The sequence below is a fragment of the Taudactylus pleione genome, unplaced genomic scaffold (assembly GCF_031769625.1).
Source record: "Taudactylus pleione unplaced genomic scaffold, aTauple2 ptg000997l, whole genome shotgun sequence".
Lineage (NCBI taxonomy): Eukaryota > Metazoa > Chordata > Amphibia > Anura > Myobatrachidae > Taudactylus > Taudactylus pleione.
The window spans coordinates 991,867-1,063,955 of NW_028285398.1; the positions used below are offsets into that span (position 1 = coordinate 991,867).

General features: G+C 51.4%; 2 protein-coding genes across 5 annotated transcripts in view; both read left to right on the forward strand.

Annotated features, from left to right (window-relative positions):
• Window positions 1–9,679: 9,679 nt before the first annotated feature.
• On the forward strand, window positions 9,680–56,567 carry RFX5 (regulatory factor X5). Of its 2 annotated transcripts, none has more exons than XM_088460956.1 (10): window positions 9,680–9,799; window positions 26,219–26,350; window positions 34,049–34,082; window positions 34,169–34,251; window positions 41,209–41,331; window positions 41,407–41,523; window positions 44,436–44,517; window positions 48,873–49,071; window positions 51,519–51,622; window positions 52,699–56,567. In XM_088460956.1, the coding sequence occupies exons 2-10, from the start codon at window positions 26,238–26,240 to the stop codon at window positions 53,569–53,571; spliced, it is 1,728 nt and encodes a 575-aa protein (XP_088317082.1). In that variant the 5' UTR covers window positions 9,680–9,799; window positions 26,219–26,237; the 3' UTR covers window positions 53,572–56,567. The 2 variants fall into 2 exon arrangements, with proteins under 2 accessions (XP_088317082.1, XP_088317081.1); XM_088460955.1 differs by lacking the exon at window positions 9,680–9,799 and adding an exon at window positions 9,828–9,904 and having other exon boundaries at window positions 41,212–41,331.
• Window positions 56,568–59,042: 2,475 nt separating this feature from the next.
• The window catches only part of PI4KB (phosphatidylinositol 4-kinase beta), a 50,721-nt gene continuing 37,674 nt past the window's right edge, over window positions 59,043–72,089 (forward strand). For all 3 annotated transcript variants that reach the window (XM_088460984.1, XM_088460985.1, XM_088460986.1), the window contains exon 1: window positions 59,043–59,335. The gene's annotated coding sequence lies outside the window, so the exon portion shown is untranslated. The remainder of the gene's footprint in view (window positions 59,336–72,089) is intronic.

A 72,089-nucleotide genomic window follows, 5' to 3' on the forward strand; every position in this document is an offset into this window, starting at 1 on the left:
TCCTCTCCTCAGTGTGTGTGTCAGTAATACAGGCGGCGTGCAGCAAGCAACCTCTGGCTCCTCTCCTCTGTGTGTGTGTCAGTAATACAGGCGGCGTGCAGCAAGCAACCTCTGGCTCCCCTCCTCTGTGTGTGTGTGTGTCAGTGATACAGGCAGCGTGCAACAAGCAACCTCTGGCTCCTCTCCTCAGTGTGTGTGTCAGTAATACAGGCAGCGTGCAGCAAGCAACCTCTGGCTCCTATCCTCTGTGTGTGTGTCAGTGATACAGGCGGCGTGCAGCAAGCAACCTCTGGCTCCTCTCCTCAGTGTGTGTGTCAGTGATACAGGCGGCGCGCAGCAAGCAACCTCTGGCTCCCCTCCTCTGTGTGTGTCAGTGATACGGGCAGCGTGCAGCAAGCAGCCTCTGGCTCCTCTCCTAAGTGTATGTGTCAGTAATACAGGCGGCGTGCAGCAAGCAACCTCTGGCTCCCCTCCTCTGTGTGTGTGTCAGTAATACAGGCAGCGTGCAGCAAGCAACCTCTGGCTCCTCTCCTCAGTGTGTGTGTCAGTGATACAGGCGGCGTGCAGCAAGCAACCTCTGGCACCTATCCTCTGTGTGTGTGTCAGTGATACGGGCAGCGTGCAACAAGCAACCTCTGGCTCCTCTCCTCAGTGTGTGTGTCAGTGATACAGGCGGCGTGCAGCAAGCAACCTCTGGCACCTATCCTCTGTGTGTGTGTCAGTGATACGGGCAGCGTGCAGCAAGCAACCTCTGGCACCTATCCTCAGTGTGTGTGTCAGTGATACGGGCAGCGTGCAGCAAGCAACCTCTGGCTTCTATCCTCTGTGTGTGTGTCAGTGATACAGGCGGCGTGCAGCAAGCAACCTCTGGCTCCTCTCCTCAGTGTGTTTGTGTCAGTGATACGGGCAGCGTGCAACAAGCAACCTCTGGCTCCTATCCTCAGTGTGTGTGTCAGTGATAAGGGCAGCGTGCAGCAAGCAACCTCTGGCTCCTCTTCTCAGTGTGTGTGTCAGTGATACGGGCAGCGTGCAGCAAGCAACCTCTGGCACCTATCCTCAGTGTGTGTGTCAGTGATACAGGCGGCGTGCACCAAGCAACCTCTGGCTCCTCTCCTCAGTGTGTGTAGTGCGGTGTGTATAACAGTAAACTAAACGTTTGCCCTGCACGGAACAACCACCACAGACGATAATCACACAAGAGTAAAACACGGTGCTGTCCCTTTAAATGTTTATTTCCTGCCTAACTAGAGCTGGCCAGCTCCTCTTGTTGGTGACTGGGAAATGACCTTATGGTGGGAGCGTGACAGCTCTCCACGGGGTATTTGAAGGGTGAGAGTCGCACAACTGCTCACACCTCTGTAAATTTACATAGGGGCTACTTGTTATAGCAGTGGTCTGGGCCTACTGCCCAGAGCCACTCTCAATGGGCTGGCAGCTCAGACTTTATGCTTGCCTTCTGCGGGGCACAGGAGGGACTTCGGCCTACTGCCCAGAGTCCCCTTTCTATGTTGATGGCTCAGGCCTATGGGCCTGCCTAATGGTGGGGCTCAGGTAGTGGGGGGGGGGGTTGCTTCGTTAGCTATTTTGCTTTCCACCCCTGCAGTCCTCTCTGCTCCTCAGCCGTTGACCCGTCCTGGCCAGCGGCGCCGCCTCTTTGCTTCCTTCAGCCAGCACCGCCTATCTTGTTTGTTGACAGCGGCGTCTTCTGGCCTGTTCCGCGGCTGCCGGAACTCTTGCCGCGCCTTATTCGGTAGTTCTTCTCTCCTCCCTCTCCGCCGCCAGACTGAAGTTTCCCACTCAGCAGTGTCTAATACAAAAAGCCGTGAGTGGGTGGGGCTATGACGCGGCAAGCGATTGGCTCATCGCCTCTGCCTCTTATTGGCTGCTGGCCCGTGAGCCGTGTTTGGCTCCGCTTAGCTTCGCCCGGAGCCAAGCTTCTCCCGCTGACGCTTTTGGTGTAAGGGACCAGGCGGTCCCTTCACCAGGTACCTGCCGCATCTGCTTAGCCAGCGCTGGGAGCAAACATACTGTCCCAGCGCCGGCCACGGCTGTGTCCCGAAGGGGACACATCCTCTCTGCCTGCCCCTGCACTGATGCTGGGATAAGACACTTGATCCCAGCACAGCTTTCCACGTGTGTGTCAGTGATACAGGCGGCGTGCAGCAAGCAACCTCTGGCTCCTCTCCTCAGTGTGTGTGTCAGTGATACAGGCGGCGTGCAGCAAGCAACCTCTGGCTCCTCTCCTCAGTGTGTGTGTCAGTGATACAGGCGGCGTGCAGCAAGCAACCTCTGGCTCCTATCCTCAGTGTGTGTGTCAGTAATACAGGCGGCGTGCAGCAAGCAACCTCTGGCTCCCCTCCTCTGTGTGTGTGTTAATGATACAGGCGGCGTGCAGCAAGTAACCTCTGGCTCCCCTCCTCTGTGTGTGTGTCAGTAATACAGGCGGCGTGCAGCAAGCAACCTCTGGCTCCTATCCTCAGTGTTTGTGTCAGTGATACAGGCGGCGTGCAGCAAGCAACCTCTGGCTCCCCTCCTCTGTGTGTGTGTCAGTAATACAGGCGGCGTGCAGCAAGCAACCTCTGGCTCCTATCCTCAGTGTTTGTGTCAGTGATACAGGCGGCGTGCAGCAAGCAACCTCTGGCTCCCCTCCTCTGTGTGTGTATCAGTAATACAGGCGGCGTGCAGCAAGCAACCTCTGGCTCCCCTCCTATGTGTGTGTGTGTGTGTGTGTGTCAGTAATACAGGCAGCGTGCAGCAAGCAACCTCTGGCTCCTATCCTCTGTGTGTGTGTCAGTGATACAGGCAGCGTGCAGCAAGCAACCTCTGGCTCCCCTCCTCTGTGTGTGTGTATGTCAATAATACAGGCGGCGTGCAACAAGCAACCTCTGGCTCCTCTCCTCAGTGTGTTTGTGTCAGTGATATGGGCAGCGTGCAGCAAGCAACCTCTGGCACCTATCCTCAGTGTGTGTGTCAGTGATACAGGCGGCGTGCAGCAAGCAACCTCTGGCTCCTCTCCTCAGTGTGTTTGTGTCAGTGATACGGGCAGCGTGCAGCAAGCAACCTCTGGCTCCTATCCTCTGTGTGTGTGTCAGTGATACAGGCGGCGTGCAGCAAGCAACCTCTGGCTCCCCTTCTCTGTGTGTGTGTGTCAGTAATATAGGCGGCGTGCAGCAAGCAACCTCTGGCTCTCCTCCTCTGTGTATGTGTGTGTCAGTAATACAGGCAGCGTGCAGCAAGCAACCTCTGGCTCCCCTCCTCTGTGTGTGTGTATGTCAGTAATACAAGCGGCATGCAGCAAGTAACCTCTGGCTCCCCTCCTCTGTGTGTGTCAGTAATACAGGCGGCGTGCAGCAAGCAACCTCTGGCTCCTCTCCTCAGTGTGTTTGTGTCAGTGATACGGGCAGCGTGCAGCAAGCAACCTCTGGCTCCCCTCCTATGTGTGTGTGTGTCAGTAATACAAGCGGCGTGCAGCAAGCAACCTCTGGCTCCTCTCCTCAGTGTGTTTGTGTCAGTGATATGGGCAGCGTGCAGCAAGCAACCTCTGGCACCTATCCTCAGTGTGTGTGTCAGTGATAAAGGCGGCGTGCAGCAAGCAACCTCTGGCTCCTCTCCTCAGTGTGTTTGTGTCAGTGATACGGGCAGCGTGCAGCAAGCAACCTCTGGCTCCTATCCTCTGTGTGTGTGTCAGTGATACAGGCGGCGTGCAGCAAGCAACCTCTGGCTCCCCTCCTCTGTGTGTGTGTGTGTCAGTAATACAGGCAGCGTGCAGCAAGCAACCTCTGGCTCTTATCCTCTGTGTGTGTGTCAGTGATACAGGCAGCGTGCAGCAAGCATCCTCTGGCTCCCCTCCTCTGTGTGTGTGTATGTCAGTAATACAGGCGGCGTGCAGCAAGTAACCTCTGGCTCCTCTCCTCAGTGTGTTTGTGTCAGTGATACGGGCAGCGTGCTGCAAGCAACCTCTGGCTCCTATCCTCAGTGTGTGTGTCAGTGATACAGGCGGCGTGCAGCAAGCAACCTCTGGCTCCTCTCCTCAGTGTGTTTGTGTCAGTGATACGGGCTGCGTGCAGCAAGCAACCTCTGGCTCCTATCCTCTGTGTGTGTTTCAGTGATACAGGCGGCGTGCAGCAAGCAACATCTGGCTCCCCTCCTCTGTGTGTGTGTGTGTGTGTCAGTAATACAGGCAGCGTGCAGCAAGCAACCTCTGGCTCCTATCCTCTGTGTGTGTGTATGTAAGTAATACAGGCGGCGTGCAGCAAGCAACCTCTGGCTCCCCTCCTCTGTGTGTGTGTGTGTCAGTAATATAGGCAGTGTGCAGCAAGCAACCTCTGGCTCCCCTCCTGTGTGTGTGTGTCAGTGATACAGGCGGCGTGCAGCAAGCAACCTCAGGCTCTTATCCTCTGTGTGTGTGTCAGTGATACAGGCAGCGTGCAGCAAGCATCCTCTGGCTCCCCTCCTCTGTGTGTGTGTATGTCAGTAATACAGGCGGCGTGCAGCAAGCAACCTCTGGCTCCCCTCCTCTGTGTGTGTGTATCAGTAATATAGGCGGCGTGCAGCAAGCATCCTCTGTCTCCCCTCCTGTGTGTGTGTGCCAGTGATACAGGTGGCGTGCAGCAAGTAACCTCTGTCTCCCCTCCTCTGTGTGTGTGTGTATGTCAGTGATACAGGCAGCGTGCAAAAAGCAACCTCTGGCTCCCCTCCTCTGTGTGTCAGTGATACAGGCGGCGTGCAGCAAGCAACCCCTGGCTCCCCTCCTCCGTGTGTCAGTGATACAGGCGGCGTGCAGCAAGCAACCTCTGGCTCCTATCCTCTGTGTGTCAGTGATACAGGCGGCGTGCAGCAAGCAACCCCTGGGTCCTATCCTCTGTGTGTGTGTGTGTGTGTCAGTGATACAGGCAGCGAGCAGCAAGCAACCTCTGGCTCCCCTCCTCTGTGTGTCAGTGATACAGGCGGCGTGCAGCAAGCAACCTCTGGCTCCTCTCCTCAGTGTGTGTAGTGCGGTGTGTATAACAGTAAACTAAACGTTTGCCCTGCACGGAACAACCACCACAGACGATAATCACACAAGAGTAAAACACGGTGCTGTCCCTTTAAATGTTTATTTCCTGCCTAACTAGAGCTGGCCAGCTCCTCTTGTTGGTGACTGGGAAATGACCTTATGGTGGGAGCGTGACAGCTCTCCACGGGGTATTTGGAGGGTGAGAGTCGCACAACTGCTCACACCTCTGTAAATTTACATAGGGGCTACTTGTTATAGCAGTGGTCTGGGCCTACTGCCCAGAGCCACTCTCAATGGGCTGGCAGCTCAGACTTTATGCTTGCCTTCTGCGGGGCACAGGAGGGACTTCGGCCTACTGCCCAGAGTCCCCTTTTTATGTTGATGGCTCAGGCCTATGGGCCTGCCTAATGGTGGGGCTCAGGTAGTGGGGGGGGGGGGGTTGCTTCGTTAGCTATTTTGCTTTCCACCCCTGCAGTCCTCTCTGCTCCTCAGCCGTTGACCCGTCCTGGCCAGCGGCGCCGCCTCTTTGCTTCCTTCAGCCAGCACCGCCTATCTTGTTTGTTGACAGCGGCGTCTTCTGGCCTGTTCCGCGGCTGCCGGAACTCTTGCCGCGCCTTATTCGGTAGTTCTTCTCTCCTCCCTCTCCGCCGCCAGACTGAAGTTTCCCACTCAGCAGTGTCTAATACAAAAAGCCGTGAGTGGGTGGGGCTATGACGCGGCAAGCGATTGGCTCATCGCCTCTGCCTCTTATTGGCTGCTGGCCCGTGAGCCGTGTTTGGCTCCGCTTAGCTTCGCCCGGAGCCAAGCTTCTCCCGCTGACGCTTTTGGTGTAAGGGACCAGGCGGTCCCTTCACCAGGTACCTGCCGCATCTGCTTAGCCAGCGCTGGGAGCAAACATACTGTCCCAGCGCCGGCCACGGCTGTGTCCCGAAGGGGACACATCCTCTCTGCCTGCCCCTGCACTGATGCTGGGATAAGACACTTGATCCCAGCACAGCTTTCCACGTGTGTGTCAGTGATACAGGCGGCGTGCAGCAAGCAACCTCTGGCTCCTCTCCTCAGTGTGTGTGTCAGTGATACAGGCGGCGTGCAGCAAGCAACCTCTGGCTCCTCTCCTCAGTGTGTGTGTCAGTGATACAGGCGGCGTGCAGCAAGCAACCTCTGGCTCCTATCCTCAGTGTGTGTGTCAGTAATACAGGCGGCGTGCAGCAAGCAGCCTCTGGCTCCCCTCCTCTGTGTGTGTGTTAATGATACAGGCGGCGTGCAGCAAGTAACCTCTAGCTCCCCTCCTCTGTGTGTGTGTCAGTAATACAGGCGGCGTGCAGCAAGCAACCTCTGGCTCCTATCCTCAGTGTTTGTGTCAGTGATACAGGTGGCGTGCAGCAAGCAACCTCTGGCTCCCCTCCTCTGTTTGTGTGTCAGTAATACAGGCGGCGTGCAGCAAGCAACCTCTGGCTCCTCTCCTCAGTGTGTTTGTGTCAGTGATACGGGCAGCGTGCAACAAGCAACCTCTGGCACCTATCCTCAGTGTGTGTGTCAGTGATACAGGCGGCATGCAGCAAGCAACCTCTGGCTCCTCTCCTCAGTGTGTTTGTGTCAGTGATACGGGCAGCGTGCAGCAAGCAACCTCTGGCTCCTATCCTCTGTGTGTTTGTCAGTGATACAGGCGGCGTTCAGCAAGCAACCTCTGGCTCCCCTCCTCTGTGTGTGTGTATCAGTAATACAGGCGGCGTGCAGTAAGCAACCTCTGGCTCCCCTCCTATGTGTGTGTGTGTGTCAGTAATACAGGCAGCGTGCAGCAAGCAACCTCTGGCTCCTATCCTCTGTGTGTGTGTCAGTGATACAGGCAGCGTGCAGCAAGCAACCTCTGGCTCCCCTCCTCTGTGTGTGTGTATGTCAGTAATACAGGCGGCGTGCAACAAGCAACCTCTGGCTCCTCTCCTCAGTGTGTTTGTGTCAGTGATACGGGCAGCGTGCAGCAAGCAACCTCTGGCACCTATCCTCAGTGTGTGTGTCAGTGATACAGGCGGCGTGCAGCAAGCAACCTCTGGCTCCTCTCCTCAGTGTGTTTGTGTCAGTGATACGGGCAGCGTGCAGCAAGCAACCTCTGGCTCCTATCCTCTGTGTGTGTGTCAGTGATACAGGCGGCGTGCAGCAAGCAACCTCTGGCTCCCCTTCTCTGTGTGTGTGTGTCAGTAATATAGGCGGCGTGCAGCAAGCAACCTCTGGCTCTCCTCCTCTGTGTATGTGTGTGTCAGTAATACAGGCAGCGTGCAGCAAGCAACCTCTGGCTCCCCTCCTCTGTGTGTGTGTATGTCAGTAATACAAGCGGCATGCAGCAAGTAACCTCTGGCTCCCTTCCTCTGTGTGTGTGTCAGTAATACAGGCGGTGTGCAGCAAGCAACCTCTGGCTCCTCTCCTCAGTGTGTTTGTGTCAGTGATACGGGCGGCGTGCAGCAAGCAACCTCTGGCTCCCCTCCTATGTGTGTGTGTGTCAGTAATACAAGCGGCGTGCAGCAAGCAACCTCTGGCTCCTCTCCTCAGTGTGTTTGTGTCAGTGATATGGGCAGCGTGCAGCAAGCAACCTCTGGCACCTATCCTCAGTGTGTGTGTCAGTGATAAAGGCGGCGTGCAGCAAGCAACCTCTGGCTCCTCTCCTCAGTGTGTTTGTGTCAGTGATAGGGGCAGCGTGCAGCAAGCAACCTCTGGCTCCTATCCTCTGTGTGTGTGTCAGTGATACAGGTGGCGTGCAGCAAGCAACCTCTGGCTCCCCTCCTCTGTGTGTGTGTGCGTCAGTAATACAGGCAGCGTGCAGCAAGCAACCTCTGGCTCCCCTCCTCTGTGTGTGTGTGTGTCAGTAATACAGGCAGCGTGCAGCAAGCAACCTCTGGCTCTTATCCTCTGTGTGTGTGTCAGTGATACAGGCAGCGTGCAGCAAGCATCCTCTGGCTCCCCTCCTCTGTGTGTGTGTATGTCAGTAATACAGGCGGCGTGCAGCAAGTAACCTCTGGCTCCTCTCCTCAGTGTGTTTGTGTCAGTGATACGGGCAGCGTGCTGCAAGCAACCTATGGCTCCTATCCTCAGTGTGTGTGTCAGTGATACAGGCGGCATGCAGCAAGCAACCTCTGGCTCCTCTCCTCAGTGTGTGTGTATGTCAGTAATACAGGCGGCGTGCAGCAAGTAACCTCTGGCTCCTCTCCTCAGTGTGTTTGTGTCAGTGATACGGGCAGCGTGCTGCAAGCAACCTATGGCTCCTATCCTCAGTGTGTGTGTCAGTGATACAGGCGGCATGCAGCAAGCAACCTCTGGCTCCTCTCCTCAGTGTGTTTGTGTCAGTGATACGGGCTGCGTGCAGCAAGCAACCTCTGGCTCCTATCCTCTGTGTGTGTTTCAGTGATATAGGCGGCGTGCAGCAAGCAACATCTGGCTCCCCTCCTCTGTGTGTGTGTGTCAGTAATACAGGCAGCGTGCAGCAAGCAACCTCTGGCTCCTATCCTCTGTGTGTGTGTCAGTGATACAGGCAGCGTGCAGCAAGCAACCTCTGGCTCCTATCCTCTGTGTGTGTGTATGTCAGTAATACAGGCGGCGTGCAGCAAGCAACCTCTGGCTCCCCTCCTCTGTGTGTGTGTGTGTCAGTAATATAGGCAGTGTGCAGCAAGCAACCTCTGGCTCCCCTCCTGTGTGTGTGTGTCAGTGATACAGGCGGCGTGCAGCAAGCAACCTCTGGCTCTTATCCTCTGTGTGTGTGTCAGTGATACAGGCAGCGTGCAGCAAGCATCCTCTGGCTCCCCTCCTCTGTGTGTGTGTATGTCAGTAATACAGGCGGCGTGCAGCAAGCAACCTCTGGCTCCCCTCCTCTGTGTGTGTGTATCAGTAATACAGGCGGCGTGCAGCAAGCAACCTCTGTCTCCCCTCCTGTGTGTGTGTGCCAGTGATACAGGCGGCGTGCAGCAAGTAACCTCTGTCTCCCCTCCTCTGTGTGTGTATGTCAGTGATACAGGCAGCGTGCAACAAGCAACCTCTGGCTCCCCTCCTCTGTGTGTCAGTGATACAGGCGGCGTGCTGCAAACAACCCCTGGCTCCCCTCCTCTGTGTGTCAGTGATACAGGCGGCGTGCAGCAAGCAACCTCTGGCTCCTATCCTCTGTGTGTCAGTGATACAGGCGGCGTGCAGCAAGCAACCCCTGGGTCCTATCCTCTGTGTGTGTGTGTGTGTCAGTGATACAGGCAGCGAGCAGCAAGCAACCTCTGGCTCCCCTCCTCTGTGTGTCAGTGATACAGGCGGCGTGCAGCAAGCAACCCCTGGCTCCTATCCTCTGTGTGTGTGTCAGTGATACAGGCTGCGTGCATCAAGCAACCTCTGGCTCCCCTCCTCTGTGTGTGGGTATGTCAGTGATAAAGGCACCTTGCATCAAGCAACCTCTGGCTCCCCTCCTCTGTGTGTGGGTATGTCAGTGATAAAGGCACCTTGCATCAAGCAACCTCTGGCTCCCCTCCTCTGTGTGTGGGTATGTCAGTGATAAAGGCAGCGTGCATCAAGCAACCTCTGGCTCCCCTCCTCTGTGTGTGTGTTCTGTGTATAATAAAACAGAGGCCGCCTATTGGACACACAATTTCCTGGCTCTGCCCCTTTAAGAAGGGGGCGTGGCCTATCTACTCCACTGCTGTTCAACCATACTTGAATGTTGTTACACCGGCACACAAACTTTCTGAGCGCCCTCAGAGCGCGGACCAATCGGCGCGCTGTTACTAAGCGAAAAACCAAGCGCCAGCAAATCAGGAGCCAGTATTTTTACGTTTCCGGGTAAGTTTCGTCGCCGTAGCCAATAGAATTTCGATTTGGGACGAAGGCTCGCGGTACCCTCGGCCAATCAGAAAAAAGAGATCGGCGGAGGCTCCCGTGGCGGCGGTAGGTGACTGCCGGGAAATTCCGCCCGTGTCCGCGGCGTGACAGGGCCCGGGGCTCCGGGGATGGGTTACATGTGCGGCTGCTGCCTCCCCGTCCTCAGCCGTCGCCTGTCACCTAATATCGCGACATGCGGATGTCACGGGTGGGCGGGAACACGGGGGGGCGACATACCTGAGTGTGAGGTCACCGGGTAACAGTACTCCGCCCCGGGGGTGGTACCATGGGCCGAGAGGTACTCAGGGGAGCAATACTGTGGTAATGCAGTAATACCCGGGTACTAATGTCCCCTGCCCTGGTGTCCCGGGGTAATAATGTCCCCTGTCTGGGGGTAATAATGTCCCCTGCCCAGGTGTTCCGGGGTAATAATGTCCCCTGTCTGGGGGTAATAATGTCCCCTGCCCAGGTGTTCCGGGGTAATAATGTCCCCTGTCTGGGGGTAATAATGTCCCCTGCCCAGGTGTTCCGGGGTAATAATGTCCCCTGTCTGGGGGTACTAATGTCCCCTGCCCTGGTGTCCCGGGGTAATAATGTCCCCTGTCTGGGGGTAATAATGTCCCCTGCCCAGGTGTTCCGGGGTAATAATGTCCCCTGTCTGGGGGTAATAATGTCCCCTGCCCAGGTGTTCCGGGGTAATAATGTCCCCTGTCTGGGGGTAATAATGTCCCCTGCCCAGGTGTTCCGGGGTAATAATGTCCCCTGTCTGGGGGTAATAATGTCCCCTGTCTGGGGGTAATAATGTCCCCTGTCTGGGGGTAATAATGTCCCCTGCCCTGGTGTCCCGGGGTAATAATGTCCCCTGTCTGGGGGTAATAATGTCCCCTGTCTGGGGGTAATAATGTCCCCTGCCCTGGTGTCCCGGGGTAATAATGTCCCCTGTCTGGGGGTAATAATGTCCCCTGTCTGGGGGTAATAATGTCCCCTGCCCAGGTGTTCCGGGGTAATAATGTCCCCTGTCTGGGGGTAATAATGTCCCCTGCCCAGGTGTTCCGGGGTAATAATGTCCCCTGTCTGGGGGTAATAATGTCCCCTGCCCAGGTGTTCCGGGGTAATAATGTCCCCTGTCTGGGGGTAATAATGTCCCCTGTCTGGGGGTAATAATGTCCCCTGTCTGGGGGTAATAATGTCCCCTGCCCTGGTGTCCCGGGGTAATAATGTCCCCTGTCTGGGGGTAATAATGTCCCCTGTCTGGGGGTAATAATGTCCCCTGTCTGGGGGTAATAATGTCTCCTGTCTGGGGGTAATAATGTCCCCTGCCCTGGTGTCCCGGGGTAATAATGTCCCCTGCCCTGGTGTCCCGGGGTAATAATGTCCCCTGCCCTGGTGTCCCGGGGTAATAATGTCCCCTGTCTGGGGGTAATAATGTCCCCTGCCCAGGTGTTCCGGGGTAATAATGTCCCCTGTCTGGGGGTAATAATGTCCCCTGTCTGGGGGTAATAATGTCCCCTGTCTGGGGGTAATAATGTCTCCTGTCTGGGGGTAATAATGTCCCCTGCCCTGGTGTCCCGGGGTAATAATGTCCCCTGCCCGGGTGTCCCGGGGTACTTACGTTGGGTGTAATATAATAGATCTACATGAAAAAGGTTGACAATGTCTAGATAGACACCAGATGTTAGACAGACAGGTACAAAAGGTTGACACACTAAAGGTCGACATGGAAGAAGATCGACGACAGGTACAAATGGCCGATATGAAAATGGTAGACACAGAAATGGTTGACACATGATTTTTTTGTTTTCTAACCTAGTCTTCACCCTCACCCTCCCTCCTGGTGCCTAACCCTAACACTCCCTCCTGGTGCCTAACCCTAACACTCCCTCCTGGTGCCTAACCCTCACCCTCCCTCCTGGTGCCTAACCCTAACCCTCCGTCCTGGTGCCTGACCCTAACCTTCCCTCCTGGTGCCTGACCCTAACCCTCCCTCCTGGTGCCTGACCCTAACCCTCCCTCCTGGTGCCTAACCATCGGGGCAAGTGCCTAACCCTAACCTTCCCTCCTGGTGCCTGACCCTAACCCTCCCTCCTGGTGCCTAAACATCGGGGCAAGTGCCTAACCCTAACCTTCCCTCCTGGTGCCTGACCCTAACCCTCCCTCCTGGTGCCTAAACATCGGGGCAAGTGCCTAACCCTAACCTTCCCTCCTGGTGCCTGACCCTAACCCTCCCTCCTGGTGCCTAACCATCGGGGCAAGTGCCTAACCCTAACCTTCCCTCCTGGTGCCTGACCCTAACCCTCCCTCCTGGTGCCTAAACATCGGGGCAAGTGCCTAACCCTAACAAAAAAAGTTGATAATGTTCATGTCGACCTTTCAACCTCCTATGTCGACCTTTTGTATCTGTCTAACATCTGGTGTCTAAACATTGTCGACCTTTTTCATGATCTATTATACCACACCTGACATAATTACCCCAGGAAACCGGCGCAAGGATAACAGATCAGGGAGCATTATTGCCCCAGGACACCCGGTCAGAGGCTATTATTACCCAAAGACACCCGGGCAAGGGACATTATTACCCCTACCCTGTGGACACCTGGGCAAGGTTATTATTACCCCCAGACACCCGGACTGGGGCATTATTATCCCTGAACACTCTGGCTGGGGATATTGTTACCCAAGCAGACATTATTACTCAAGGATACCAGAACATGGTGCATTATTTCCCCAGGACACACTGGTAGGGGACATTATTACCCTAGGGTACCCGGACAGGGGACATTGTTAACCCAGGACACCCCAGCAGGAAGCAATTTTTTTCCCAGGACAGGGAACAGTTACCCGGGCAGTGTACAATACTACCCCAGCCCACCCAGGTAGGGAGCATTATTACCCCTAAACACCCGGGCAGGGAGCATTATTACTCCAGCACACTCAGACAGCGTAAATTATTACCCCCAGGAAACTCTGGCAGGGAGCATTATTGTCTTAGGACACCCGGGCAGAGGACATTACAATCCCAGGACACTCAGCCATGAGACATGTTACCCCAGCACACCCGGGCAGGGGACATTATTACCCCAGCACACCCGGGCAGAGGACATTACAATCCCAGGACACTCAGCCATGAGACATGTTACCCCAGCACACCCGGGCAGGGGACATTATTACCCCAGCACACCCGGGCAGGGGACATTATTACCCCAGGACACCCGGGTAGGGAACTTTTCCGCTGATGATGGTTCCCCGCTGTTACGCAGGTAATTATGTTTCCCGGCCTGGTGTCCTATGGAAATAATTCTTCTTGCCCGGGTGTTACGAAGTAATAATGTACCCTGCCTGGGTGTCCGGGGGTAACAATATAATATGTGATATGCTGTATCACAAGTCCTGTACGCAGGAGAGAAGGGCAGAGAGTGTGATGTTGGGGGTAATTATTGGTGAGATATTGGGGTTGATAATGGGTGAGTTGCTGATCATGGTTCCCCGCTGTTGCGCAGGTCCTGTACGCAGGAGGGAAGGGCAGAGGGTGTGATGTTGGGGGTAGTTATCGGTGAGATACTGATCATGGAACCCTGCTATTGCGTAGGTCCTGCACGCAGGAGGGAAGGGCAGAGGGTGTGATGTTGGGGGTAGTTATGGGTGAGATACTGATCATGGTTCCCCGCTGTTGCGCAGGTCCTGTACGCAGGAGGGAAGGGCAGAGGGTATGATGTTGGGGATAGTTATGGGTGAGATACTGATAATGGTTCCCCGCTGTTGCGCAGGTCCTGTACGCAGAAGGGAAGGGCAGAGGGTGTGATGTTGGGGGTAGTTATCGGTGAGATACTGATCATGGAACCCCGCTATTGCGCAGGTCCTGCACGCAGGAGGGAAGGGCAGAGGGTGTGATGTTGGGGGTAGTTAGGGTGAGATACTGATCATGGAACCCCGCTGTTGCACAGGTCCTGTACGCAGGAGGGAAGGGCAGAGGATGTGATGTTGGGGGTAGTTATGGGTGAGATACTGATCATGGTTCCCCGCTGTTGCGCAGGTCCTGTACGCAGGAGGGAAGGGCAGAGGATGTGATGTTGGGGGTAGTTATGGGTGAGATACTGATCATGGTTCCTCTCTGTTGCGCAGGTCCTGTACGCATGAGGGAAGGGCAGAGGGTGTGATGTTGGGGGTAGTTATGGGTGAGATACTGATCATGGTTCCTCTCTGTTGCGCAGGTCCTGTACGCAGGAAGGAAGGGCAGAGGGTGTGATGTTGGGGGTAGTTATGGGTGAGATACTGATAATGGTTCCTCTCTGTTGCGCAGGTCCTGTACGCATGAGGGAAGGGCAGAGGGTGTGATGTTGGGGGTAGTTATGGGTGAGAAGCTGATAATGGTTCCCCGGTGTTGCGCAGGTCCTGTACGCAGGAGGGAAGGGCAGAGGATGTGATGTTGGGGGTAGTTATGGGTGAGATACTGATCATGGTTCCCTGCTGTTGTGCAGGTCCTCTACGCAGGAGGGAAGGGCAGAGGATGTGATGTTGGGGGTAGTTATGGGTGAGATACTGATAATGGTTCCTCTCTGTTGCGCAGGTCCTGTACGCAGGAGGGAAGGGCAGAGGGTGTGATGTTGGGGGTAGTTATGGGTGAGATACTGATAATGGTTCCTCTCTGTTGCGCAGGTCCTGTACGCAGGAGGGAAGGGCAGAGGGTGTGATGTTGGGGGTAGTTATGGGTGAGATACTGATCATGGTTCCCTGCTGTTGTGCAGGTCCTGTACGCAGGAGGGAAGGGCAGAGGATGTGATGTTGGGGGTAGTTATGGGTGAGAAGCTGATAATGGTTCCCCGGTGTTGCGCAGGTCCTGTACGCAGGAGGGAAGGGCAGAGGGTGTGATGTTGGGGGTAGTTATGGGTGAGAAGCTGATAATGGTTCCCCCGCTGTTGCGCAGGTCCTGTACGCAGGAGGGAAGGGCAGAGGGTGTGATGTTGGGGGTAGTTATGGGTGAGATACTGATCATGGTTCCCCCTCTGTTGCGCAGGTCCTGTACGCAGGAGGGAAGGGCAGAGGATGTGATGTTGGGGGTAGTTATGGGTGAGATACTGATAATGGTTCCCCCGCTGTTGCGCAGGTCCTGTACGCAGGAGGGAAGGGCAGAGGGTGTGATGTTGGGGGTAGTTATGGGTGAGAAGCTGATAATGGTTCCCCCGCTGTTGCGCAGGTCCTGTACGCAGGAGGGAAGGGCAGAGGGTGTGATGTTGGGGGTAGTTATGGGTGAGATACTGATCATGGTTCCCCCTCTGTTGCGCAGGTCCTGTACGCAGGAGGGAAGGGCAGAGGATGTGATGTTGGGGGTAGTTATGGGTGAGATACTGATAATGGTTCCTCTCTGTTGCGCAGGTCCTGTACGCATGAGGGAAGGGCAGAGGATGTGATGTTGGGGGTAGTTATGGGTGAGATACTGATAATGGTTCCCCGCTGTTGCGCAGGTCCTGTACGCAGGAGGGAAGGGCAGAGGATGTGATGTTGGGGGTAGTTATGGGTGAGATACTGATAATGGTTCCTCTCTGTTGCGCAGGTCCTGTACGCAGGAGGGAAGGGTAGAGGGTGTGATGTTGGGGGTAGTTATGGGTGAGATACTGATAATGGTTCCTCTCTGTTGCGCAGGTCCTGTACGCAGGAGGGAAGGGCAGAGGGTGTGATGTTGGGGGTAGTTATGGGTGAGAAGCTGATAATGGTTCCCCGGTGTTGCGCAGGTCCTGTACACAGGAGAGAAGGGCAGAGGGTGTGATGTTGGGGGTAGTTATGGGTGAGAAGCTGATGATGGTTCCCCCTCTGTTGCGCAGGTCCTGTACGCAGGAGGGAAGGGCAGAGGGTGTGATGTTGGGGGTAGTTATGGGTGAGTAGCTGATAATGGTTCCCCGGTGTTGCGCAGGTTCTGTATACAGGAGAGAAGGGCAGAGGGTGTGATGTTGGGGGTAGTTATGGGTGAGATACTGATCATGGTTCCCCGTCGTTGCGCAGGTCCTGTACGCAGGAGGGAAGGGCAGATGGTGTGATGTTGGGGGTAGTTATGGGTGAGATACTGATCATGGTTCCCCGCTGTTGCGCAGGTCCTGTACGCAGGAGGGAAGGGCAGAGGATGTGATGTTGGGGGTAGTTATGGGTGAGATACTGATCATGGTTCCCCGCCGTTGCGCAGGTCCTGTACGCAGGAGGGAAGGGCAGAGGATGTGATGTTGGGGGTAGTTATGGGTGAGATACTGATCATGGTTCCCCGGTGTTGCGCAGGTTCTGTACACAGGAGAGAAGGGCAGAGGGTGTGATGTTGGGGGTAGTTATGGGTGAGATACTGATCATGGTTCCCCGCTGTTGCACAGGTCTTGTACGCAGGAGGGAAGGGCAGAGGATGTGATGTTTGGGGTTGTTATGGGTGAGATACTGATCATGGTTCCCCGCTGTTGCGCAGGTCCTGTACGCAGGAGGGAAGGGCAGTGGGGTGATGTTGGGGGTAGTTATGGGTGAGATACTGATCATGGTTCCCCGCTGTTGCGCAGGTCCTGTACGCAGGAGAGAAGGGCAGAGGGTGTGATGTTGGGGGTAGTTATGGGTGAGAGACTGATCATGGTTCCCTGCTGTTGCGCAGGTCCTGTACGCAGGAGGGAAGGGCAGAGGGTGTGATGTTGGGGGTAGTTATGGGTGAGATACTGATCATGGTTCCCCGCTGTTGCGCAGGAGGGAAGGGCAGAGGGTGTGATGTTGGGGGTAGTTATGGGTGAGATACTGATCATAGTTCCCTTCTGTTGCGCAGGTCCTGTACGCAGGAGGGAAGGGCAGAGGGTGTGATGTTGGGGGTAGTTATGGGTGAGATACTGATAATGGTTCCTCGGTGTTGCGCAGGTTCTGTACACAGGAGAGAAGGGCAGAGGGTGTGATGTTGGGGGTAGTTATGGGTGAGATACTGATCATGGTTCCCCGCCATTGCGCAGGTCCTGTACGCAGGAGGGAAGGGCGAGGATGTGATGTTGGGGGTAGTTATGGGTGAGATACTGATCATGGTTCCCCGCTATTGCACAGGTGCTGTACGCAGGAGGGAAGGGCAGAGGGTGTGATGTTGGGGGTAATTATGGGTGAGATACTGATCATGGTTCCCCGGTGTTGCGCAGGTCCTGTACACAGGAGAGAAGGGCAGAGGGTGTGATGTTGGGGGTAGTTATGGGTGAGATACTGATAATGGTTCCTCTCTGTTGCGCAGGTCCTGTACACAGGAGGGAAGGGCAGAGGATGTGATGTTTGGGGTTGTTATGGGTGAGATACTGATCATGGTTCCCCGCTGTTGCGCAGGTCCTGTACGCAGGAGGGAAGGGCAGTGGGGTGATGTTGGGGGTAGTTATGGGTGAGATACTGATCATGGTTCCCCGCTGTTGCGCAGGTCCTGTACGCAGGAGGGAAGGGCAGAGGGTGTGATGTTGGGGGTAGTTATGGATGAGAGACTGATCATGGTTCCCTGCTGTTGCGCAGGTCCTGTACGCAGGAGGGAAGGGCAGAGGGTGTGATGTTGGGGGTAGTTATGGGTGAGATACTGATCATGGTTCCCCGCTGTTGCGCAGGTCCTGTGCGCAGGAGGGAAGGGCAGAGGGTGTGATGTTGGGGGTAGTTATGGGTGAGATACTGATCATGGTTCCCTTCTGTTGCGCAGGTCCTGTACGCAGGAGGGAAGGGCAGAGGGTGTGATGTTGGGGGTAGTTATGGGTGAGATACTGATAATGGTTCCCTGCTGTTGCGCAGGTCCTGTACGCAGGAGGGAAGGGCAGAGGGTGTGATGTTGGGGGTAGTTATGGGTGAGATACTGATCATGGTTCCCCGCTGTTGCGCAGGTCCTGTACACAGGAGGGAAGGGCAGAGGGTGTGATGTTGGGGGTAGTTATGGGTGAGATACTGATAATGGTTCCTCTCTGTTGCGCAGGTCCTGTACGCAGGAGGGAAGGGCAGAGGGTGTGATGTTGGGGGTAGTTATGGGTGAGATACTGATCATGGTTCCCTGCTGTTGCGCAGGTCCTGTACGCAGGAGGGAAGGGCAGAGGGTGTGATGTTGGGGGTAGTTATGTGTGAGATACTTATCATGGTTCCCCGCTATTGCGCAAGTCCTGTACGCAGGAGGGAAGGGCAGAGGGTGTGATGTTGGGGGCAGTTATGGGTGAGATACTGATCATGGTTCCCCGCTGTTGGCGCAGGTCCTGTACGCAGGAGATAAGGGCAGAGGATGTGATGTTGGGGGTAGTTATGGGTGAGATACTGATCATGGTTCCCCGCTGTTGGCGCAGGTCCTGTACGCAGGAGGGAAGGGCAGAGGATGTGATGTTGGGGGTAGTTATGGGTGAGATACTGATCATGGTTCCCCGCTGTTGCACAGGTCCTGTACGCAGGAGGGAAGGGCAGAGGGTGTGATGTTGGGGGTAGTTATGGGTGAGATACTGATAATGGTTCCTCTCTGTTGCGCAGGTCCTGTACGCATGAGGGAAGGGCAGAGGATGTGATGTTGGGGGTAGTTATGGGTGAGATACTGATAATGGTTCCCCGCTGTTGCGCAGGTCCTGTACGCAGGAGGGAAGGGCAGAGGATGTGATGTTGGGGGTAGTTATGGGTGAGATACTGATAATGGTTCCTCTCTGTTGCGCAGGTCCTGTACGCAGGAGGGAAGGGTAGAGGGTGTGATGTTGGGGGTAGTTATGGGTGAGATACTGATAATGGTTCCTCTCTGTTGCGCAGGTCCTGTACGCAGGAGGGAAGGGCAGAGGGTGTGATGTTGGGGGTAGTTATGGGTGAGAAGCTGATAATGGTTCCCCGGTGTTGCGCAGGTCCTGTACACAGGAGAGAAGGGCAGAGGGTGTGATGTTGGGGGTAGTTATGGGTGAGAAGCTGATGATGGTTCCCCCTCTGTTGCGCAGGTCCTGTACGCAGGAGGGAAGGGCAGAGGGTGTGATGTTGGGGGTAGTTATGGGTGAGTAGCTGATAATGGTTCCCCGGTGTTGCGCAGGTTCTGTATACAGGAGAGAAGGGCAGAGGGTGTGATGTTGGGGGTAGTTATGGGTGAGATACTGATCATGGTTCCCCGTCGTTGCGCAGGTCCTGTACGCAGGAGGGAAGGGCAGATGGTGTGATGTTGGGGGTAGTTATGGGTGAGATACTGATCATGGTTCCCCGCTGTTGCGCAGGTCCTGTACGCAGGAGGGAAGGGCAGAGGATGTGATGTTGGGGGTAGTTATGGGTGAGATACTGATCATGGTTCCCCGCCGTTGCGCAGGTCCTGTACGCAGGAGGGAAGGGCAGAGGATGTGATGTTGGGGGTAGTTATGGGTGAGATACTGATCATGGTTCCCCGGTGTTGCGCAGGTTCTGTACACAGGAGAGAAGGGCAGAGGGTGTGATGTTGGGGGTAGTTATGGGTGAGATACTGATCATGGTTCCCCGCTGTTGCACAGGTCTTGTACGCAGGAGGGAAGGGCAGAGGATGTGATGTTTGGGGTTGTTATGGGTGAGATACTGATCATGGTTCCCCGCTGTTGCGCAGGTCCTGTACGCAGGAGGGAAGGGCAGTGGGGTGATGTTGGGGGTAGTTATGGGTGAGATACTGATCATGGTTCCCCGCTGTTGCGCAGGTCCTGTACGCAGGAGAGAAGGGCAGAGGGTGTGATGTTGGGGGTAGTTATGGGTGAGAGACTGATCATGGTTCCCTGCTGTTGCGCAGGTCCTGTACGCAGGAGGGAAGGGCAGAGGGTGTGATGTTGGGGGTAGTTATGGGTGAGATACTGATCATGGTTCCCCGCTGTTGCGCAGGAGGGAAGGGCAGAGGGTGTGATGTTGGGGTAGTTATGGGTGAGATACTGATCATAGTTCCCTTCTGTTGCGCAGGTCCTGTACGCAGGAGGGAAGGGCAGAGGGTGTGATGTTGGGGGTAGTTATGGGTGAGATACTGATAATGGTTCCTCGGTGTTGCGCAGGTTCTGTACACAGGAGAGAAGGGCAGAGGGTGTGATGTTGGGGGTAGTTATGGGTGAGATACTGATCATGGTTCCCCGCCATTGCGCAGGTCCTGTACGCAGGAGGGAAGGGCGAGGATGTGATGTTGGGGGTAGTTATGGGTGAGATACTGATCATGGTTCCCCGCTATTGCACAGGTGCTGTACGCAGGAGGGAAGGGCAGAGGGTGTGATGTTGGGGGTAATTATGGGTGAGATACTGATCATGGTTCCCCGGTGTTGCGCAGGTCCTGTACACAGGAGAGAAGGGCAGAGGGTGTGATGTTGGGGGTAGTTATGGGTGAGATACTGATAATGGTTCCTCTCTGTTGCGCAGGTCCTGTACACAGGAGGGAAGGGCAGAGGATGTGATGTTTGGGGTTGTTATGGGTGAGATACTGATCATGGTTCCCCGCTGTTGCGCAGGTCCTGTACGCAGGAGGGAAGGGCAGTGGGGTGATGTTGGGGGTAGTTATGGGTGAGATACTGATCATGGTTCCCCGCTGTTGCGCAGGTCCTGTACGCAGGAGGGAAGGGCAGAGGGTGTGATGTTGGGGGTAGTTATGGATGAGAGACTGATCATGGTTCCCTGCTGTTGCGCAGGTCCTGTACGCAGGAGGGAAGGGCAGAGGGTGTGATGTTGGGGGTAGTTATGGGTGAGATACTGATCATGGTTCCCCGCTGTTGCGCAGGTCCTGTGCGCAGGAGGGAAGGGCAGAGGGTGTGATGTTGGGGGTAGTTATGGGTGAGATACTGATCATGGTTCCCTTCTGTTGCGCAGGTCCTGTACGCAGGAGGGAAGGGCAGAGGGTGTGATGTTGGGGGTAGTTATGGGTGAGATACTGATAATGGTTCCCTGCTGTTGCGCAGGTCCTGTACGCAGGAGGGAAGGGCAGAGGGTGTGATGTTGGGGGTAGTTATGGGTGAGATACTGATCATGGTTCCCCGCTGTTGCGCAGGTCCTGTACACAGGAGGGAAGGGCAGAGGGTGTGATGTTGGGGGTAGTTATGGGTGAGATACTGATAATGGTTCCTCTCTGTTGCGCAGGTCCTGTACGCAGGAGGGAAGGGCAGAGGGTGTGATGTTGGGGGTAGTTATGGGTGAGATACTGATCATGGTTCCCTGCTGTTGCGCAGGTCCTGTACGCAGGAGGGAAGGGCAGAGGGTGTGATGTTGGGGGTAGTTATGTGTGAGATACTTATCATGGTTCCCCGCTATTGCGCAAGTCCTGTACGCAGGAGGGAAGGGCAGAGGGTGTGATGTTGGGGGCAGTTATGGGTGAGATACTGATCATGGTTCCCCGCTGTTGGCGCAGGTCCTGTACGCAGGAGATAAGGGCAGAGGATGTGATGTTGGGGGTAGTTATGGGTGAGATACTGATCATGGTTCCCCGCTGTTGGCGCAGGTCCTGTACGCAGGAGGGAAGGGCAGAGGATGTGATGTTGGGGGTAGTTATGGGTGAGATACTGATCATGGTTCCCCGCTGTTGCACAGGTCCTGTACGCAGGAGGGAAGGGCAGAGGGTGTGATGTTGGGGGTAGTTATGGGTGAGATACTGATAATGGTTCCTCGCTGTTGCACAGGTCCTGTACGCAGGAGGGAAGGGCAGAGGGTGTGATGTTGGGGGTAGTTATGGGTGAGATACTGATCATGGTTCCCCGCTGTTGCGGAGGTCCTGTACGCAGGAGGGAAGGGCAGAGGGTGTGATGTTGGGGGTAGTTATGGGTGAGATACTGATAATGGTTCCTCTCTGTTGCGCAGGTCCTGTACGCAGGAGGGAAGGGCAGAGGGTGTGATGTTGGGGGTAGTTATGGGTGAGATACTGATCATAGTTCCCCCGCTGTTGCGCAGGTCCTGTACGCAGGAGGGAAGGGCAGAGGGTGTGATGTTGGGGGTAGTTATGGGTGAGTAGCTGATAATGGTTCCCCGCTGTTGCGCAGGTCCTGTACGCAGGAGGTAAGGGCAGAGGATGTGATGTTGGGGGTAGTTATGGGTGAGATACTGATCATGGATCCCCGCTGTTGCGCAGGTCCTGTACGCAGGAGGGAAGGGCAGAGGGTGTGATGTTGGGGGTAGTTATGGGTGAGATACTGATCATGGTTCCCCGCTGTTGCGCAGGTCCTGTACGCAGGGGGGAAGGGCAGAGGATGTGATGTTGGGGGTAGTTATGGGTGAGATACTGATCATGGTTCCCCGCTGTTGCACAGGTCCTGTACGCAGGAGGGAAGGGCAGAGGGTGTGATGTTGGGGGTAGTTATGGGTGAGATACTGATAATGGTTCCCCGCTGTTGCGCATGGTCCTGTTCGTAGGAGGGAAGGGCAAAGGGTGTGATGTTGGGGGTAGTTATGGGTGAGATACTGATCATGGTTCCCCGCTGTTGCGCAGGTCCTGTACGCAGGAGGGAAGGGCAGAGGGTGTGATGTTGGGGGTAGTTATGGGTGAGATACTGATAATGGTTCCTCTCTGTTGCGCAGGTCCTGTACGCAGGAGGGAAGGGCAGAGGGTGTGATGTTGGGGGTAGTTATGGGTGAGATACTGATCATGGTTCCCCGCTGTTGCGGAGGTCCTGTACGCAGGAGGGAAGGGCAGAGGGTGTGATGTTGGGGGTAGTTATGGGTGAGATACTGATCATGGTTCCACGCTGTTGCGCAGGTCCTGTACGCAGGAGGGAAGGGCAGAGGATGTGATGTTGGGGGTAGTTATGGGTGAGATACTGATCATGGTTCCCCGCTGTTGCGCAGGTCCTGTACGCAGGAGGGAAGGGCAGAGGGTGTGATGTTGGGGGTAGTTATGGGTGAGAAGCTGATAATGGTTACCCGCTGTTGCGCAGGTCCTGTACGCAGGAGGGAATGGCAGAGGGTGTGATGTTGGGAGTAGGTATGGGTGAGATACTGATGATGGTTCCCCGCTGTTGCGCAGGTCCTGTACGCAGGAGAGAAGGGCAGATGTTGTGATGTTGGGGGTAGTTATGGGTGAGATACTGATCATGGTTCCTCGCTGTTGCGCAGATCCTGTACGCAGGAGGGAATGGCAGAGGGTGTGATGTTGGGGGTAGGTATGGGTGAGATACTGATGATGGTTCCCCGCTGTTGCGCAGGTCCTATACGCAGGAGAGAAGGGCAGATGGTGTGATGTTGGGGGTAGTTATGGGTGAGATACTGATCATGGTTCCTCGCTGTTGCGCAGGTCCTGTACGCAGGAGGGAATGGCAGAGGGTGTGATGTTGGGGGTAGGTATGGGTGAGATACTGATGATGGTTCCCCGCTGTTGCGCAGGTCCTGTACGCAGGAGGGAAGGGCAGATGGTGTGATGTTGGGGGTAGTTATGGGTGAGATACTGATCATGGTTCCCCGCTGTTGCACAGGTCCTGTACGCAGGAGGGAATGGCAGAGGATGTGATGTTGGGGGTAGTTATGGGTGAGATACTGATCATGGTTCCCCGCTGTTGCGCAGGTCCTGTACACAGGAGAGAAGGGCAGAGGGTGTGATGTTGGGGGTAGTTATGGGTGAGATACTGATCATGGTTCCCCGCTGTTGCGCAGGTCCTGTACACAGGAGGGAAGGGCAGAGGGTGTGATGTTGGGGGTAGTTATGGGTGAGATACTGATCATGGTTACCCGCTGTTGCGCAGGTCCTGTACGCAGGAGGGAAGGGCAGAGGATGTGAGTTGGGGGTAGTTATGGGTGAGATACTGATCATGGTTCCCCGCCGTTGCGCAGGTCCTGTACGCAGGAGGGAAGGGCAGAGGATGTGATGTTGGGGGTAGGTATGGGTGAGATTCTGATCATGGTTCCCCACTGTTGCGCAGGTCCTGTACGCAGGAGGGAAGGGCAGATGGTGTGATGTTGGGGGTAGTTATGGGTGAGATACTGATGATGGTTCCCCGCTGTTGGCGCAGGTCCTGTACGCAGGAGGGAATGGCAGAGGGTGTGATGTTGGGGGTAGGTATGGGTGAGATACTGATGATGGTTCCCCGCTGTTGCGCAGGTCCTGTACGCAGGAGGGAAGGGCAGATGGTGTGATGTTGGGGGTAGTTATGGGTGAGATACTGATCATGGTTCCCCGCTGTTGCGCAGGTCCTGTACGCAGGAGGGAAGGGCAGAGGGTGTGATGTTGGGGGTAGTTATGGGTGAGATACTGATCATGGTTCCTCGCTGTTGCGCAGGTCCTGTACGCAGGAGGGAAGGGCAGAGGGTGTGATGTTGGGGGTAGTTATGGGTGAGATACTGATCATGGTTACCCGCTGTTGCGCAGGTCCTGTACGCAGGAGGGAAGGGCAGAGGATGTGAGTTGGGGGTAGTTATGGGTGAGATACGGATCATGGTTCCCCGCCGTTGCGCAGGTCCTGTACGCAGTAGGGAAGGGCAGAGGATGTGATGTTGGGGGTAGGTATGGGTGAGATTCTGATCATGGTTCCCCGCTGTTGCGCAGGTCCTGTACGCATGAGGGAAGGGCAGAGGATGTGATGTTGGGGGTAGGTATGGGTGAGATACTGATCATGGTTCCCCGCTGTTGCGCAGGTCCTGTACGCAGGAGGGAAGAGCAGAGGATGTGATGTTGGGGGTAGGTATGGGTGAGATACTGATCATGGTTCCCCGCTGTTGCGCAGGTCCTGTACGCAGGAGGGAATGGCAGAGGGTGTGATGTTGGGGGTAGTTATGGGTGAGATACTGATGATGGTTCCCCGCTGTTGGCGCAGGTCCTGTACGCAGGAGGGAATGGCAGAGGGTGTGATGTTGGGGGTAGGTATGGGTGAGATACTGATGATGGTTCCCCGCTGTTGCGCAGGTCCTGTACGCAGGAGGGAAGGGCAGATGGTGTGATGTTGGGGGTAGTTATGGGTGAGATACTGAACATGGTTCCCCGCTGTTGCACAGGTCCTGTACGCAGGAGGGAATGGCAGAGGATGTGATGTTGGGGGTAGTTATGGGTGAGATACTGATCATGGTTCCCCGCTGTTGCGCAGGTCCTGTACACAGGAGAGAAGGGCAGAGGGTGTGATGTTGGGGGTAGTTATGGGTGAGATACTGATCATGGTTCCCCGCTGTTGCGCAGGTCCTGTACACAGGAGGGAAGGGCAGAGGGTGTGATGTTGGGGGTAGTTATGGGTGAGATACTGATCATGGTTACCCGCTGTTGCGCAGGTCCTGTACGCAGGAGGGAAGGGCAGAGGATGTGAGTTGGGGGTAGTTATGGGTGAGATACTGATCATGGTTCCCCGCCGTTGCGCAGGTCCTGTACGCAGGAGGGAAGGGCAGAGGATGTGATGTTGGGGGTAGGTATGGGTGAGATTCTGATCATGGTTCCCCGCTGTTGCGCAGGTCCTGTACGCAGGAGGGAAGGGCAGATGGTGTGATGTTGGGGGTAGTTATGGGTGAGATACTGATGATGGTTCCCCGCTGTTGGCGCAGGTCCTGTACGCAGGAGGGAATGGCAGAGGGTGTGATGTTGGGGGTAGGTATGGGTGAGATACTGATGATGGTTCCCCGCTGTTGCGCAGGTCCTGTACGCAGGAGGGAAGGGCAGATGGTGTGATGTTGGGGGTAGTTATGGGTGAGATACTGATCATGGTTCCCCGCTGTTGCGCAGGTCCTGTACGCAGGAGGGAATGGCAGAGGATGTGATGTTGGGGGTAGTTATGGGTGAGATACTGATCATGGTTCCCCGCTGTTGCGCAGGTCCTGTACACAGGAGAGAAGGGCAGAGGGTGTGATGTTGGGGGTAGTTATGGGTGAGATACTGATCATGGTTCCCCGCTGTTGCGCAGGTCCTGTACGCAGGAGGGAAGGGCAGAGGGTGTGATGTTGGGGGTAGTTATGGGTGAGATACTGATCATGGTTCCTCGCTGTTGCGCAGGTCCTGTACGCAGGAGGGAAGGGCAGAGGGTGTGATGTTGGGGGTAGTTATGGGTGAGATACTGATCATGGTTACCCGCTGTTGCGCAGGTCCTGTACGCAGGAGGGAAGGGCAGAGGATGTGAGTTGGGGGTAGTTATGGGTGAGATACTGATCATGGTTCCCCGCCGTTGCGCAGGTCCTGTACGCAGGAGGGAAGGGCAGAGGATGTGATGTTGGGGGTAGGTATGGGTGAGATTCTGATCATGGTTCCCCGCTGTTGCGCAGGTCCTGTACGCATGAGGGAAGGGCAGAGGATGTGATGTTGGGGGTAGGTATGGGTGAGATACTGATCATGGTTCCCCGCTGTTGCGCAGGTCCTGTACGCAGGAGGGAAGGGCAGAGGATGTGATGTTGGGGGTAGGTATGGGTGAGATACTGATCATGGTTCCCCGCTGTTGCGCAGGTCCTGTACGCAGGAGGGAATGGCAGAGGGTGTGATGTTGGGGGTAGTTATGGGTGAGATACTGATGATGGTTCCCCGCTGTTGCGCAGGTCCTGTACGCAGGAGGGAATGGCAGAGGACGTATTCTATGAAAAGATAGCAAAGAAGGGAGGAGTGACAGCTGGAGACACCCAGGAGACGGAACCGAGTAACCTCCTGCAGAAACTCCGCAACCGCATCACGTGAGAGCGCAAAACATGTCATATTATGTACAGTCCTTTCCCTTTTCTCCCAGAGAGTTTATTCTGCTATTTACTGCTCACATTGTAACCAGCGACACAAGCACTCATTACACATACATGTATCTGAGCACTTCCCCATGTGATAATTTCATGCACATATTATATGGCCTTTCCTAAACACAGACACAGATACAGTGTGACGGTCTCCTCATACATGTGTGCTGAGTAACCCAGGACACGCAGATACAGTGTGACAGTCTCCTCATACATGTGTGCTGAGTAACCCAGGACACGCAGATACAGTGTGACAGTCTCCTCATACATGTGTGCTGAGTAACCCAGGACACGCAGATACAGTGTGACGGTCTCCTCATACATGTGTGCTGAGTATCCCAGGACACGCAGATACAGTGTGACAGTCTCCTCATACATGTGTGCTGAGTAACCCAGGACACGCAGATACAGTGTGACAGTCTCCTCATACATGTGTGCTGAGTAACCCAGGACACGCAGACACAGTGTGACGGTCTCCTCATACATGTGTGCTGAGTAACCCAGTACACGCAGACACAGTGTGACGGTCTCCTCATACATGTGTGCTGAGTAACCCAGGACACGCAGATACAGTGTGACGGTCTCCTCATACATGTGTGCTGAGTAACCCAGGACACGCAGACACAGTGTGACGGTCTCCTCATACATGTGTACTGAGTAACCCAGTACACGCAGACACAGTGTGACAGTCTCCTCATACATGTGTGCTGAGTAACCCAGGACACGCAGATACAGTGTGACAGTCTCCTCATACATGTGTGCTGAGTAACCCAGGACACGCAGATACAGTGTGACGGTCTCCTCATACATGTGTGCTGAGTAACCCAGGACACGCAGATACAGTGTGACGGTCTCCTCATACATGTGTGCTGAGTAACCCAGGACACGCAGATACAGTGTGACGGTCTCCTCATACATGTGTGCTGAGTAACCCAGGACACACAGATACAGTGCGACAGTCTCCTCATACATGTGTGCTGAGTAACCCAGGACACGCAGATACAGTGTGACGGTCTCCTCATACATGTGTGCTGAGTAACCCAGGACACGCAGATACAGTGTGACGGTCTCCTCATACATGTGTGCTGAGTAACCCAGGACACGCAGATACAGTGTGACAGTCTCCTCATACATGTGTGCTGAGTAACCCAGGACACGCAGATACAGTGTGACGGTCTCCTCATACATGTGTGCTGAGTAACCCAGGACACGCAGATACAGTGTGACGGTCTCCTCATACATGTGTGCTGAGTAACCCAGGACACGCAGATACAGTGTGACAGTCTCCTCATACATGTGTGCTGAGTAACCCAGGACACGCAGATACAGTGCGACAGTCTCCTCATACATGTGTGCTGAGTAACCCAGGACACGCAGATACAGTGTGACGGTCTCCTCATACATGTGTGCTGAGTAACCCAGGACACGCAGATACAGTGTGACGGTCTCCTCATACATGTGTGCTGAGTAACCCAGGACACGCAGACACAGTGTGACAGTCTCCTCATACATGTGTGCTGAGTAACCCAGGATACGCAGATACAGTGTGACAGTCTCCTCATACATGTGTGCTGAGTAACCCAGGACACGCAGATACAGTGTGACGGTCTCCTCATACATGTGTGCTGAGTAACCCAGGACACGCAGATACAGTGTGACGGTCTCCTCATACATGTGTGCTGAGTAACCCAGGACACGCAGATACAGTGTGACGGTCTCCTCATACATGTGTGCTGAGTAACCCAGGACACGCAGATACAGTGTGACAGTCTCCTCATACATGTGTGCTGAGTAACCCAGGACACGCAGATACAGTGTGACGGTCTCCTCATACATGTGTGCTGAGTAACCCAGGACACGCAGATACAGTGTGAAGGTCTCCTCATACATGTGTGCTGAGTAACCCAGGACACGCAGATACAGTGTGACGGTCTCCTCATACATGTGTGCTGAGTAACCCAGGACACGCAGATACAGTGTGGCGGTCTCCTCATACATGTGTGCTGAGTAACCCAGGACACGCAGACACAGTGTGACAGTCTCCTCATACATGTGTGCTGAGTAACCCAGGACACGCAGACACAGTGTGACAGTCTCCTCATACATGTGTGCTGAGTAACCCAGGACACGCAGACACAGTGTGACAGTCTCCTCATACATGTGTGCTGAGTAACCCAGGACACGCAGATACAGTGTGACGGTCTCCTCATACATGTGTGCTGAGTAACCCAGGACACGCAGATACAGTGTGGCGGTCTCCTTATACATGTGTGCTGAGTAACCCAGGACACGCAGACACAGTGTGACAGTCTCCCCATACATGTATGCTGTGTAACCCAGGATGAAAAGGACTGGCTGGGACCTATAGTGCCACGGTTGAAAGTAGCGTGGGGGGATGCGTTATTAGCGGGCAGCGTTGTAAGCTAGATGGATGAGCCTGCGTCCAGGATAGTGTGGAGCACAGGGGAGGGGGGGGGGGGTTTGATGAAGGGTTGCTCTGCAGCACATGGGGGTGCCCAGCAATTAGGGACAAGGGCTGCAGGGTGACTGTAGGGTGCTAGCATGGCCAGGAGCACTTGCAGGGATGAAAGGGCTGGCTGGGACCTGTAGTTCCACGGTTGAAAGTAGCGTCGGGGGATGCGCTATTAGCTGGCAGCGTGTGGGATATGTATACCTTCTCGTATTGTCTAAAAGGAACGTGTCGATCTTTTATCTGTTGATCTATTCACTGTCGACCTAGTTGGCATTGATCTTGAACTCGTCGATCTTTGATATGTCGATCTATTCACTGTCTACCTAGTTGTTATTCTGTCCATCTGATTTGTTGTCGATATGCATTGTCTCGATCTTATGTTGTGTCGATCTCATGTCCGTGTCGATCTTCTGGCGGGTGATCTAGGGGTCTGGTCGGTCTATGGTTTGTCGAGCAATTGTTCCTGTCGAACTAGTTGGAGTCGATGTACTGTGGTCGATGTATGTATTGTCGATCTCGGTTAGGTCGATTAAACAACCAGATACCAGGAACTGTATAACCTGTATGATGTAATGCTGCATCCAGTAACTCTCTGTATTTCCAGGAACAATAGCTCGGAGGTAATAAGAGCAAATAGACGACAGTTACGTGACAGCCCCTTTCAGGTTTAACAATGTAATTATGGGAGTAAAAGGGATGTCGCAACTTATGTACGAAGGAAATCAGTTTAGAGGAAGCTAAATAACAGATTACTGGATTTAACAACCTAGACCCAGATGTTCTTCAACTACATTAAAAACAAGAAAATGCAATTTATAGCATTGTGACACTGAACTGTAACGTAGGAGGGGAAGGGAAAGCAGAGAATTGGAGGACGTAGGTTATGTAGTAATAGCCTGTACTTACCATTACATACACGATGTACTGTCAGTAGGAGGGGAATGGAAAGCAGAGAATGTGAGGATGTAGGTTATGTAGTAATAGCCTGTACTTACCATTACATACACGATGTACTGTCAGTAGGAGGGGAATGGAAAGCAGAGAATGTGAGGATGTAGGTTATGTAGTAATAGCCTGTACTTACCATTACATACACGTTGTACTGTCAGTAGGAGGAGAAGGAAAGCAGAGAATGTGAGGATGTAGGTTATGTAGTAATAGCCTGTACTTACCATTACATACACGTTGTACTGTCAGTAGGAGGGGAATGGAAAGCAGAGAATGTGAGGATGTAGGTTATGTAGTAATAGCCTGTACTTACCATTACATACACGATGTACTGTCAGTAGGAGGAGAAGGGAAAGCAGAGAATGTGAGGATGTAGGTTATGTAGTAATAGCCTGTACTTACCATTACATACACGATGTACTGTCAGTAGGAGGAAAAGGGAAAGCAGAGAATGTGAGGACGTAGGTTATGTAGTAATAGCCTGTACTTACCATTACATACACGTTGTACTGTCAGTAGGAGGAGAAGGAAAGCAGAGAATGTGAGGATGTAGGTTATGTAGTAATAGCCTGTACTTACCATTACATACACGTTGTACTGTCAGTAGGAGGAGAAGGAAAGCAGAGAATGTGAGGATGTAGGTTATGTAGTAATAGCCTGTACTTACCATTACATACACGTTGTACTGTCAGTAGGAGGAGAAGGGAAAGCAGAGAATGTGAGGAGGTAGGTTATGTAGTAATAGCCTGTACTTACCATTACATACACGTTGTACTGTCAGTATGAGGAGAAGGGAAAGCAGAGAATGTGAGGATGTAGGTTATGTAGTAATAGCCTGTACTTACCATTACATACACGTTGTACTGTCAGTAGGAGGGGAAGGGAAAGCAGAGAATGTGAGGACGTAGGTTATGTAGTAATAGCCTGTACTTACCATTACATACACGTTGTACTGTCAGTAGGAGGGGAAGGGAAAGCAGAGAATGTGAGGATGTAGGTTATGTAGTAATAGCCTGTACTTACCATTACATACACGTTGTACTGTCAGTAGGAGGGGAAGGGAAAGCAGAGAATGTGAGAACGTAGGTTATGTAGTAATAGCCTGTACTTACGGTTACATACACGTTGTACTGTCAGTAGGAGGAGAAGGGAAAGCAGAGAATGTGAGGATGTAGGTTATGTAGTAATAGCCTGTACTTACCATTACATACACGTTGTACTGTCAGTAGGAGGGAAGGGAAAGCAGAGAATGTGAGGAGGTAGGTTATGTAGTAATAGCCTGTACTTACCATTACATACACGTTGTACTGTCAGTAGGAGGAGAAGGGAAAGCAGAGAATGTGAGGACGTAGGTTATGTAGTAATAGCCTGTACTTCCCATTACATACACGTTGTACTGTCAGTAGGAGGAGAAGGGAAAGCAGAGAATGTGAGGATGTAGGTTATGTAGTAATAGCCTGTACTTCCCATTACATACACGTTGTACTGTCAGTAGGAGGAGAAGGGAAAGCAGAGAATGTGAGGATGTAGGTTATGTAGTAATAGCCTGTACTTACCATTACATACACGTTGTACTGTCAGTAGGAGGGGAAGGGAAAGCAGAGAATGTGAGGATGTAGGTTATGTAGTAATAGCCTGTACTTCCCATTACATACACGTTGTACTGTCAGTAGGAGGGAAGGGAAAGCAGAGAATGTGAGGATGTAGGTTATGTAGTAATAGCCTGTACTTACCATTACATACACGTTGTACTGTCAGTAGGAGGGAAGGGAAAGCAGAGAATGTGAGGATGTAGGTTATGTAGTAATAGCCTGTACTTACCATTACATACACTTTGTACTGTCAGTAGGAGGAGAAGGGAAAGCAGAGAATGTGAGGACGTAGGTTATGTAGTAATAGCCTGTACTTACCATTACATACACGTTGTACTGTCAGTAGGAGGAGAAGGGAAAGCAGAGAATGTGAGGATGTAGGTTATGTAGTAATAGCCTGTACTTACCATTACATACACGTTGTACTGTCAGTAGGAGGAGAAGGGAAAGCAGAGAATGTGAGGACGTAGGTTATGTATTAATAGCCTGTACTTACCATTACATACACGTTGTACTGTCAGTATGAGGAGAAGGGAAAGCAGAGAATGTGAGGATGTAGGTTATGTAGTAATAGCCTGTACTTACCATTACATACACGTTGTACTGTCAGTAGGAGGGGAAGGGAAAGCAGAGAATGTGAGGACGTAGGTTATGTAGTAATAGCCTGTACTTACCATTACATACACGTTGTACTGTCAGTAGGAGGGGAAGGGAAAGCAGAGAATGTGAGGATGTAGGTTATGTAGTAATAGCCTGTACTTACCATTACATACACTTTGTACTGTCAGTAGGAGGGGAAGGGAAAGCAGAGAATGTGAGAACGTAGGTTATGTAGTAATAGCCTGTACTTACCATTACATACACGTTGTACTGTCAGTATGAGGGGAAGGGAAAGCAGAGAATGTGAGGATGTAGGTTATGTAGTAATAGCCTGTACTTACCATTACATACACGTTGTACTGTCAGTAGGAGGGGAAGGGAAAGCAGAGAATGTGAGGACGTAGGTTATGTAGTAATAGCCTGTACTTACCATTACATACACGTTGTACTGTCAGTAGGAGGGGAAGGGAAAGCAGAGAATGTGAGGATGTAGGTTATGTAGTAATAGCCTGTACTTACCATTACATACACTTTGTACTGTCAGTAGGAGGGGAAGGGAAAGCAGAGAATGTGAGAACGTAGGTTATGTAGTAATAGCCTGTACTTACGGTTACATACACGTTGTACTGTCAGTAGGAGGAGAAGGGAAAGCAGAGAATGTGAGGACGTAGGTTATGTAGTAATAGCCTGTACTTACCATTACATACACTTTGTACTGTCAGTAGGAGGGAAGGGAAAGCAGAGAATGTGAGGATGTAGGTTATGTAGTAATAGCCTGTACTTACCATTACATACACGTTGTACTGTCAGTAGGAGGAGAAGGAAAGCAGAGAATGTGAGGATGTAGGTTATGTAGTAATAGCCTGTACTTACCATTACATACACGTTGTACTGTCAGTAGGAGGAGAAGGGAAAGCAGAGAATGTGAGGACGTAGGTTATGTAGTAATAGCCTGTACTTACCATTACATACACATTGTACTGTCAGTAGGAGGAGAAGGGAAAGCAGAGAATGTGAGGATGTAGGTTATGTAGTAATAGCCTGTACTTACCATTACATACACGTTGTACTGTCAGTAGGAGGTAAATAGGATCCCCCAGCCATATATTATAGGGGATCTCAGTAGAGGTTGTGTTGGCTGCTTCCCCCATAACCGGGTCATCGCTATAAGAAGGTCGGGGAGCAGCCGTGTCAGGGAAGGGTAAATGCGCCTGACTGGGGAGGTATATTGTACTATGGGCACTATATAGAGGTGTACGCTAATCCCGTCGTGACTACGTCTCTTTACGCAGATACTGTGGCTTAACATACAAATGTCGCAGCCGCAGGGATATGTCTTGAGACACCTACTGGCGGCTTTTCCAATCCAAAAGACGGCGTAAACAGTCGCAGCATCTGCGTACAAAGTTGTAGCATCTGTCACCGATCAGACCTTCATCGGGCTTCTGAGTTGTCCATCGATTGTCCATCGATGGTTGTCGGCCAATGCTAACTAGTTTTGCCATCGATGACAGAGAACCAATGGTTCTCTACCATCGATGGATAAGTTGGAGCCGATGTTTTTTTTTTTTTTTTGTGGCAGAACAGAGCTGAGCCCCGCCCCCGGCGGTTGCTGAATGCCGCCCCATTTTTGATTGGCCTGCGGCTCGCCATGCCTGCAGCAGAAGTGCCCATTGATGGGGTGGAAACCATCGATGGTTTACCATAGATAGTATTTGTGCCATCGATGGTAATCACACTCCAGTGATGGCCATCCCTACTTCTGAGAAACCCAATGGCTAGTCACAATGGCTTACGGAACTAAGACGCTGGCACCAGTGACACTAAGCACAAAGACGCATGCGCTGGATCGTCACGCCTATAAATGGATTGAGATACGGCCATGTTTTTCCATCCACCCTCCTTTTACCACCCACAAACAGGGATATTACAGGGAACCTATGGTCCTGACCCAGGGAGCTTACAGTCTAGTTGTGTGATAAGAGCTTTGTCTTCCTTGTGCTGACTTGTCCCCTTCATTTCTCTCTGCAGGAAGTCGGTACAGAGTAAGGTGGACGGTATCCTGGTAGGTATCACTCTCGTTGTGTATCCGCCTTACCATCTCTCCGTACGGCCCCCCTGACCCTACACCCCGTTTCTCTCACCCCACAGGGCGATGTTCAGAAATTGTCTGACTATGACAAGCTCTACCTGTATCTCCAGCTACCGCCGGGACCCAGCGGCCCCGAGAAAAGGTACCCATCCCTCGCGCTGCCGCTCTAACGGAGAGATTAATAGAAAGTATGGTGAGACGGCAACAGATTATTATATTATGTTCAAACCAGATAAAGATGATTTTCTACCTGTCCCCTCCATAGTAAGGTCACAGAGATCCTAGTTTAGGCATAATGTGCTGGTTCCTCTATCTGTCTATACATGCTCAGGATGCAGACATGCAGGGCTCCTCTACATGACCAGAGTATAGTCCATGTATCCAGGTGTGTGTAGGCCTCACTCTCACTATGCTGGTTCCTCTATCTGTCTATACATGCTCAGGATGCAGACATGCGGGCTCCTCTACATGACCAGAGTATAGTCCATGTATCCAGGTGTGTGTAGGGCCTCTCTCACTATGCTGGTTCCTCTATCTGTCTATACATGCTCAGGATGCAGACATGCAGGGCTCCTCTACATGACCAGAGTATAGTCCATGTATCCAGGTGTGTGTAGGGCCTCACTCTCACTATGCTGGTTCCTCTATCTGTCTATACATGCTCAGGATGCAGACATGCAGGGCTCCTCTACATGACCAGAGTATAGTCCATGTATCCAGGTGTGTGTAGGCCTCACTCTCACTATGCTGGTTCCTCTATCTGTCTATACATGCTCAGGATCAGACATGCAGGGCTCCTCTACATGACCAGAGTATAGTCCATGTATCCAGGTGTGTGTAGGCCTCACTCTCACTATGCTGGTTCCTCTATCTGTCTATACATGCTCAGGATGCAGACATACAGGGCTCCTCTACATGACCAGAGTATAGTCCATGTATCCAGGTGTGTGTAGGGCCTCACTCTCACTATGCTGGTTCCTCTATCTGTCTATACATGCTCAGGATGCAGACATGCAGGGCTCCTCTACGTGACCAGAGTATAGTCCATGTATCCAGGTGTGTGTAGGCCTCACTCTCACTATGCTGGTTCCTCTATCTGTCTATACATGCTCAGGATGCAGACATACAGGGCTCCTCTACATGACCAGAGTATAGTCCATGTATCCAGGTGTGTGTAGGGCCTCACTCTCACTATGCTGGTTCCTCTATCTGTCTATACATGCTCAGGATGCAGACATGCGGGCTCCTCTACATGACCAGAGTATAGTCCATGTATCCAGGTGTGTGTAGGGCCTCACTCTCACTATGCTGGTTCCTCTATCTGTCTATACATGCTCAGGATGCAGACATGCAGGGCTCCTCTACCTGAAAAGAGTATAGTCCATGTATCCAGGTGTGTGTAGGCCTCTCTCACTATGCTGGTTCCTCTATCTGTCTATACATGCTCAGGATGCAGACATGCAGGGCTCCTCTACATGACCAGAGTATAGTCCATGTATCCAGGTGTGTGTTGGCCTCACTCTCACTATGCTGGTTCCTCTATCTGTCTATACATGCTCAGGATACAGACATGCAGGGCTCCTCTACGTGACCAGAGTATAGTCCATGTATCCAGGTGTGTGTAGGCCTCTCTCACTATGCTGGTTCCTCTATCTGTCTATACATGCTCAGGATGCAGACATGCAGGGCTCCTCTACATGACCAGAGTATAGTCCATGTATCCAGGTGTGTGTAGGGCCTCACTCTCACTATGCTGGTTCCTCTATCTGTCTATACATGCTCAGGATGCAGACATGCAGGGCTCCTCTACGTGACCAGAGTATAGTCCATGTATCCAGGTGTGTGTAGGGCCTCACTCTCACTATGCTGGTTCCTCTATCTGTCTATACATGCTCAGGATGCAGACATGCGGGCTCCTCTACATGACCAGAGTATAGTCCATGTATCCAGGTGTGTGTAGGGCCTCACTCTCACTATGCTGGTTCCTCTATCTGTCTATACATGCTCAGGATGCAGACATGCAGGGCTCCTCTACATGACCAGAGTATAGTCCATGTATCCAGGTGTGTGTAGGGCCTCACTCTCACTATGCTGGTTCCTCTATCTGTCTATACATGCTCAGGATGCAGACATGCAGGGCTCCTCTACATGACCAGAGTATAGTCCATGTATCCAGGTGTGTGTAGGCCTCACTCTCACTATGCTGGTTCCTCTATCTGTCTATACATGCTCAGGATCAGACATGCAGGGCTCCTCTACATGACCAGAGTATAGTCCATGTATCCAGGTGTGTGTAGGCCTCACTCTCACTATGCTGGTTCCTCTATCTGTCTATACATGCTCAGGATGCAGACATACAGGGCTCCTCTACATGACCAGAGTATAGTCCATGTATCCAGGTGTGTGTAGGCCTCACTCTCACTATGCTGGTTCCTCTATCTGTCTATACATGCTCAGGATGCAGACATGCAGGGCTCCTCTACATGACCAGAGTATAGTCCATGTATCCAGGTGTGTGTAGGCCTCACTCTCACTATGCTGGTTCCTCTATCTGTCTATACATGCTCAGGATGCAGACATACAGGGCTCCTCTACATGACCAGAGTATAGTCCATGTATCCAGGTGTGTGTAGGGTCTCACTCTCTATATACTGTTATTACTACTACAGTCCTCAGTACCCTCTGCAGCCTCCCCAGGTATTCTGTGGTTATATAATACACAGATGTCACAGCTTATATGATATAGAATAGCTGAGCTACACGTACATAGAACACGTCACCACAACTAAGCTCATAATGAGACAAAGTCCTATAAGGCTATTTATTTTATTTATTTGTTCTATTAAATACCAAGATAACTGACACCGCTGTACAGAAGGGGAATAAAACAAACATACATGGTGACAGGACTGATCAGAAGAGCTTACAGTCTAATGAGAGACAGGGGGAAGGGATAGCAAAGCTCAGCCACATGGGATGGCAGTGTGGGGTCATACTGCCACACGCTCGTGACTGGTGAATGGGCACAGACATAATATGCGGTGCTGGGGGACTGTAACAATGATTCATGGTGCACAGTGCCCCTCCGTCCCAGGCTGCGTGTGGCGTGTACAGGGGTGTAACATGTGAGGAAAGTATGTTACAGGTCCATATATTAACAGACAGGGTATAGTGGAGCATTATAAGACACCTCTCTGTCCCAGGCTGCGTGTGGTGTGTACAGGGGTGTAACATGTGAGGAAGGTATGTTACAGGGCTATATATTAACAGACAGGATAGAGTGGAGCATTATAAGACACCTCTCTGTCCCAGGCTGCGTGTGGTGTGTACAGGGGTGTAACATGTGAGGAAGGTATGTTACAGGTCTATATAGTGACAGACAGGATATAGTGGAGCATTATAAGACGCCTCTCTGTCCCAGGCTGCGTGTGGTGTGTACAGGGGTGTAACATGTGAGGAAGGTATGTTACAGGTCTATATAGTGACACACAGGGTGTAGTGGAGCATTATAAGGCGCCTCTCCGTCCCAGGCTGCGTGTGGCGTGTACAGGGGTGTAACATGTGAGGAAGGTATGTTACAGGTCTATATAGTGACAGACAGGGTATAGTGGAGCATTATAAGACACCTCTCTGTCCCAGGCTGCGTGTGGTGTGTACAGGGGTGTAACATGTGAGGAAGGTATGTTACAGGTCTATATAGTGACAGACAGGATATAGTGGAGCATTATAAGACGCCTTTCTGTCCCAGGCTGCGTGTGGTGTGTACAGGGGTGTAACATGTGAGGAAGGTATGTTACAGGTCTATATAGTGACACACAGGGTGTAGTGGAGCATTATAAGGCGCCTCTCCGTCCCAGGCTGCGTGTGGCGTGTACAGGGGTGTAACATGTGAGGAAGGTATGTTACAGGTCTATATAGTGACAGACAGGGTATAGTGGAGCATTATAAGACGCCTCTCCGTCCCAGGCTGCGTGTGGCGTGTACAGGGGTGTAACATGTGAGGAAGGTATGTTACAGGTCTATATAGTGACAGATAGGATATAGTGGAGCATTATAAGACGCCTCTCCGTCCCAGGCTGCGTGTGGTGTGTACAGGGGTGTAACATGTGAGGAAGGTATGTTACAGGTCTATATAGTGACAGACAGGGTATAGTGGAGCATTATAAGACACCTCTCTGTCCCAGGCTGCGTGTGGTGTGTACAGGGGTGTAACATGTGAGGAAGGTATGTTACAGGTCTATATAGTGACAGACAGGGTATAGTGGAGCATTATAAGATGCCCCTCCGTCCCAGGCTGCGTGTTGTGTGTACAGGGGTGTAACGTGAGGAAGGTATGTTACAGGTCTATATAGTGACAAACAGGATATAGTGGAGCATTATAAGACACCTCTCTGTCCCAGGCTGCGTGTGGCGTGTACAGGGGTGTAACATGTGAGGAAGGTATGTTACAGGTCTATATAGTGACAGACAGGGTATAGTGGAGCATTATAAGACGCCCCTCCGTCCCAGGCTGCGTGTGGCGTGTACAGGGGTGTAACATGTGAGGAAGGTATGTTACAGGTCTATATAGTGACAGACAGGATATAGTGGAGCATTATAAGACGCCTCTCCTTCCCAGGCTGTGTGTGGTGTGTACAGGGGTGTAACATGTGAGGAAGGTATGTTACAGGTCTATATAGTGACAGACAGGATATAGTGGAGCATTATAAGACGCCTCTCCGTCCCAGGCTGCTTGTGGCGTGTACAGGGGTGTAACATGTGAGGAAGGTATGTTACAGGTCTATATAGTGACAGACAGGGTATAGTGGAGCATTATAAGACGCCTCTCCGTCCCAGGCTGCGTGTGGTGTGTACAGGGGTGTAACATGTGAGGAAGTTATGTTACAGGTCTATATAGTGACAGACAGGGTATAGTGGAGCATTATAAGACGCCTCTCCTTCCCAGGCTGTGTGTGGTGTGTACAGGGGTGTAACATGTGAGGAAGGTATGTTACAGGTCTATATAGTTACAGGGTATAGTGGAGCATTATAAGACGCCTCTCTGTCCCAGGCTGCGTGTGGTGTGTACAGGGGTGTAACATGTGAGGAAGGTATGTTACAGGTCTATATAGTGACAAACAGGATATAGTGGAGCATTATAAGACACCTCTCTGTCCCAGGCTGCGTGTGGTGTGTACAGGGGTGTAACATGTGAGGAAGGTATGTTACAGGTCTATATAGTGACACACAGGGTGTAGTGGAGCATTATAAGGCGCCTCTCCGTCCCAGGCTGCGTGTGGCGTGTACAGGGGTGTAACATGTGAGGAAGGTATGTTACAGGTCTATATAGTGACAGACAGGGTATAGTGGAGCATTATAAGGCAGCTCTCTGTCCCAGGCTGCGTGTGGCGTGTACAGGGGTGTAACATGTGAGGAAGGTATGTGACAGGGCTATATAGTTAAAGGGTATAGTGGAGCATTATAAGACACCTCTCTGTCCCAGGCTGCATGTGGCGTGTACAGGGGTGTAACATGTGAGGAAGGTATGTTACAGGTCTATATAATGACAGACAGGATATAGTGGAGCATTATAAGACACCTCTCTGTCCCAGGCTGCGTGTGGAGTGTACAGGGGTGTAACATGTGAGGAAGGTATGTTACAGGTCTATATAGTGACAGACAGGATATAGTGGAGCATTATAAGACGCCTCTCTGTCCCAGGCTGCGTGTGGTGTGTACAGTGGTGTAACATGTGAGGAAGGTATGTTACAGGTCTATATAGTGACAGACAGGATATAGTGGAGCATTATAAGACACCTCTCTGTCCCAGGCTGCGTGTGGCGTGTACAGGGGTGTAACATGTGAGGAAGGTATGTTACAGGTCTATATAGTGACAGGCAGGGTATAGTGGAGCATTATAAGACACCTCTCTGTCCCAGGCTGCGTGTGGCGTGTACAGGGGTGTAACATGTGAGGAAGGTATGTTACAGGTCTATATAGTGACAGACAGGGTATAGTGGAGCATTATAAGACGCCTCTCCGTCCCCGGCTGCGTGTGGTGTGTACAGGGGTGTAACATGTGAGGAAGGTATGTTACAGGTCTATATAGTGACAGACAGGGTATAGTGGAGCATTATAAGACACCTCTCTGTCCCAGGCTGCGTGTGGCGTGTACAGGGGTGTAACATGTGAGGAAGGTATGTTACAGGTCTATATAGTGACAGGCAGGGTATAGTGGAGCATTATAAGACACCTCTCTGTCCCAGGCTGCGTGTGGCGTGTACAGGGGTGTAACATGTGAGGAAGGTATGTTACAGGTCTATATAGTGACAGACAGGGTATAGTGGAGCATTATAAGACGCCTCTCCGTCCCCGGCTGCGTGTGGTGTGTACAGGGGTGTAACATGTGAGGAAGGTATGTTACAGGTCTATATAGTGACAGGGTATAGTGGAGCATTATAAGACACCTCTCTGTCCCAGGCTGCGTGTGGTGTGTACAGGGGTGTAACATGTGAGGAAGGTATGTTACAGGTCTATATAGTGACAGACAGGATATAGTGGAGAATTATAAGACTCCTCTCTATCCCAGGCTGCGTGTGGCGTGTACAGGGGTGTAACATGTGAGGAAGGTATGTTACAATCGGTATTACAGCGTACAAGGAATCACCAATCGGTATTAAGGGTGCACGGACGCACCAATCGGTATTACAGCTTGCAGGGGCGCACTAATCGGTATTACGGCGTGCAGAGGCGCACCAATCGGTATTACAGCGTGAACGGACGCACCAATCGGTATTACTGCGTGCAGTCCTTGCACATGCGGCTGAACAGATGTACACCAGGGAACGAGTTTGTAGCTGCATTGGCATAAAGTCACAGACGGGTGACTGCCAATAGGTGCTGCCCAATGTCACATCCTTCAGGTGACTGACAGACTTCCCCCCTCAGAGTGGTCATTGTCCCTTTACATTTAGTGGCAAACCTTGTATATAACCACAGCAACCAATCAGCTTTTACCTGGCTGCACATACAATGAAAGCAAGCGTCTGATTGGCTCCTGTTATTCCGTACCTGCCACAGCTACGTGGCTTGTTAGTAAATGTGACCTTGTGTCTTCCAGCAGCCTGGATGTGAGCTCGGTGACCACGGCTGAACACATGTATGCATGTACTTGGATCCGGAACCACCTGGAAGAACATACAGACACCTGCTTGCCCAAACAGGACGTTTATGACGCCTACAAGTAAGTAGAGTGTGAGCTGTGGTGCCAGGTAAGACCCCATACTCCTCACGTCACCCGTTCTGTCTCTCTCCATAGGCGCTACTGTGACAACCTCTGCGTGCGGCCCCTCAGCGTAGCAAACTTTGGGAAGATCATTCGAGAGATCTTCCCTAATATCAAGGCCAGGAGGCTGGGAGGAAGAGGACAGTCTAAATATCCTTATGTGTGTGGTGCCATGTGTACAGCTGGCCGCGTGGCAGGAAAGGGCCTGTGCTGGTATATGTAGTCTGCAATACAGATTACCCCCTGATCCTGGTCACAGTGACAATGACTGCTCCTCCCTACACAGGGAAATGACCAGACAATCTCCTCACAGAACCTGCCCCTTCCCGTTACCTGGACAATCCCCTCACAGAACCTGCCCCTTCCCGTTACCTGGACAATCCTCTCACAGAACCTGCTCCTTCCCGTTACCTGGACAATCCCCTCACAGAACCTGCCCCTTCCCGTTACATGGACAATCCCCTCACAGAACCTGCCCCTTCCCGTTACCTGGACAATCCTCTCACAGAACCTGCCCCTTCCCGTTACCTGGACAATCTCCTCACAGAACCTGCCCCTTCCCGTTACCTGGACAATCTCCTCACAGAACCTGCCCCTTCCCGTTACCTGGACAATCCCCTCACAGAACCTGCCCCTTCCCGTTACCTGGACAATCCCCTCACAGAACCTGCCCCTTCCCGTTACCTGGACAATCTCCTCACAGAACCTGCCCCTTCCCGTTACCTGGACAATCTCCTCACAGAACCTGCCCCTTCCCGTTACCTGGACAATCCCCTCACAGAACCTGCCCATTCCCGTTACCTGGACAATCTCCTCACAGAACCTGCCCCTTCCCGTTACCTGGACAATCCCCTCACAGAACCTGCCCATTCCCGTTACCTGGACAATCCTCTCACAGAACCTGCCCCTTCCCCGTTACCTGGACAATCCTCTCACAGAACCTGCCTCTTCCCGTTACCTGGACAATCTCCTCACAGAACCTGCCCCTTCCCGTTACCTGGACAATCCCCTCACAGAACCTGCCCCTTCCCGTTACCTGGACAATCCTCTCACAGAACCTGCCCCTTCCCGTTACCTGGACAATTCCCTCACAGAACCTGCCCCTTCCCCGTTACCTGGACAATCCCCTCACAGAACCTGCCCCTTCCCGTTACCTGGACAATTCCCTCACAGAACCTGCCCCTTCCCGTTACCTGGACAATCCCCTCACAGAACCTGCCCCTTCCCGTTACCAGGACAATCCTCTCACAGAACCTGCCCCTTCCCGTTACCTGGACAATCCTCTCACAGAACCTGCCCCTTCCCGTTACCTGGACAATCCCCTCATAGAACCTGCCCCTTCCCGTTACCTGGACAATCCCCTCACAGAACCTGCCCCTTCCCGTTACCTGGACAATCTCCTCACAGAACCTGCCCCTTCCCGTTACCTGGACAATCCTCTCACAGAACCTGCCCCTTCCCGTTACCTGGACAATACTCTCACAGAACCTGCCCCTTCCCCGTTACCTGGACAATCCCCTCACAGAACCTGCCCCTTCCCGTTACCTGGACAATCCCCTCACAGAACCTGCCCCTTCCCCGTTACCTGGACAATCCCCTCACAGAACCTGCCCCTTCCCGTTACCTGGACAATCCCCTCACAGAACCTGCCCCTTCCCGTTACCTGGACAATCCCCTCACAGAACCTGCCCCTTCCCGTTACCTGGACAATCCCCTCACAGAACCTGCCCCTTCCCGTTACCTGGACAATCCCCTCACAGAACCTGCCCCTTCCCGTTACCTGGACAATCCCCTCACAGAACCTGCCCCTTCCCCGTTACCTGGACAATCCCCTCACAGAACCTGCCCCTTCCCGTTACCTGGACAATCCCCTCACAGAACCTGCCCCTTCCCGTTACCTGGACAATCCTCTCACAGAACCTGCCCCTTCCCGTTACCTGGACAATCCCCTCACAGAACCTGCCCCTTCCCGTTACCTGGACAATCCCCTCACAGAACCTGCCCCTTCCCGTTACCTGGACAATCTCCTCACAGAACCTGCCCCTTCCCGTTACCTGGACAATCCTCTCACAGAACCTGCCCCTTCCCGTTACCTGGACAATACTCTCACAGAACCTGCCCCTTCCCCGTTACCTGGACAATCCCCTCACAGAACCTGCCCCTTCCCGTTACCTGGACAATCCCCTCACAGAACCTGCCCCTTCCCCGTTACCTGGACAATCCCCTCACAGAACCTGCCCCTTCCCGTTACCTGGACAATCCCCTCACAGAACCTGCCCCTTCCCGTTACCTGGACAATCCCCTCACAGAACCTGCCCCTTCCCGTTACCTGGACAATCCCCTCACAGAACCTGCCCCTTCCCCGTTACCTGGACAATCCCCTCACAGAACCTGCCCCTTCCCGTTACCTGGACAATCCCCTCACAGAACCTGCCCCTTCCCGTTACCTGGACAATCCCCTCACAGAACCTGCCCCTTCCCGTCACCTGGACAATTCCCTCACAGAACCTGCCCCTTCCCGTTACCTGCATTATGCCTTACAGCTTGGGACATTGTGGGCTCGCAATTAGAACATTTGATGATATTTAGATCTGTAGTGGAGGAGGGGGGGGGGGTGGATGCTTCTCAGGTGGACTGTAAGTTGCAGCGTAGTAATAAAACTGCCCAGTATTTGTGCTACATGCAGAAGCCGGTGGTAATAAGAAATAATTGCATTAACGCCACTCGCATTGCAGCATGCTTTGTCTGATTTGCGCCTACCTTCTAATGCTGGTCTTTGTTTTAATCTAATGCCCTCCTCCCCCAGGGTCTGGCCATACTGACGGCTATAACAGGCCAGTGGTCACCTGAATGAGAGATGATCTCAGGGTTTCATTAATCTGTTAGTGCAGGTCAGGGGAATGTGTCAGTGTATCTCTTGTATCTCATGTATCTCATGCCCCGAGACACAGCAATTACAGCCTAATGGTCGTATTTAATATTGGAAGCTATGAGCCAAGTGTTGCCGCATCTCTGAACGCAGAATAGTCAGATTCCTGTCTGTTTCCTTAATGGAATGAAACATATTGCTACAGTGGTCTGCGGAGGAAGAGCATGGTGAGCATGCCACCGCTGCCCAGCTTGGACCTGAAGATGACGGAAAGTGTAAGACCACCATCGTTACCCTCTCACATTCTCTTCAGTATCCCCATATATCCTCCATATCAGTTTCTGAAATACCTTTGTTTAGTCAGTAACTTCCCCTACTTCCCACTATCCTCCCCTCTCCCTGCCCATCCTGCGCATTCCCCTCCTCTCCCTGCCCATTCTGCGGCTTCCTCTCCTCTCCCTGCCCATTCTGCGCCTTCCTCTCCTCTCCCTGCCCATTCTGCGCCTTCCTCTCCTCTCCCTGCCCATTCTGCGCCTTCCTCTCCTCTCCCTGCCCATTCTGCGCCTTCCTCTCCCTGCCCATTCTGCGGCTTCCTCTCCCTGCCCATTCTGCGCCTTCCTCTCCCTGCCCATTCTGCGCCTTCCTCTCCTCTCCCTGCCCATTCTGCGCTTCCTTTCCTCTCCCTGCCCTTTCTGCGCCTTCCTCTCCTCTCCCTGCCCATTCTGCGCCTTCCTCTCCTCTCCCTGCCCTTTCTACGGTTTCCTCTCCTCTCCCTGCCCATTCTGCGCCTTCCTCTCCTCTCCCTGCCCTTTCTGCGCCTTCCTCTCCTCTCCCTGCCCATTCTGCGCCTTCCTCTCCTCTCCCTGCCCTTTCTGCGCCTTCCTCTCCTCTCCCTGCCCATTCTGCGCTTCCTTTCCTCTCCCTGCCCTTTCTGCGCCTTCCTCTCCTCTCCCTGCCCATTCTGCGCCTTCCTCTCCTCTCCCTGCCCTTTCTACGGTTTCCTCTCCTCTCCCTGCCCATTCTGCGCCTTCCTCTCCTCTCCCTGCCCATTCTGCGCCTTCCTCTCCTCTCCCTGCCCATTCTGCGCCTTCCTCTCTCTCCCTGCCCATTCTGCGCCTTCCTCTCCTCTCCCTGCCCATTCTGCGCCTTCCTCTCTTCTCCCTGCCCATTCTGCGCCTTCCTCTCCTCTCCCTGCCCATTCTGCGCCTTCTTCTCCTCTCCCTGCCCATTCTGCGCCTTCCTCTCCTCTCCCTGCCCATTCTGCGCCTTCCTCTCCTCTCCCTGCCCATTCTGCGCCTTCCTCTCCTCTCCCTGCCCATCCTGCGCCTTCCTCTCCTCTCCCTGCCCATCCTGCGCCTTCCTCTCCCTGCCCATTCTGCGCCTTCCTCTCCTCTCCCTGCCCATTCTGCGCCTTCCTCTCCTCTCCCTGCCCATTCTGCGCCTTCCTCTCCTCTCCCTGCCCATTCTGCGCCTTCCTCTCCTCTCCCTGCCCATCCTGCGCCTTCCTCTCCTCTCCCTGCCCATCCTGCGCCTTCCTCTCCTCTCCCTGCCCATTCTGCGCCTTCCTCTCCCTGCCCATTCTGCGCCTTCCTCTCCTCTCTCTGCCCATTCTGCGCCTTCCTCTCCTCTCCCTGCCCATTCTGCGCCCTCCTCTCCCTGCCCATTCTGTGCCTTCCTCTCCTCTCCCTGCCCATTCTGCGCCTTCCTCTCCTCTCCCTGCCCATTCTGCGCCTTCCTCTCCTCTCCCTGCCCATTCTGCGCCTTCCTCTCCTCTTCCTGCCCATTCTGCGCCTTCCTCTCCCTGCCCATTCTGCGCCTTCCTCTCCTCTCCCTGCCCATTCTGCGCCTTCCTCTCCTCTCCCTGCCCATCCTGCGCCTTCCTCTCCTCTCCATGCCCATCCTGCGGCTTCCTCTCCTCTCCCTGCCCATTCTGCGGCTTCCTCTCCTCTCCCTGCCCACTCTGAGGCTTCCTCTCCTCTCCCTGCCCATTCTGCGGCTTCCTCTCCTCTCCCTACCCATGCTGCGCCTTCCTCTCCTCTCCATGCCCATTCTGCGCCTTCCTCTCCTCTCCCTGCCCATTCTGCGCCTTCCTCTCCTCGCCCTGCCCTTTCTATGGTTTCCTCTCCTCTCCCTGCCAATTCTGCGCCTTCCTCTCCCTGCCCATTCTGCGCCTTCCTCTCTCTCCCTGCCCATTCTGCGCCTTCCTCTCCTCTCCCTGCCCATTCTGCGCCTTCCTCTCCTCTCCCTGCCCATTCTGCGCCTTCCTCTCCTCTCCCTGCCCATTCTGCGCCTTCCTCTCCTCTCCCTGCCCATTCTGCGCCTTCCTCTCTCTGCCCATTCTGCGCCTTCCTCTCCTCTCTCTGCCCATTCTGCACCTTCCTCTCCCTGCCCATTCTGCGCCCTCCTCTCCCTGCCCATCCTGCGCCTTCCTCTCCTCTCCCTGCCCATCCTGCGCCTTCCTCTCCTCTCCCTGCCCATCCTGCGCCTTCCTCTCCTCTCCCTGCCCATTTTGCGCCTTCCTCTCCTCTCCCTGCCCATTCTGCGCCTTCCTCTCCCTGCCCATTCTGCGCCTTCCTCTCCTCTCTCTGCCCATTCTGCACCTTCCTCTCCTCTCCCTGCCCATTCTGCGCCCTCCTCTCCCTGCCCATTCTGCGCCTTCCTCTCCTCTCCCTGCCCATTCTGCGCCTTCCTCTCCTCTCCCTGCCCATCCTGCGCCTTCCTCTCCTCTCCCTGCCCATTCTGCGCCTTCCTCTCCTCTCCCTGCCCATTCTGCGCCTTCCTCTCCTCTCCCTGCCCATTCTGCGCCTTCCTCTCCTCTCCCTGCCCATTCTGCGCCTTCCTCTCCTCTCCCTGCCCATTCTGCGCCTTCCTCTCCTCTCCCTGCCCATTCTGCGCCTTCCTCTCCCTGCCCATTCTGCGCCCTCCTCTCCCTGCCCATTCTGCGCCCTCCTCTCCCTGCCCATTCTGCGCCCTCCTCTCCCTGCCCATTCTGCGCCTTCCTCCCCTCTCCCTGCCCATTCTGCGCCTTCCTCCCCTCTCCCTGCCCATTCTGCGCCTTCCTCCCCTCTCCCTGCCCATTCTGCGCCTTCCTCCCCTCTCCCTACCCATGCTGCGCCTTCCTCTCCTCTCCATGCCCATTCTGCGCCTTCCTCTCCCTGCCCATTCTGCGCCTTCCTCTCCCTGCCCATTCTGCGCCTTCCTCTCCCTGCCCATTCTGCGCCTTCCTCTCCTCTCCCTGCCCATTCTGCGCCTTCCTCTCCTCTCCCTGCCCATTCTGCGCCTTCCTCTCCCTGCCCATTCTGCGCCTTCCTCTCCCTGCCCATTCTGCGCCTTCCTCTCCCTGCCCATTCTGCGCCTTCCTCTCCCTGCCCATTCTGCGCCTTCCTCTCCCTGCCCATTCTGCGCCTTCCTCCCCTCTCCCTGCCCATTCTGCGCCTTCCTCTCCTCTCCCTGCCCATTCTGCGCCTTCCTCTCCTCTCCCTGCCCATTCTGCGCCTTCCTCTCCCTGCCCATTCTGCGCCTTCCTCTCCTCTCCCTGCCCATTCTGCGCCTTCCTCTCCTCTCCCTGCCCATTCTGCGCCTTCCTCTCCTCTCCCTGCCCATTCTGCGCCTTCCTCTCCTCTCCCTGCCCATTCTGCGCCTTCCTCTCCCTGCCCATCCTGCGCCCTCCTCTCCTCTCCCTGCCCATCCTCCGCCTTCCTCTCCTCTCCCTGCCCATTCTGCGCCTTCCTCTCCTCTCCCTGCCCATTCTGCGCCTTCCTCTCCTCTCCCTGCCCATTCTGCGCCTTCCTCTCCTCTCCCTGCCCATTCTGCGCCTTCCTCTCCCTGCCCATTCTGCGCCTTCCTCTCCCTGCCCATTCTGCGCCTTCCTCTCCCTGCCCATTCTGCGCTTTCCTCTCCTCTCCCTGCCCATTCTGCGCCTTCCTCTCCTCTCCCTGCCCATTCTGCGCCTTCCTCTCCCTGCCCTTTCTGCGCCTTCCTCTCCTCTCCCTGCCCATTCTGCGCCTTCCTCTCCCTGCCCATTCTTCGCCTTCCTCTACCTGTCCGTTCTGCGCCTTCCTCTCCTCTCCCTGCCCATTCTGCGCCTTCCTCTCCTCTCCCTGCCCATTCTGCGCCTTCCTCTCCTCTCCCTGCCCATTCTGCGCCTTCTTTTCCTCTCCCTGCCCATTCTGCGCCTTCCTCTCCTCTCCCTGCCCATTCTGCGCCTTCCTCTCCCTGCCCTTTCTGCGCCTTCCTCTCCTCTCCCTGCCCATTCTGCGCCTTCCTCTCCTCTCCCTGCCCATTCTGCGCCTTCCTCTCCCTGCCCTTTCTGCGCCTTCCTCTCCTCTCCCTGCCCATTCTGCGCCTTCCTCTCCTCTCCCTGCCCATTCTGCGCCTTCCTCTCCCTGCCCTTTCTGCGCCTTCCTCTCCTCTCCCTGCCCATTCTGCGCCCTCCTCTCCCTGCCCATTCTGCGCCTTCCTCTCCTCTCCATGCCCATTCTGCGCCTTCCTCACCTCTCCATGCCCATTCTGTGCCTTCCTCTCCCCTCCCTGCCCATTCTGCGCCCTCCTCTCCCTGCCCATTCTGTGCCTTCCTCTCCCCTATCCATCTCCCTATGTCTCTTATCACAGCTGTTTTTCTGATCTGTAGTCTGAGCTGACTGATCTGGTCCAGTCGTACAATAACGATGTGATCAATGCCTCCTGTGCGCTGATCTGTAATTGGGCGGAAAAGATACTGAAGAGATCCTTCAACAACGTTGTGGAAGTCGCTCAATTTCTCATTCAGCAGCACATCATTAACCCCCGCAGCGCCAATGCTGAGCTCGTCCTCTCCATGGTCCTCTCAGGTAAGCATGATAAATAACCTAGTCCAGTTTTCCCCATCACTCCCCTCCTCATCACTTGTGTGTAATGTCTGCGCTTTCCCCATCACTCCCCTCCTCATCACTTGTGTGTAACGTCTGCGCTTTCCCCATCACTCCCCTCCTCATCACTTGTGTGTAACGTCTGCGCTTTCCCCATCACTCCTCTCCTCATCACTTGTGTGCAACGTCTGCGCTTTCCCCATCACTCCTCTCCTCATCACTTGTGTGTAATGTCTGCGCTTTCCCCATCACTCCCCTCCTCATCACTTGTGTGTAATGTCTGCGCTATCCCCATCACTCCTCTCCTCATCACTTGTGTGTAATGTCTGCGCTTTCCCCATCACTCCCCTCCTCATCACTTGTGTGTAATGTCTGCGCTTTCCCCATCACTCCCCTCCTCATCACTTGTGTGTAATGTCTGCGCTTTCCCCATCACTCGCCTCCTCATCACTTGTGTGTAATGTCTGCGCTTTCCCCATCACTCCCCTCCTCATCACTTGTGTGTAATGTCTGCGCTTTCCCCATCACTCCCCTCCTCATCACTTGTGTGTAATGTCTGCGCTTTCCCCATCACTCCCCTCCTCATCACTTGTGTGTAATGTCTGCGCTTTCCCCATCACTCCTCTCCTCATCACTTGTGTGTAACGTCTGCGCTTTCCCCATCACTCCCCTCCTCATCACTTGTGTGTAACGTCTGCGCTTTCCCCATCACTCCTCTCCTCATCACTTGTGTGTAATGTCTGCGCTTTCCCCATCACTCCCCTCCTCATCACTTGTGTGTAATGTCTGCGCTTTCCCCATCACTCCCCTCCTCATCACTTGTGTGTAATGTCTGCGCTTTCCCCATCACTCCCCTCCTCATCACTTGTGTGTAATGTCTGCGCTTTCCCCATCACTCCCCTCCTCATCACTTGTGTAATGTCTGCGCTTTCCCCATCACTCCTCTCCTCATCACTTGTGTGTAATGTCTGCGCTTTCCCCATCACTCCCCTCCTCATCACTTGTGTGTAACGTCTGCGCTTTCCCCATCACTCCCCTCCTCATCACTTGTGTGTAACGTCTGCGCTTTCCCCATCACTCCCCTCCTCATCACTTGTGTGTAATGTCTGCGCTTTCCCCATCACTCTCCTCCTCATCACTTGTGTGTAATGTCTGCGCTTTCCCCATCACTCCCCTCCTCATCACTTGTGTGTAATGTCTGCGCTATCCCCATCACTCCCCTCCTCATCACTTGTGTGTAACGTCTGCGCTTTCCCCATCACTCCCCTCCTCATCACTTGTGTGTAACGTCTGCGCTTTCCCCATCACTCCCCTCCTCATCACTTGTGTGTAACGTCTGCGCTTTCCCCATCACTCCCCTCCTCATCACTTGTGTGTAATGTCTGCGCTTTCCCCATCACTCCTCTCCTCATCACTTGTGTGTAACGTCTGCGCTTTCCCCATCACTCCCCTCCTCATCACTTGTGTAATGTCTGCGCTTTCCCCATCACTCCCCTCCTCATCACTTGTGTGTAATGTCTGCGCTTTCCCCATCACTCCTCTCCTCATCACTTGTGTGTAATGTCTGCGCTTTCCCCATCACTCCCCTCCTCATCACTTGTGTAATGTCTGCGCTTTCCCCATCACTCCCCTCCTCATCACTTGTGTGTAACGTCTGCGCTTTCCCCATCACTCCCCTCCTCATCACTTGTGTGTAATGTCTGCGCTTTCCCCATCACTCCTCTCCTCATCACTTGTGTGTAACGTCTGCGCTTTCCCCATCACTCCCCTCCTCATCACTTGTGTAATGTCTGCGCTTTCCCCATCACTCCCCTCCTCATCACTTGTGTGTAATGTCTGCGCTTTCCCCATCACTCCCCTCCTCATCACTTGTGTGTAACGTCTGCGCTTTCCCCATCACTCCCCTCCTCATCACTTGTGTGTAACGTCTGCGCTTTCCCCATCACTCCCCTCCTCATCACTTGTGTGTAACGTCTGCGCTTTCCCCATCACTCCTCTCCTCATCACTTGTGTAATGTCTGCGCTTTCCCCATCACTCCCCTCCTCATCACTTGTGTAATGTCTGCGCTTTCCCCATCACTCCCCTCCTCATCACTTGTGTGTAATGTCTGCGCTTTCCCCATCACTCCCCTCCTCATCACTTGTGTGTAATGTCTGCGCTTTCCCCATCACTCCCCTCCTCATCACTTGTGTGTAACGTCTGCGCTTTCCCCATCACTCCCCTCCTCATCACTTGTGTGTAATGTCTGCGCTTTCCCCATCACTCCCCTCCTCATCACTTGTGTGTAATGTCTGCGCTTTCCCCATCACTCCCCTCCTCATCACTTGTGTGTAACGTCTGCGCTTTCCCCATCACTCCCCTCCTCATCACTTGTGTAATGTCTGCGCTTTCCCCATCAGAAGTAATTTAGTCTCTTTTACATAAACAGAAAACTCTCAGAGTATTGGCCAAAAAGTCCAGAAGCAGCTGCCAGAAGTGGCCGGAAGCAAGAGGCCGGGATCCCCTGACATGGGAGCAGACACAGCCGTGAAGGTGGGTACTAGGGGGCTTCATTCGTAGAGAAATTCTTTGCTATTCTTTTCTTCGCAGTTGCAATTTATTGCGGTACAGATTTATACCACCGCCTGTGTACAGATTTATACATCACCGCCTGTGTACAGATTTATACATCACCGCCTGTGTACAGATTTATACATCACCGCCTGTGTACAGATTTATACATCACCGCCTGTGTACAGATTTATACATCACCGCCTGTGTACAGATTTATACACCACCGCCTGTGTACAGATTTATACACCACCGCCTGTGTACAGATTTATACACCACCGCCTGTGTACAGATTTATACACCACCGCCTGTGTACAGATTTATACACCACCGCCTGTGTACAGATTTATACACCACCGCCTGTGTACAGATTTATACACCACCGCCTGTGTACAGATTTATACACCACCGCCTGTGTACAGATTTATACACCACCGCCTGTGTACAGATTTATACACCACCGCCTGTGTACAGATTTATACACCACCGCCTGTGTACAGATTTATACACCACCGCCTGTGTACAGATTTATACACCACCGCCTGTGTACAGATTTATACACCACCGCCTGTGTACAGATTTATACACCACCGCCTGTGTACAGATTTATACACCACCGCCTGTGTACAGATTTATACACCACCGCCTGTGTACAGATTTATACACCACCGCCTGTGTACAGATTTATACACCACCGCCTGTGTACAGATTTATACACCACCGCCTGTGTACAGATTTATACACCACCGCCTGTGTACAGATTTATACACCACCGCCTGTGTAGATTTATACACCACCGCCTGTGTACAGATTTATACACCACCGCCTGTGTACAGATTTATACACCACCGCCTGTGTACAGATTTATACACCACCGCCTGTGTACAGATTTATACACCACCGCCTGTGTACAGATTTATACACCACCGCCTGTGTACAGATTTATACACCACCGCCTGTGTACAGATTTTTATACCACCGCCTGTGTAGTTCTGGCTTTGCTTTGGGGTGTATTGCATTGGGTAGAGTATTGATTGCTGATGTGTTTTTGATTCCAGAACAAAAAGATAATGAGCCCTCATCCGAGCAGCCCACCACAGGTGAAAAAACGTCCCCCGGAGCCACAGAAGGTGGCCAGCAGCCCACAGGTGGATGCTCTGGTGGCAAAACTGCCCGTTCTCCTACCCCGACTTCCTACAGAGGAGAAGTTTGTGACTTGCAGCCCCCCTGTCCGATTCACCCCTCCTGTCCTGGCACCTAACATTCTCCCCGGACACCTAAAAGTGTCCCCCTTGCCCTTCACTGCTGTCCCTTCTGGAATGCCTCTCACAGTGACCACGGGAATGAATGGGACTGGACTGGTCTCTCAATCAGTGGCGTCTCCTGTGATCAGCATGATCCTCCCCGATATGGTTAACCTGGAAACCCACACTCTTCCCAAATCCAGCCAAAATGGCACCAAAGACCTGGTATTAGTAGGCCGTGCAGTGGAGGGTAAAGGGACCAAGCGACTTGTCCTTCCGTCTTTAGCCTCTTCAGACGAAGGACAGTCAAAACGTAAGCGAGGTCGCCCAAGGAAGGTGGACACGTCTCTGACCATTCCTGCCAAGACGCCCCCCCCAGGAAACCCTGCCTCAGAGAGAACTGTTTCTGAGACCCTTAGCCCAGCACAAAGTACAGACGGTGACAAGGACCCCAGCACCGTCCCACTCCCACTGGCAGAAAACTCGCCGGTCACCAGTACATGCCTGAGGCCGAAGGGTCACCCAGAGGCTCGCGATGATCCCCCTCTCACCTCTCCTAGAGCAGCAGAGATACCGGAAGCGGCTTCTTGCTACGACACCAAGACATCGGTAGAGACTGTGCCAAACCAAGTCAGCGTGATCCAAGATGGGCGGCAAAGCATGGCGCAGAGGACAGCGAGGTTCTGAGGCAGCAGGACTGTGTCCCCACGTAACAATGAGCCTCATTATTGCTGTACAAGGTCTGCATTGCAGAACTGCCAGGGGATGGATTTGGGAGAAGAGCCATTGCACCCTTATTGTGTTACTCAAAGTGACATATAATATATATACATAACATCCCGACGTGTCAGGACTGTACATGGTGGCACTCTCATCAATGTCTGTCTTGTCTGTTCCCTGATCAGTTCATGCCAGAGGTCCCTATGTGCTTATTATTCCACAGGTAAGGAGGATCGGGCCACTTGTGACTCTCCATTGGCTGTTGTGGAACTACAAGTCCCAGCATCCAGCACTAGCCATGGGGTTTTGTAGTCCCACACCAGCTGGAGGGCTTTATTAGAGGCCATCATTGTCAGGGACCCTCGTTACCAGCCGCAGAGACCCCTCAGCCGGACGGAGAAAGGACAGCACCCAGTCAGGTAATGAGAGGGGTATGAGGACTTCCGCAACATGTATAAATGTCTGTTTCTGCTGAATGCGTTTTATAAGGTTCTAACAGTCACCGATGTATATACAGAGCCCTGAGTGTCTAACTCGTACAGACAAACGTATGTGCCATACCGTAATGGAGGTGAACCAATCAATAAAGAGGAATCCAACCAGTTTATGTAAATGAGTGGCGGCTATGACATTATCTGTACGCAGCGAGAAGCCGTGACTCCGAACAAGAGAGGGGCGATGGGTGCCAAGGTACATCGCTAAGCCTATTATTTCCAGCACTGGCACCACAGTCCATGGCCGCCTGCGCGCTGTTTTATGCTAATGCACCTCTTACTCTGATGGCTGGCTGCTCCGTCCTGTATACACCCCACGTTACTCTGACGGCTGGCTGCTCCGGCCTGTATACACCCCATCTTACTCTGATGGCTGGCTGCTCCGGCCTGTATACACCCCATCTTACTCTGATGGCTGGTTGCTCCGGCCTGTATACACCCTCTTACTCTGATGGCTGGCTGCTCCGGCCTGTATACACCCCACGTTACTCTGATGGCTGGCTGCTCCGGCCTGTATACACCCCATCTTACTCTGATGGCTGGCTGCTCCGTCCTGTATACACCCCATCTTACTCTGATGGCTGGCTGCTCCGGCCTGTATACACCCTCTTACTCTGATGGCTGGCTGCTCCGGCCTGTATACACCCCACGTTACTCTGATGGCTGGCTGCTCCGTCCTGTATACACCCCACGTTACTCTGATGGCTGGCTGCTCCGTCCTGTATACACCCCACGTTACTCTGATGGCTGGCTGCTCCGTCCAGTATACACCCCATGTTACTCTGATGGCTGGCTGCTCCGGCCTGTATACACCCCACGTTACTCTGATGGCTGGCTGCTCCGGCCTGTATACACCCTCTTACTCTGATGGCTGGCTGCTCCGGCCTGTATACACCCCACGCCTGTATACACCCACTTACTCTGATGGCTGGCTGCTCCGTCCTGTATACACCCCATCTTACTCTGATGGCTGGCTGCTCCGGCCTGTATACAGCCCATCTTATCTGATGGCTGGCTGCTCCGGCCTGTATACAGCCCATCTTACTCTGATGGCTGGCTGCTCTGGCCTGTATACACCCCATCTTACTCTGATGGCTGGCTTCTCCGGCCTGTATACACCCCACGTTACTCTGATGGCTGGCTGCTCCGGCCTGTATACACCCTCTTACTCTGATGGCTGGCTGCTCCGGCCTGTATACACCCCACGCCTGTATACACCCACTTACTCTGATGGCTGGCTGCTCCGGCCTGTATACAGCCCATCTTATCTGATGGCTGGCTGCTCCGGCCTGTATACAGCCCATCTTACTCTGATGGCTGGCTGCTCTGGCCTGTATACACCCCATCTTACTCTGATTGCTGGCTGCTCCGGCCTGTATACACCCACTTACTCTGATGGCTGGCTGCTCCGTCCTGTATACACCCTACGTTACTCTGATGGCTGGCTGCTCCGGCCTGTATACACCCTCTTACTCTGATGGCTGGCTGCTCCGGCCTGTATACACCCTCTTACTCTGATGGCTGGCTGCTCCGGCCTGTATACACCCCACGTTGCTCTGATGGCTGGCTGCTCCGGCCTGTATACACCCTCTTACTCTGATGGCTGGCTGCTCCGGCCTGTATACACCCCACGTTACTCTGATGGCTGGCTGCTCCGGCCTGTATACACCCCACGTTACTCTGATGGCTGGCTGCTCCGGCCTGTATACACCCCACGTTACTCTGATGGCTGGCTGCTCCGGCCTGTATACACCCCATCTTACTCTGATGGCTGGCTGCTCCAGCCTGTATAAACCCCACGTTACTCTGATGGCTGGCTGCTCCGGCCTGTATACACCCCACCTTACTCTGATGGCTGGCTGCTCCGGCCTGTACACAGCCCATCTTACTCTGTTGCTCTGATGGCTGGCTGCTCCGGCCTGTATACACCCCATCTTACTCTGATGGCTGGCTGCTCCGGCCTGTATACACCCCACGTTACTCTGATGGCTGGCTGCTCCGGCCTGTATACAGCCCATCTTACTCTGATGGCTGGCTGCTCCGTCCTGTATACACCCCATCTTACTCTGATGGCTGGCTGCTCCGGCCTGTATACACCCCATCTTACTCTGATGGCTGGCTGCTCCGGCCTGTATACACCCCATCTTACTCTGATGGCTGGCTGCTCCGGCCTGTATACACCCCACGTTACTCTGATGGCTGGCTGCTCCGGCCTCCTGTGATGCACAGAGTGTCGCTGCTTACAGGCCGCTATAGGGATGTGTGTAAGGGGAATTATGACTATTATCGGAATGAAATACATCTATAGAACATGAATAAGCCGGACGCATTACTGGGAGAGTATATGAAACACCTCATCTTCCTGAAGTGGTAACCTACGGATAACGTCAGGAGCGTTGGGATTTAGGAAACGCCTGGTACCTGTATGGTGGAGCCGCCCTCCTCTGAACGTATTCACCACAACACAACGTATACGGTATATTACCTGCTACAAAGCTGTACGTCAGCAACCTATTCTAATACCTGATCTCCGCTCCATATACAGATGCAGCAGAGATTATTGCAGTGCACAATGACTGACGGGGGAGAGAAAATTGGTTTAGATTTGACGTTGACCTTAAATAATATTTTTGGCATAATAAATCCTGTTGTAGCTGTATAGTATTACCATGATACGCAAACCTGACAAGTTGCTCAAATTAATTTATTATTCTACTACAGGTGCTTGTATGGGACGGGCTAGTCTAGGCCATGATCAAAACTTGCTCTGCTGTAACTGTACGGTATACCGCATGATGTTACAGTAATACATAACCTGCTGCACCTGTACGGTATACCGCATGATGTTACAGTAATACATAACCTGGTGCACCTGTACGGTATACCGCATGTTGTTACAGTAATACATAACCTGCTGCACCTGTACGGTATACCGCATGATACAGTAATACATAACCTGCTGCACCTGTACGGTATACCGCATGATGTTACAGTAATACATAACCTGCTGCACCTGTACGGTATACTGCATGATGTTACAGTAATACATAACCTGCTGCACCTGTACGGTATACCGCATGATGTTACAGTAATACATAACCTGCTGCACCTGTACGGTATACCGCATGATGTTACAGTAATACGTACCCTGCTGCTCCTGTACGGTATACCGCATGATGTTACAGTACTACGTACCCTGCTGCTCCTGTACAGTATGCTACATGATATTACAGTAATACGTACCCTGCTGCTCCTGTACAGTATACGGCATGATGTTACAGTACTACGTACCCTGCTGCTCCTGTACAGTATACGGCATGATGTTACAGTACTACGTACCCTGCTGCTCCTGTACGGTACACCCCATGATGTTACAGTAATACGTACCCTGCTGCTCCTGTACGGTATACCCCATGATGTTACAGTACTACGTACCCTGCTGCTCCTGTACGGTATACCCCATGATGTTACAGTACTACGTACCCTGCTGCTCCTGTACAGTATGCTACATGATGTTACAGTACTATGTCCCCTGCTCCTGTACGGTATACCCCATGATGTTACAGTAATACGTACCCTGCTGCTCCTGTACGGTATACCCCATGATGTTACAGTAATACGTACCCTGCTGCTCCTGTACGGTATACCCCATGATGTTACAGTACTACGTACCCTGCTGCTCCTGTACGGTACACCGCATGATGTTACAGTACTATGTCCCCTGCTCCTGTACGGTATACCCCATGATGTTACAGTAATACGTACCCTGCTGCTCCTGTACGGTATACCCCATGATGTTACAGTAATACGTACCCTGCTGCTCCTGTACGGTATACCCCATGATGTTACAGTAATACGTACCCTGCTGCTCCTGTACGGTATACCCCATGATGTTACAGTACTATGTACCCTGCTGCTCCTGTACGGTATACCCCATGATGTTACAGTACTATGTACCCTGCTGCTCCTGTACGGTAGACCCCATGATGTTACAGTACTATGTACCCTGCTGCTCCTGTACGGTATGATAAAATGGGTGAAAATCTATGGCGCACATCCACTAGGCAACCTGGGACAGACAGTACAATTATGACATCGTAATCGTACCGTCGTTCCCCAACTCCTACAGTGCCTACGCTGATTAGTCGCTCAGTGTAGGCACCCTGCATCATCCCCAAACATGGCCAATCTGTCATTATCGGCAGAATGACCGGCATGTTCGGGCGATGATGTCGGAAATGACCAGTGGGAGTGCGCATCGCTGGTCGTTTCTGACATTTTAGTGCCAGATTTCGGCACAATTAATGATAACTATGTCGTTCAGTCGTCCATTAATATCTGCTAGTGTATGTGCGCCTGAAGGTGTAACTGGGGCAGACCACAATGGCAGCACAGAAAAAATGTCATTTCCAATATGATGCTGTTTGCACCATGGCATCAATGTAACTGGGGCTGCGCAGGAGATTCAGCCCCTCACCCGGCACCTGCTCTCAGCCCATATCTGCTCACCTGGGGTCATAGCTGGTGGCAGAGAAGGCCATGACCTATTACTCATCCTCACTACAAGTCCCAGCATAGTCTGCGAGCCCAGGTGACTGCAGTGCGGGGCTAGGCAGCCTGTGTCTCTAGCTGCGGAGGCACTACAACTCCCAGCATACTCTGCCAGCCCAGGTGCCTGTCTCTAGGATTGCAGGAGAGGGTGAGGATTAGCTGCTCAGTGTCTCAGGGAGAGAGAGGACAGAACCTGGGAGACAGCTCAGATACCTCCAGCCGGACCCTCCACTCTATGCAACTTTCGGAGCCGCTCTGGCATTGAGGCAGCTGCGTCTCTCTGGTGTGCGGGAGCTGCTCTGGCATCGTTCGTATCTCGCTGGTGTTCGGAAGCCGCTCTGTGCTGCGCTGGGACTCTATGGTGTGCTGTCTGTGTAACGCTGCCAGTCTCTATGGTGTAGGCGGAGTGCAGGGCCGGACATGGAAGCTGTGGGCCCTCCGCCCTGTCCTGTAGAACTACTGCCCTCAGCATGCCCGCCGGAGAGAGCGCCCCTGGGTGCAGGGGTGTAGTCATTGGTCTCACCGCCCCCTTGTGAGGACCACGCCCTCTGAGCGTCCCGCCCCTGTGAGTGACGTCAGACGGTACGGAGAGCGATCTGGCCGCTACCATGGCGGCGGCGGTGGCTGGGCCGGGAGTCTGGAGCTGTGACCCCGGGATGGCGGAGACTGTCTGACTGGCCCCGGAGGTGAGGAGGGCACCGACTACTTACATATGTGTATATGATATATATCCCCCTATACTGTCACTGTGCGTATATATATATATATATCCCCTATACTGTCACTGTGCGTATATATATATATATATATCCCCTATACTGTCACTGTGTATATATATATATATATCCCCTATACTGTCACTGTGTATATATGTATATCTACCCCTATACTGTCACTGTGCGTATATATATATATATATCCCCTATACTGTCACTGTGCGTATATATATATATCCCCTATACTGTCACTGTGTATATATATATATATATATCCCCTATACTGTCACTGTGTATATATGTATATCTACCCCTATACTGTCACTGTGCGTATATATATATATATATCCCCTATACTGTCACTGTGTGTATATATATATATATATCCCCTATACTGTCACTGTGTATATATATATATATATATCCCCTATACTGTCACTGTGTATATATGTATATCTACCCCTATACTGTCACTGTGCGTATATATATATATATCCCCTATACTGTCACTGTGCGTATATATATATATATATATATATCCCCTATACTGTCACTGTGTATATATGTATATCTACCCCTATACTGTCACTGTGCGTATATATATATATATATATCCCCTATACTGTCACTGTGCGTATATATATATATATATCCCCTATACTGTCACTGTGTATATATATATATATATATCCCCTATACTGTCACTGTGCGTATATATATATATATATCCCCTATACTGTCACTGTGCGTATATATATATATATATATATCCCCTATACTGTCACTGTGTATATATATATATATATATCCCCTATACTGTCACTGTGTATATATGTATATCTACCCCTATACTGTCACTGTGCGTATATATATATATATATCCCCTATACTGTCACTGTGCGTATATATATATATATATATCCCCTATACTGTCACTGTGTATATATATATATATATATATCCCCTATACTGTCACTGTGTATATATGTATATCTACCCCTATACTGTCACTGTGCGTATATATATATATATATCCCCTATACTGTCACTGTGCGTATATATATATATATATCCCCTATACTGTCACTGTGTATATATATATATATATATCCCCTATACTGTCACTGTGTATATATGTATATCTACCCCTATACTGTCACTGTGCGTATATATATATATATATATCCCCTATACTGTCACTGTGCGTATATATATATATATATATATATCCCCTATACTGTCACTGTGTATATATGTATATCTACCCCTATACTGTCACTGTGCGTATATATATATATATATATCCCCTATACTGTCACTGTGCGTATATATATATATATATATATATATCCCCTATACTGTCACTGTGTATATATATATATATATATCCCCTATACTGTCACTGTGCGTATATATATATATATCCCCTATACTGTCACTGTGCGTATATATATATATATATATCCCCTATACTGTCACTGTGTATATATGTATATCTACCCCTATACTGTCACTGTGCGTATATATATATATATATATCCCCTATACTGTCACTGTGCGTATATATATATATATCCCCTATACTGTCACAGTGTATATATATATATATATATATCCCCTATACTGTCACTGTGCGTATATATATATATATATCCCCTATACTGTCACTGTGCGTATATATATATATATATCCCCTATACTGTCACTGTGCGTATATATATATATATCCCCTATACTGTCACTGTGTATATATATATACCCCTATACTGTCACTGTGCGTATATATATATATATATCCCCTATACTGTCACTGTGTGTATATATATATATATATACCCCTATACTGTCACTGTGCGTATATATATATATATCCCCTATACTGTCACTGTGTATATATATATATATCCCCTATACTGTCACTGTGTATATATATATATATATATACCCCTATACTGTCACTGTGCGTATATATATATATATATATACTTCTATACTGTCACTGTGCGTATATATATATACTTACCCCTATACTGTCACTGTGTATATATATATATATATATATACCCCTATACTGTCACTGTGCGTATATATATATATATACTTACTCCTATACTGTCACTGTGCGTATATATATATACTTACCCCTATACTGTCACTGTGTATATATATATATATATATACCCCTATACTGTCACTGTGCGTATATATATATATATATACTTCTATACTGTCACTGTGCGTATATATATATACTTACCCCTATACTGTCACTGTGTATATATATATATATATACCCCTATACTGTCACTGTGCGTATATATATATATATATATATATATACTTACTCCTATACTGTCACTGTGCGTATATATATATATATATATATATACTTACCCCTATACTGTCACTGTGTATATATATATATATATATATATATACTTACTCCTATACTGTCACTGTGCGTATATATATATACTTACCCCTATACTGTCACTGTGTATATATATATACTTACCCCTATACTGTCACTGTGTATATATATATATATACCCCTATACTGTCACTGTGCGTATATATATATATATATATACTTACCCCTATACTGTCACTGTGTATATATATATATATATATATACCCCTATACTGTCACTGTGTATATATATATATATATACCCCTATACTGTCACTGTGCGTATATATATATATACTTACTCCTATACTGTCACTGTGCGTATATATATATATATATATATACTTACTCCTTTACTGTCACTGTGCGTATATATATATATATATACCCCTATACTGTCACTGCCTATATATATATATATACCCCTATACTGTCACTGCCTATATATATATATATATATATACCCCTATACTGTCGCTGCCTATATATATATATATATATATATATATACCCCTATACTGTCACTGCCTATATATATATATATATACCCCTATACTGTCACTGCCTATATATATATACCCCTATACTGTCACTGCCTATATATATATATATATATATATATATATATATATATCCCCTATACTGTCACTGCCTATATATATATATATATATATATATATATATCCCTATACTGTCACTGCATATATATACCCCTATACTGTCACTGCATATATATATCTCCTATACTGTCACTGCCTATATATATATATATATATATCCCCTATACTGTCACTGCATATATATATATACCCCATATACTGTCTGCCTATATATATACCCCTATACTGTCACTGCCTATATATATATATATATATATCCCTATACTGTCACTGCATATATATACCCCTATACTGTCACTGCATATATATATCTCCTATACTGTCACTGCCTATATATATATACCCCTATACTGTCACTGCCTATATATATCCCCTATACTGTCACTGCCTATATATATACACCTATACTGTCACTGCCTATATATATCCCCTATACTGTCACTGCCTATATATATCCCCTATACTGTCACTGCCTATATATATCTCCTATACTGTCACTGCATATATATATCTCCTATACTGTCACTGCCTATATATATCCCCTATACTGTCACTGCCTATATATATATATATATATATATATATATATATATCCCTATACTGTCACTGCCTATATATATACCCCTATACTGTCACTGCCTATATATATCCCCTATACTGTCACTGCCTATATATATCCCCTATACTGTCACTGCCTATATATATCCCCTATACTGTCACTGCATATATATATATATCCTATACTGTCACTGCCTATATATATATCCCTATACTGTCACTGCCTATATATATACCCCTATACTGTCACTGCCTATATATATATATATATATATATCTCCCTATACTGTCACTGCCTATATATATCCCCTATACTGTCACTGCCTATATATATCCCCTATACTGTCACTGCCTATATATATCCCCTATACTGTCACTGCCTATATATATCCCCTATACTGTCACTGCCTATATATATCCCCTATACTGTCACTGCCTATATATATCCCCTATACTGTCACTGCCTATATATATCCCCTATACTGTCACTGCCTATATATATCCCCTATACTGTCACTGCCTATATATATCTCCTATACTGTCACTGCCTATATATATCCCCTATACTGTCACTGCCTATATATATCTCCTATACTGTCACTGCCTATATATATCCCCTATACTGTCACTGCCTATATATATATATATCCCTATACTGTCACTGCCTATATATATATATACCCCTATACTGTCACTGCCTATATATATCACCTATACTGTCACTGCCTATATATATCCCCTATACTGTCACTGCCTATATATATCCCCTATACTGTCACTGCCTATATATATCCCCTATACTGTCACTGCCTATATATATATCTCCTATACTGTCACTGCCTATATATATATCCCTATACTGTCACTGCCTATATATATCCCCTATACTGTCACTGCCTATATATATCCCCTATACTGTCACTGCCTATATATATCCCCTATACTGTCACTGCCTATATATATCCCCTATACTGTCACTGCATATATATATCTCCTATACTGTCACTGCCTATATATATATATATATATATATATATATATATCCCTATACTGTCACTGCCTATATATATCTCCTATACTGTCACTGCATATATATATCTCCTATACTGTCACTGCCTATATATATACACCTATACTGTCACTGCCTATATATATCTCCTATACTGTCACTGCCTATATATATACACCTATACTGTCACTGCCTATATATATCTCCTATACTGTCACTGCCTATATATATCCCCTATACTGTCACTGCATATATATATCTCCTATACTGTCACTGCCTATATATATATATATATATATATATATCTCCCTATACTGTCACTGCCTATATATATCCCCTATACTGTCACTGCCTATATATATCCCCTATACTGGCACTGCCTATATATATCCCCTATACTGTCACTGCATATATATATCTCCTATACTGTCACTGCCTATATATATATATATATATATATATATATATCCCTATACTGTCACTGCCTATATATATACCCCTATACTGTCACTGCCTATATATATCCCTATACTGTCACTGCCTATATATATATATATATATATATATATATATCCCCTATACTGTCACTGCCTATATATATATACCCCTATACTGTCACTGCCTATATATATATATCCCCTATACTATCACTGCATATATATACATACATACCCCTATACTGTCACTGCCTATATATATATATATATATATATATATATATATATATCACCTATACTGTCACTGCCTATATATATCCCCTATACTGTCACTGCCTATATATATATCCCCTATACTTTCACTGCATATATATATATATATATATATATATCACCTATACTGTCACTGCCTATATATATATATATATATATATATATCCCCTATACTGTCACTGCATATATATACATACCCCTATACTGTCACTGCCTATATATATATATATATATCCTCTATACTGTCACTGCCTATATATATCCCCTATACTGTCACTGCCTATGTATATATATCCCCTATACTGTCACTGCATATATATATATATATATACACACACATACCCCTATACTGTCACTGCCTATATGTGTATACCCTATACTGTCACTGCCTATGTATATCCCCTATACTGTCACTGCATATATATATATATATATATATATATATATCCCCTATACTGTCACTGCATATATATATATATATACCCCTATACTGTCACTGCCTATATATATCCCCTATACTGTATGCCTATATATATTTCCTCTATACTGTCACTGCCTATATATATCCCCTATACTGTCACTGCCTATATATATCTACCCCTATACTGTCACTGCATATATATATCCCCTATACTGTCACTGCCTATATATATAATCTCCCCTATACTGTCACTGCATATATATTTCCCCTATACTGTCACTGCCTCTCTCTCTCTCTCTCTCTCTGTGTATATATATATATATACACCCCTATACTGTCACTGCCTATATATATATCTACCCCTATACTGTCACTGCATATATATATCCCCTATACTGTCACTGTGTGTGTATGTATATATATATATATATATAATCTCCCCTATACTGTCACTGCATATATATTTCCCCTATACTGTCACTGCCTCTCTCTCTCTCTCTCTCTCTCTCTGTGTATATATATATATATATATATATATACACCCCTATACTGTCACTGCCTATATATATATACACCCCTATACTGTCACTGCCTATATATATATTTCCCCTATACTGTCACTGCCTCTCTCTCTCTCTCTCTGTGTATATATATATATATATATCTATCCCCTATACTGTCACTGCCTATATATATCCCCTATACTGTCACTGCCTATATATATCCCCTATACTGTCACTGCCTATATATATCCCCTATACTGTCACTGCCTATATATATATATCCCCTATACTGTCACTGCCTATATATATATATCCCCTATACTGTCACTGCCTATATATATCCCCTATACTGTCACTGCATATATATTTCCCCTATACTGTCACTGCCTCTCTCTCTCTCTCTCTCTGTGTATATATATATATATACACCCCTATACTGTCACTGCCTATATATATATTTCCCCTATACTGTCACTGCCTCTCTCTCTCTCTCTCTGTGTATATATATATATATCCCCTATACTGTCACTGCCTATATATATCCCCTATACTGTCACTGCCTATATATATCCCCTATACTGTCACTGCCTATATATATATATCCCCTATACTGTCACTGCCTATATATATATATCCCCTATACTGTCACTGCCTATATATATCCCCTATACTGTCACTGCATATATATCCCCTATACTGTCACTGCCTATATATATCCCCTATACTGTCACTGCCTATATATATCCCCTATACTGCCACTGTGTGTATGTATATATATAATCTCCCCTATACTGTCACTGCCTATATATATATATATATATATATATATCCCCTATACTGTCACTGCCTATATATATATATATGTATGTGTGTGTATGTATATATATATCAATCCAATGGAAAACAGACAGGCACTCAGAGGCACGATTAAAGATGCTCAAAATAGTGTATTAAACGTCTACGTTTCAGGGCACCAGCCCCTTTGTCAGGACACACTAAATAACATACAACACGAAGTGAACATTTAACAACAATAAATACCTGAGGGAAAGAAATTGCAGCGAACCACATCCAGCCGAGTGCAGCCCTGCTTCCACGCGACACACACTTCTGGGCCCCGCCGGTGGGCCTTCCCTAGCAACCACACGCAGCTTGCGTTCCAGCCAGATAGACACGCACGTCACCACAAAGAGAGCCAACCCAGCAGGCGGCCAGAAAACATGTACCAGCAGCCCATCGGATCCGCCCCCCGCAGCCAACTCAGTGCAAGTCACACTAACAGGTCCTACGCTGTATGTGTAACCAAGCAACAGTACTCACCGCGGTTCAACATGGGAGGGTGTCCCGTGTAATGCCGCATACACCAGACTGGCAGGTATAGCCACAAAAACATTGAACATATACACAGTATAATGAAATATACACACAAAAGAGGAGTCGCACATAGATGTATACATTAAATTCTAACCATACTGAAACCAAAAAAAATCTTGTGTGTATCTGGTGCATATCATGTGTGCTCTTATAGCGAGAGGTGGCACGTCAGCCCTATAAACTTCTAGCCTAGTGGTACTTTGTAGTTATAGAGGCGCTGGCAGCCTAGCAGGGCTATAGCGGAGCTCACACCCAGAGCAGGAAGATGCAGTGTGTAACCTCTTGGAAACAGGCAGCTCGTGTGTCAGTAAGTTTCCATGTAACCCATTCCTCCAGCCTTTGTGTTCTGCAGACAGTGTGCACAATGTGTGCGCTCACATAACACGCCCTCCCCTCCTGCCACGCTCACCACCTGACAACACGCCCTCCCCTCCTGCCACGCTCACCACCTGACAACACGCCCTCCCCTCCTGCCACGCTCACCACCTGACAACACGCCCTCCCCTCCTGCCACGCTCACCACCTGATAACACGCCCTCCCCTCCTGCCACGCTCACCACCTGATAACACGCCCTCCCCTCCTGCCACGCTCACCACCTGATAACACGCCCTCCCCTCCTGCCACGCTCACCACCTGATAACACGCCCTCCCCTCCTGCCACGCTCACCACCTGATAACACGCCCTCCCCTCCTGCCACGCTCACCACCTGATAACACGCCCTCCCCTCCTGCCACGCTCACCACCTGATAACACGCCCTCCCCTCCTGCCACGCTCACCACCTGATAACACGCCCTCCCCTCCTGCCACGCTCACCACCTGATAACACGCCCTCCCCTCCTGCCACGCTCACCACCTGATAACACGCCCTCCCCTCCTGCCACGCTCACCACCTGATAACACGCCCTCCCCTCCTGCCACGCTCACCACCTGATAACACGCCCTCCCCTCCTGCCACGCTCACCACCTGATAACACGCCCTCCCCTCCTGCCACGCTCACCACCTGATAACACGCCCTCCCCTCCTGCCACGCTCACCACCTGATAACACGCCCTCCCCTCCTGCCACGCTCACCACCTGATAACACGCCCTCCCCTCCTGCCACGCTCACCACCTGATAACACGCCCTCCCCTCCTGCCACGCTCACCACCTGATAACACGCCCTCCCCTCCTGCCACGCTCACCACCTGATAACACGCCCTCCCCTCCTGCCACGCTCACCACCTGATAACACGCCCTCCCCTCCTGCCACGCCCACCACCTGATAACACGCCCTCCCCTCCTGCCACGCCCACCACCTGATAACACGCCCTCCCCTCCTGCCACGCCCACCACCTGATAACACGCCCTCCCCTCCTGCCACGCCCACCACCTGATAACACGCCCTCCCCTCCTGCCACGCCCACCACCTGATAACACGCCCTCCCCTCCTGCCACGCCCACCACCTGATAACACGCCCTCCCCTCCTGCCACGCCCACCACCTGATAACACGCCCTCCCCTCCTGCCACGCCCACCACCTGATAACACGCCCTCCCCTCCTGCCACGCCCACCACCTGATAACACGCCCTCCCCTCCTGCCACGCCCACCACCTGATAACACGCCCTCCCCTCCTGCCACGCCCACCACCTGATAACACGCCCTCCCCTCCTGCCACGCCCACCACCTGATAACACGCCCTCCCCTCCTGCCACGCTCACCACTTACTGAGAGGCATTTGCACAGCAGTGACGTCTGTGTGGCCTGAGCAAACTGCTGTTACTTGTACATAATGTGCTCTTTGTGGAGAAACGTGTTGCTGTGCGCAGCCCCTTATAGGAGAATGCGGTGGTACTCCCTTATTGTATGATGTATTGTGTTCTGTGCCTGTTTCTCTGTGACTCTTACCAGATTGTCTCATACTGCAATGTCATAGTGTGTGTGGTGGTGGCAGCGCCCCCTCCTGTGTGTGTGGTGGTGGCAGCGCCCCCTCCTGTGTGTGTGGTGGTGGCAGCGCCCCCTCCTGTGTGTGTGGTGGTGGCAGCGACCCCTCCTGTGTGTGTGGCGGTGGCATTACCCTGTGTGTGTGTGTGGCGGTGGCAGCGCCCCCTCCTGTGTGTGGCGATGGCAGCGCCCCCTCCTGTGTGTGGCGGTGGCAGCGCCCCCTCCTGTGTGTGGCGGTGGCAGCGCCCCCTCCTGTGTGTGTAGGCAGCGGCATTACAGCATCATACAGCATAGTCTGGGCAGGTAGTGGCAGGACAATGTATGTCGCCGGTAGCGGATGACAAATAACATTGTGCATGAGACCTAAACGAGGCACGTGGTCAGTGTGTGTGTGTGAGACCTCTATAAACGAGGCACGTGGTCAGTGTGTGTGAGACCTCTATAAACGAGGCACGTGGTCAGTGTATGTGTGACTATAAACGAGGCACGTGGTCAGTGTGTGAGACCTCTATAAACAAGGCATGTGGTCAGTGTGTGACCTCTATAAACGAGGCGAGTGGTTAGTGTATGTGTGACCTCTATAAACGAGGCACGTGGACAGTGTGTGTGTGACCTATAAACGAGGCACGTGGTCAGTGTGCGTGACCTCTATAAACGAGGCACGTGGTCAGTGTGCGTGACCTCTATAAACGAGGCACGTGGTCAGTGTGCGAGACCTCTATAAACGAGGCACGTGGTCAGTGTGCGAGACCTCTATAAACGAGGCACGTGGTCTGTGCGAGACCTCTATAAACGAGGCACGTGGTCAGTGTGCGAGACCTCTATAAACGAGGCACGTGGTCAGTGTGTGAGACCTCTATAAACGAGACACGTGGTCAGTGTGCGAGACCTCTATAAACGAGGCACGTGGTCAGTGTGTGACCTCTATAAACGAGGCACGTGGTCAGTGTGTGAGACCTCTATAAACTAGGCACGTGGTCAGTGTATGTGAGACCTCTATAAATGAGGCACGTGGTCAGTGTATGTGAGACCTCTATAAACGAGGCATGTGGTCAGTGTGTGACCTCTATAAACGAGGCGAGTGGTCAGTGTATGTGTGACCTCTATAAATGAGGCACGTGGTCAGTGTGTGTGAGACCTCTATAAACGAGGCACGTGGTCAGTGTGTGTGACCTCTATAAACGAGGCACGTGGTCAGTGTGTGTGACCTCTATAAATGAGGCACGTGGTCAGTGTGTGTGAGACCTCTGTAAACGAGGCACGTGGCCAGTGTGTGAGACCTCTGTAAACGAGGCACGTGGTCAGTGTGTGTGTGACCTCTGTAAACGAGGCACGTGGTCAGTGTGTGTGACCTCTGTAAACGAGGCACGTGGTCAGTGTGTGTGACCTCTGTAAACGAGGCACGTGGTCAGTGTGTGTGACCTCTGTAAACGAGGCACGTGGTCAGTGTGTGTGACCTCTAGAAACGAGGCACGTGGTCAGTGTGTGTGACCTCTAGAAACGAGGCACGTGGTCAGTGTGTGAGACCTCTAGAAACGAGGCACGTGGTCAGTGTGTGAGACCTCTAGAAACGAGGCACGTGGTCAGTGTGTGAGACCTCTAGAAACGAGGCACGTGGTCAGTGTGTGAGACCTCTAGAAACGAGGCACGTGGTCAGTGTGTGTGACCTCTATAAACGAGGCACGTGGTCAGTGTGTGAGAGACCTGGTCACAGCGTGTGTATATCTTCCCCACTCCCTGCAGCTTGTTAATGCTGTTATGCCATGCTCGCCCACACACAGATTGTGCCACATTACTACAATAGAAGTGCCTGGTCCCTGCCCAATGCATCATCACTCTGATTGGCTGGAGATATCTCCCATTAGACCAGATGAAATCATTTGTAGTAATGAGTTTTCCTTGTGCACTCTGGGTCCCCTTCTAGCTGCTGTCTGTGGCGTCCATGGGCTGTTATGCCCGAGCTTGGCTCATTCATCTTGTGGGCACCTCTGTCGCTGCCAACTAAAATGGCCATCAGTGATGCCTCAGGGATTCATACTTGATTCCTATTGGTTGCTGTGACCGGATGACCTCGTTTCGCCAGGAAATCACAGATTGTTTTTCATCCAACTGGATCTTGGGGTTTTAGGAAATCCTGCTACAGTCAGTGACCGCCTGTTACTGACTCCGCCCACTGCGCAGTGGACATGTAAAACACTGCCACCACCAAACTCCTGCTACCGACACTTGAAACCACTGAGACTGGCACCGGGAACCGCTTACTGCTGGGTATAGTGTTCACACCAGGGTCGGAAAAGGGCAGGGCGCTGGTGTGAAAACAGGCACTATAGTTTGTGCCAAAGGCGTATGCTCGCCCCAAAAGGGGAATGGTCACTCCAAATATGATGTGTCCCCTTTTGTCACTGTAGGGGGCGTGCCCAGCACTTACGGCGATCCTGGCCAGCTCCAAAGCTTCCCGCGTCGTGCGCTAGTCACCTGATGGTGACTGTTTCACTGTAACGTTTCTCGCCCATGCGACACTGCGGCTCTCGAGCAGAGACTGCACCCGTCAGACTGTTTCAGCAGGGCGCATTTTTTAGTTTTAAAACCAGGCTGTGAGTGGCGCCCTGCTGAAACAGCCTAGCGGGAACACTATGGGTATGTGTGGGCACTGCTGTAACACTCCCTGGTTAGCGTCGGCTAACTTGCGCTGGGGACCAGTTTTATGCACGGCAACTGGCCGAGGACTTTAGCTTGGAGAACAGACAGAGAATGGAATAGCGTTTTGCGCTATTGTGGTGGTCACATGATACCGTTGCAGTCAGCTTAAAGGCAAGATGTTTATTGCTCAGTGTTATCATACAGACGGTTCCCTCACTGACGGTGCTCAGATCATACAGACTGTTCCCTCACTGATGGTGCTCAGATCATACAGACGGTTCCCTCACTGACGGTGCTCAGATCATACAGACGGTTCCCTCACTGACGGTGCTGAGATCACACAGACTGTTCCCTCACTGACGGTGCTGAGATCACACTGACGGTTCCCTCACTGACGGTGCTGAGATCACACAGACGGTTCCCTCACTGACGGTGCTGAGATCACACAGACGGTTCCCTCACTGACGGTGCTCAGATCACACAGACGGTTCCCTCACTGACGGTGCTCAGATCATACAGACGGTTCCCTCACTGACGGTGCTCAGATCATAC

Excerpts from the sequence above, each read along its gene's own strand:
- RFX5 (XM_088460956.1), top strand. The coding sequence starts at position 26,238 with ATGGCAGAGGACGTATTCTATGAAAAGATAGCAAAGAAGGGAGGAGTG. Across the intron at positions 34,083-34,168 it reads GTAAGGTGGACGGTATCCTG|GGCGATGTTCAGAAATTGTC; the intron begins GTAGGTATCACT and ends CTCACCCCACAG. Across the intron at positions 34,252-41,208 it reads CCCAGCGGCCCCGAGAAAAG|CAGCCTGGATGTGAGCTCGG; the intron begins GTACCCATCCCT and ends TGTGTCTTCCAG.